The sequence below is a fragment of the Arachis stenosperma genome, chromosome 7, assembly GCF_014773155.1.
Source record: "Arachis stenosperma cultivar V10309 chromosome 7, arast.V10309.gnm1.PFL2, whole genome shotgun sequence".
In the NCBI taxonomy this organism is placed as follows: domain Eukaryota; kingdom Viridiplantae; phylum Streptophyta; class Magnoliopsida; order Fabales; family Fabaceae; genus Arachis; species Arachis stenosperma.
The window spans coordinates 9,721,950-9,794,038 of record NC_080383.1 but is presented as its reverse complement, the minus strand read 5'-3'; the positions used below and the strand labels follow the sequence as shown (position 1 = coordinate 9,794,038).

General features: G+C 31.2%; 4 protein-coding genes and 2 long non-coding RNA genes across 6 annotated transcripts; all 6 read left to right on the top strand.

Annotated features, from left to right (window-relative positions):
* The first annotated feature begins 18,929 nt into the window (after positions 1-18,929).
* On the top strand, positions 18,930-20,299 carry LOC130939365 (uncharacterized). The gene is made up of 6 exons (XM_057867476.1): positions 18,930-19,019; positions 19,126-19,359; positions 19,472-19,574; positions 19,677-19,748; positions 19,962-20,050; positions 20,153-20,299. The coding sequence occupies exons 1-6, from the start codon at positions 18,930-18,932 to the stop codon at positions 20,297-20,299; spliced, it is 735 nt and encodes a 244-aa protein (XP_057723459.1).
* Positions 20,300-34,134: 13,835 nt separating this feature from the next.
* On the top strand, positions 34,135-36,811 carry LOC130941800 (uncharacterized). The gene is made up of 9 exons (XM_057870391.1): positions 34,135-34,257; positions 34,790-34,863; positions 34,939-35,175; positions 35,394-35,519; positions 35,597-35,713; positions 36,020-36,059; positions 36,140-36,196; positions 36,309-36,402; positions 36,501-36,811. Exons 3-6 carry the CDS (start codon positions 35,062-35,064, stop codon positions 36,053-36,055), a joined length of 393 nt encoding a protein of 130 aa, XP_057726374.1. The 5' UTR covers positions 34,135-34,257; positions 34,790-34,863; positions 34,939-35,061; the 3' UTR covers positions 36,056-36,059; positions 36,140-36,196; positions 36,309-36,402; positions 36,501-36,811.
* Positions 36,812-39,054: 2,243 nt separating this feature from the next.
* Positions 39,055-40,296, top strand: LOC130941897 (MLP-like protein 31). The gene is made up of 2 exons (XM_057870534.1): positions 39,055-39,311; positions 39,803-40,296. The coding sequence occupies exons 1-2, from the start codon at positions 39,125-39,127 to the stop codon at positions 40,072-40,074; spliced, it is 459 nt and encodes a 152-aa protein (XP_057726517.1). The 5' UTR covers positions 39,055-39,124; the 3' UTR covers positions 40,075-40,296.
* Positions 40,297-58,286: 17,990 nt separating this feature from the next.
* LOC130941672 (MLP-like protein 28) lies at positions 58,287-59,443 on the top strand. Its single transcript, XM_057870236.1, has 2 exons — positions 58,287-58,540; positions 58,886-59,443. Exons 1-2 carry the CDS (start codon positions 58,354-58,356, stop codon positions 59,155-59,157), a joined length of 459 nt encoding a protein of 152 aa, XP_057726219.1. The 5' UTR covers positions 58,287-58,353; the 3' UTR covers positions 59,158-59,443.
* A 3,341-nt stretch (positions 59,444-62,784) lies between these two features.
* Positions 62,785-65,020, top strand: LOC130940292 (uncharacterized). The gene is made up of 3 exons (XR_009070271.1): positions 62,785-63,006; positions 64,384-64,669; positions 64,773-65,020. It is a non-coding gene; the product is annotated as an uncharacterized LOC130940292 (long non-coding RNA).
* A 210-nt stretch (positions 65,021-65,230) lies between these two features.
* On the top strand, positions 65,231-65,828 carry LOC130940293 (uncharacterized). Its single transcript, XR_009070272.1, has 3 exons — positions 65,231-65,419; positions 65,494-65,595; positions 65,721-65,828. It is a non-coding gene; the product is annotated as an uncharacterized LOC130940293 (long non-coding RNA).
* Positions 65,829-72,089: the final 6,261 nt, after the last annotated feature.

The window sequence follows — 72,089 nt, the reverse complement described above, 5'->3', positions numbered from 1 at the left end:
GAGGTTGGGAAGTGCTTACCAACCCCATTCAACAAGTCAGAATCTTGATGGTTCAAGAGTTCTATGCCAATGCATGGATCACCAAGAACCATGACCAAAGTGTGAACCTGAATCCAAAGAATTATCTCACTATGGTTCGAGGGAAATACTTGGATTTTAGTCAGGAGAGTGTGAGGGTGGCGTTCAACTTGCCTATGATGCAAGGAGATGAGCACCCTTACACTAGAAGGGTCAACTTTGATCAAAGGTTGGACCAAGTCCTCACAACCATATGTGAAGAGGGCGCACAATGGAAGCAAGATTCAAGAGGAAAGCCGGTTCAATTGAGAAGGCATGACCTCAAGCCCGTGGCTAGAGGATGGTTAGAGTTCATACAACGCTCAATCATTCCCACTAGCAACCGGTCCGAAGTTACCATAGACCGGGCCATCATGATTCATAGCATCATGATTGGAGAAGAAATAGAAGTTCATGAGGTTATAGCCCAAGAACTCTACAAGGTGGCGGACAATACCTCCACTTTGGCAAGGTTAGCCTTTCCTCATCTCATCTGTCACCTCTGTTATTCAGTTGGAGTTGACATAGAGGGAGATACCCCCATTGATGAGGACAAGCCCATCACCAAGAAAAGGATGGAGTACACAAGAGACCCCTCTCACCATGAGATCCCTGAGATTCCTCAAGGGATGCACTTTCCTCCACAAAATTATTGGGAGCAATTAAACACCTCCCTAGGAGAGTTGAGTTCCAACATGGGACAACTAAGGGTGGAGCATCAAGAACACTCCATTCTCCTCCATGAAATTAGAGAAGACCAAAGAATCATGAGGGAGGAGCAACAAAGACAAGGAAGAGACATTGAGGAGCTCAAGCACTCCATAGGATCTTCAAGAGCAAGAAAGAGCCGCCATCACTAAGGTGGACCCGTTCCTTGATTTCCTTGTTCTTTATTCTTCTGTTTTTCGATTTTTATGCTTTATGTTTGTCCATGTTTGTGTCTTGTGATCATTAGTATCTTAGTGTCTATGCCTTAAAGTTATGAATGTCCTATGAATCCATCACCTTTCTTGAATAAAAACGTGCTTAATTGATAAAGGAAAGAATTGCATGAATTCTGAATTTTATAATAGTTTAATTATTTTGATGTGGTGGCAACACTTTTGTTCTCTGAATGTATGCTTGAACAGTGCATATGTCTTTTGAACTTGTGGTTCATGAATGTTGGCTCTTGAAAGAATGATGAAAAAGGAGACATGTTACTGAGGATCTGAAAAATCATTAAAAATGATTCTTGAAGCAAGAAAAAGCAGAAAAAAAAAGAGAAAAAGCAAACGAAAAAAAAAGAAAGAAAAAAAAAAGAAATAAAGTTGTGATCTAAGGCAAATAAGAGTGTGCTTAAGAACCCTGGACACCTCTAATTGGGGACTTTAGCAAAGCTGAGTCACAATCTGAAAAGGTTCACCCAATTATGTGTCTGTGGCATGTATGTATCCGGTGGTAATACTGGAAGACAGAGTGCTTTGGGTCACGGCCAAGACTCAAGAAATAGCTATGTTCAAGAATCATCATACTTTACTAGGATAATCATTAACACTATCTGGATTCTGAGTTCCTAAAGAAGCCAATCATTCTGAATTACAAGGGATAGAGTGAGATGCCAAAACTATTCAGAGGCAAAAAGATAAAAGCCCCGCTCATCTAATTAATACTGATCTTCATAGATGTTTTTGGAGTTCATTGCATATTCTCTTCTTTTTATCTTATTTGATCTTCAGTTGCTTGGGGACAAGCAACAATTTAAGTTTGGTGTTGTGATGAGCGGATAATTTGTATGCTTTTTGGCATTGTTTTTAGTATATTTTTAGTATGATCTAGTTAGTTTTTAGTATATTTTTATTAGTTTTTAGTTAAAATTCACTTTTCTGGACTTTACTATGAGTTTGTGTGTTTTTCTGTGATTTCAGGTATTTTCTGGCTGAAATTGAGGGACCTGAGCAAAAATCTGATCCAGAGACTCAAAAGGACTGCAGATGCTGTTGGATTCTGACCTCCCTGCACTCGAAGTGGATTTTCTGGAGCTACAGAAGCCCAATTGGCGCGCTCTCAACGGCGTTGGAAAGTAGACATCCTGGGCTTTCCAGCAATATATAATAGTCCATACTTTGCCCAAGATTTGATGGCCCAAACCGGCGTTCAAAGTCACCTCAAGAAATTCCAGCGTTAAACGCCGGAACTGGCACCTAATTGGGAGTTAAACGCCCAAACTGGCACTAAAGCTGGCGTTTAACTCCAAGGAGAGTCTCTACACGAAAAAGCTTCATTGCTCAGCCCAAGCACATACCAAGTGGGCCCGGAAGTGGATTTTTATGTCATTTACTCATCTATGTACTAGTTTTCTATAAGTAGGACCTTTTACTATTGTATTTAGAGAGACTTTTGGTAGCTATCTTTGTTTTATGCTATCTTAGACCTTTAGAGGCTGGCCATTCGGCCATGCCTAGACCTTGTTCTTATGTATTTTCAACGGTGGAGTTTCTACACACCATAGATTAAGGTGTGGAGCTCTGCTGTACCTCGAGTATTAATGCAATTACTATTGTTCTTCCATTCAATTCCGTGAGATCAGAGTCTTCGTGGTATAGGCAGGACTTGATGGCAGCATTCAAGAGAATCCGGAAGGTCTAACCTTGTCTGTGGTATTCTGAGTAGGATTCAATGATTGAATGACTGTGACGTGCTTCAAACTCCTAGCAGGCTAGGGCGTTAGTGACAGACGCAAAAGTATCAATGGATATTATTCCGGCCTGACCGAGAACCGACAGCTGAATTCCGCTATGCCGTGACAGGACATATGCAATCGCTTTCACTGAGAGGATGGGAGGTAGCCACTGACAATGGTGAAACCCTACACGAGCTTGCCATGGAAAGGAGTAAGAAGGATTGGATGAAGGCAGTAGGAAAGCAGAGAGACGGAAGGGAACGCATCTTCATACACTTGTCTGAAGCTCTTACACCAATGATATACATAAGTATCACTATCTTTATCTTTTATGTTATTTTCGTTCATCACCATATACATTTGAGTTTGCCTGACTAAGATTTACAAAATGACCATAGCTTGCTTCAATGCTAACAATCTCCGTGGGATCGACCCTTACTCACGTAAGGTATTACTTGGACGACCCAGTGCACTTGCTGGTTAGTTGTGCGAAGTTGTGTAATGCCATGGAATTGAACCACCAAGTTTTTGGAGTTCATGACCAGGGATTATGAGAGTTGTGAAAAGTATTGTTCACAATTTCGCGCTACCATCGGGACACCACCCCACCCAGGCCCAAAGAAGCCGTGACGGACCTCTCCAGGTCGGATAGCTGCAACCGACCCAAGGTCCAGCACGTCAAGTACGCCACCGGTCGGGTCGGAGCTCCCAGGGTCGGCACCCGAAGTACCGACCCCAAGTACGAACGACCCGCACGCGTGGAACATGACAGCTCAACTCAGCCAATGGGCCAGGCCACTACAAGGCCCACCCAGTACAGCATATAAAAGGGGAAGCCAGCTCTTCCCCCAAGGTCGTCGGAGTGTCTTTGTAGGTGGCCACCCCCCTCGTTCCGTCCGCCCTCCGACGTTGGCAGCACCCGCTCCGCATTCGCTCGGGCCCTCTCTCTCTCAATCCTAGTCACCTCCCGTGGACAATCCGACAACCCAAGAACCCCAGGTAACGAACAACTTTTCAATCGATTGAATGCTTTAAAACAATTTGAGGTCACAATTTAATCGATTGATTGTGATACCCAATCAATTGAATTAATCAAAACAATATGGATACGCCAAATTCAAAACACGCTCTAATCGATTGAATTTCCAATCGAACTTCCAAAATCAGTGCTCGCTTTTCCCGGAGCCATTCTCAACGAACAAGGTGTAATAATTTCATGCGGCTCATCCTTGCATTGGGAAGATGGAAGATCTGCAACGTTCCATTGCTCCTTCTTATCTTACGTAACCTTTGACGTCACTGCTTTGGGAACCAAAGGATGTCTCCGTCTTCACGATTTCACTCTTCCGTTTGAGGAGAATTTCGGTTATGGAACCTTCTGTGAGGCTTCGGAGATAGATTATGGGAAGATTCAAGCGGGAAGGTGGTGCCCTAGCCCCTAAGCCTAATGAGCATGTTGTGGAGACTGAGGTTCCTCGAGAGGTTTTGATGGTTAAAAAATTTGCTGAGTTGGTTTATAATATTAAGTTTTGTGGAGAGAAGCCTCTCAAGGAATGGAGTGTTGTGAGTAGAAAGACTCAAATTGTGTTGGATGCAGTGAAAGAATCTATTCAGAGAAATTATCAGCCTGTCGAAATTAAATAATTGTGAATTATTATATTAGATCTTGGAGTAGTATATAATGTATTTAATTTGGTTAAGGACTTTGTTGCGTTGCTGTGAAAGGCTTCTTCATGGTTAATGTTGATTTGAGTTTATGTTTAATAGTTAATGAACTTATGAACATGGAAATTTGTTTACAACTGGTTTTCACAAGGTGAAATTATTACACGTTAATTTTTTTTAATTAAAATTAATGCTATATATACCCTTGTGTTTGTGAGCGTCCATCGATGGGTTAATATGACCAATCTATTGATTTATGTGAAAATCATGCTGCCTTATAATTTTCAATCGATTGTTTTGTTATAAACTGTAATCCAATCGATTGATTTTCAAGGAAACACGATTTTATGATTCATCAGGAACGTCACGGATCAAATATATTCTTTTAATCGATTAGAATAGCCAAAAAATTTATTAGGATCAATGGAAGATCTAATTCATTATTATTTTTGTTCTTGATTGTTAATAAACATGATAGATTTATGATAAAATAATTATTTATAAAATAAAAAATAATTTTTATGATTAAATAAAATATATGAGATTAATTTGTAATTAAAATTAAAAAAGGACTATTTAACAGTTATTAAAAAATTAAAAAATATGTTTTGTTTTGAGACCATTTAATGGTCCAAACGTTTTGAGACCATCGAATCCTTAGCCAGCTTTTTAAAGTTGGTTTGTACTTTTCAAAATTTAAAAATATAATATAACCTCATATGTTAACTAATTTTCAAATTTAATGTTTACACTTATGTCTATTATAGTATTTTTAAATTTTAAAAGTTATTTTTCCAAATATTGGTGTTGCTTATGTTTATTGAAAACTATTTTTAATTTAATTTACCAAACATAAATACCACAACTTTTTAAAAACCATTTTTTTAAAATTAGCTTTTATAAACTACTTTTAAAAAGTAAAAGCTTTACCAAACTAAATCTCACTTCATTTCTAACTTTAGACTCTTCACACAACCATTTACTCTCGCTTCAATTTTTTTAATCTATTATAAATTTATATTAAAAAATTTGTGTAAACCTTCGTCTGCATAATATTAATTAACAAAAATATTATTTATACATTAAAATTAATCACTAAAATCAGTTACTAATATATTTATATATAAATATATGTGTAAATTAATTTATTTTCAATGTGTATTTATATTTTAATATGTATTTCATATAAATAACTGTCTTTGATAGTTAATTTTAGTATACACATAATATAATCAATTAATTTACAAAAATTCTATTCGTACACCAAAATCATCCACTAAAATCAGCCACCAATATCTTTGTATATAAATACATGTGTGATTTAATTTATTTTCAAATGTATATTTATATTCCAACATATATTTTATAATAGTGACTAATTTTGATGGCTAATTTTAATATATATGTAGCATAATCCATTAATTTATATTTTATCATATATAGTTATTTACAAATCTAATATTAACTAATTTTCAAATTTAATATTTACACTTATATCTATTATAATATTTTAAAATTTTAAAAGTTATTTTTTCAAATGCAATTATTATTGCTTGTGTTTATTGAAAGCTATTTTTAATTTAATTTATCAAATATAAATGTTACAAATTTTAAAAAAACATTTTTTAAAAATTAACTTTTATAAATATTTTTAAAAAGTATAAGTTTTACCAAACTAAATCTCACTCTATTTCTGACTTTAGACTCTTCACACACAAAACCATTTACTCTCGTTTCATTTTTTTAATCTATTATAAATTTATATTAAAAAATTTGTGCCAACCTTCGTCTGCATAATATTAATCAACAAAAATGTTATTTATACATTAAAATTAATCATTAAAATCAGTTACTAATATATTTTATATATAAATACATATGTAGTTTAATTTATTTTCAATGTGTATTTATATTTTAACATATATTTCATATTGATAACTGACTTTGATAGTTAATTTTAATATACACATAACATAATTAATTAATTTACAAAAATTCTATTTGTACACCAAAATTATCCACTAAAATCAGCCACCAATGTATTTGTATATAAATACATATGTGATTTAATTTATTTTTAACGTATATTTATATTCTGATATATATTTTATAGTGGTGACTAACTTTGATAGCTGATTTTAGCATATATGTAGCATAGTCCATTAATTTATATTTTATTATATATAGTTAGAGAGTGAAAATACACTGAACTGTTATATGATATTTGAGGTGTATCTAATTCGTATAAGACTATAAGTATACTAAACTGGCCTATTTAATGGATATATATAATTTCAGAAAAAATTTCTAATATTCTTAATACTTTTTCCATTTAGTATTGAATGTAAAATTGTAGGTTTCTAAATAAAGTCAAAATATTAAAATAAAAAATAAAATTATAAATATTATCTGCATTAATATTTTGAGCCTTACGATTTTATTTTTGATAGACAGACAAAAACTACTTAATTTATCAATATATATATATATATATATATATATATATATATATATATATATATATATATATATATATATATATATATATCAAATCCTGATATTCCACATATTTAAATTATCAGATAAAAATATATGAACAATATATATATTGAAGGGGAATTTTGAAGTTTTAGAAGAATAAAAAATATTAAGAACAATAAATTTTGTGATTTATAATTATTAATTAATTAGTATTAATATTTTTAATTGTATAAAATTATTATTTTTTTATTAATTAAATACTGACTAAATTTTAATAAAAATAATAAATTTTAAATTTTTTCTTAGAAAAATACGAGATTTCATTATGGCACCGGTTCAGTTGTTACCAATTTGTGTGGCCAATAGCTGTAGCCACTAGCCCATATAACAAGTACCAACCCATTGAATTGGGCCATAGTCTCCAACTTATTAACCACATGGTAGGGATTATCTATTTAGATTTTTTTAGAGGGTAGTGTTAGGTAAATAATGACTATATTGAACAATGAAGGATAAATATCTTTTTCGGTCCCTGAGCATTTTAAATTGGGACATGTCACACCTTTATTATCCAAAAACCTCAACCAGGTCCTCAACCATCAATATTAGTGAACGTATCGACCTCTGCGACCGGTTGCCAACAAGTTGTCTGGATGACGTGTTAAGTGGAGGCTGAGTTGTCAAATGCAGGTGACACGTGTCACTAGAAGTTGTTGCAGGGACTAAAAATTCTCTCCCTGACCAAATTGTTCTCAGCCCCACTGGCAACACCCTCCACTCACCACCCCTCCCCAGCACTCCTCCACCACCGCCACCGCCGCCACCACTACAACCGCCTCACAACCTTCGCAACTCATGCGAGTCCTCCACCTCTTCTTCCTCCACAACCTCCCAAAGCTTCATCCAATGGAGGTTCTCTCTCCCGACACACCTTCCACCACCACCATCACTACTCCTCCACCACCAACTCCACCACCGTTTCTACTTCCCAACAATCTCGAAGAACTCTTTCACCTCTCCGAACTTCAACTCACTGCCACCGCCTCACAACCTTCGCAACTCATGCGAGTCCTCCACCTCTTCTTCCTCCACAACCTCCCAAAACTTCACCCAATCGAGGTTCTCTCTCCCGACAACACCCGGCCTCCACCACCACCACCACTACTCCTCCGCCACAACAACCACCACCAACTCCACCACCGCTTCTACTTCCCAACAATCTCGAAGAACTCTTTCACCTCTCCGAGCTTCAACCCACAACCGGCTCCGAATCTGACTGTGCCGCAACCATCCACCTTCTAGAACATTCTCTCATCCCAAACCCTCCTCAACAGCACATATGAACACCTTATCCCATTACATACGACCCCGTTTCAGTTGCAGGGAGGGGGTTTTTAGTCCCTGCAACAACTTTTAGTGACACATGACACCTACATTTGACAACTCAGCCTTCACCTGACACGTCATCCAGACAACCTGTTGGCAACCGGTCATAGGGGTCGATACGTTCACTAATGTTGATGGTTGAGGACCTGATTGAAGTTTCTGGATGATAAAGGTGTGACATGTCCCATTTAAAATGCTCAGGAGTCGGAAAGAATATTTACCTAACAATGAATAACCATTAATTAAATAAAAATATACTACACTTTTAAATTATTCACCTAAATCTTAATATTAAAATAACTATCCGTACCATAGTTGTAAGAACCGGACCGGACCGGCCGGTTCGACCGGAAAACCGGTGAACCGGTGGTCCAGCCGGTTCGGTTTTAGTTTTGGACCGAAGAAGGAAGAAAACCACCTAAAACCGGCCGGTTTGTCACAAACCGGACGAAACCGGCCGGTTGATGCAATTCATGAACCGGCCGGTCCTATGGTGCTCCCAACAAATGCAAGTCTTGGGTGCTCCAGCAGCATTTGAATATTGGATCCAATATACAAAAATGCATGCAATGGGTTTTGAACCCTTGCCCCCTTGCTATGCAAGGATAAGGAATGCCACCAAACTGGTGTGTTCATCTGCAAATCTATGTGTTAATTATTCTATATATTATATATATACACAACTGAATTATTTTATATTTATTTAATTTAATTTTAGTTTTATACTCAATTTTTTTTAATTCTTTAGAATTTATAGAATTATTAAAATAAGTATCAAATATTTTAATATTTACATTTACATATTAAAATGCTAGTAAAGATATTTATTTTAAATTTTTTTAGAGTATTGAGTTAGTAGGTCTTCGAAAATTTCGACTTAAGACTAATTAGTAGGGACATCTAAGTATCACCACTAAATTTCACATGAAAAATTAATGGAGTGACGTAATGTATTCATCGTTTACTTTCTTGAAGGACCAAATTGATATTTTATTTTTTTTCAAGGGCTAATTAATTTGAAGTAAAAAATTTTAAGGATGAACATAATTGTCACTTTATTCAATTTTTTACTATTTTATATTTTTTATTTACGTACGACCGGTTCTATCGGTTCAACCAGTGACCCACCGGTTGAACCAGTAAACCAGTGAACCAGTAACTTGACCAGTTCGATCACCGGTTCGGTTCTTACAACTATGATCCGTACACCTAGTGAAATAAACGTCTAATATATCTATTGTTCATATTATTTAATATTTTCATTATCTACTTATACTTTTCTTTTTGTTAATATTAGATTATTAGAAGTAAATTTCCCAAAAATATCCAAATTATGTAAAGTAATATTATTCTAATTAAAAGATGATGTCTGAAGTAATATATGCCTTAGAACAAGTCAATGCAATATTTATTAGTTCTAGTTTAGTTATTGTATGTTTTATGTCGTCAAGTCTAATTAGTTTTAAAAATTTCCCATTTCATGTTTACTTTTATTTTTTGATGTTTCTCACGTCATTCAGACTATTTTGATGCATCACTTTTTATTAATAATAGAAAAGTATAAAAGTATACCTTTTTTTAATATGAATTAAAATAATAATAAACTATTGTAAAATCATGTTGCATTAACTCCAAGTTGCATATATATAAACACCATCATAAATAAAACATATAGCTTAAGGCAATAGCTATAATTTAATATTTTGAGAAGTTTAATAAACCCCATAGATCATAATATTGTTATGCATAAAGAGACTAAGCTAATTATATGTTATTATAAATATTAAAAATTAAAATACATATGACTGTTGTGATTTTTAATTGTTGAGGTGTATTTTTTTTCTGAAGATAGAAAGACTTAAATCTACAATCTCTTAAATGAGTATGAAAAAACTTATACCATTTGAGCTATAACTTTTGGTTGTTAAGGTGTATTTGAATGAGATTATAATATTATAATTGATGTACTATTTTTAATTTAAATAATATTTTAAAATTTATATTAGACTATAATTATATTTAAGTGTGTTTATTTATATTTTATTTATTATTTTATTATAAAACAGTTATTTTGACTGAATTACAATTGAATCGATTAAACTAGTAAACTAATAAATATAAATTAGTAACTAGAGTAGTTCGAGTTAGAATTTTAGAATTCTACAACCCTGCTGCACCAACTCTAATTATTCATTCCCCAACGTTTTCCATTGAATCCATAAACTATTAAACTCAAATGAGTTTATGCTAATGCTGGTCTTCTTTCAAAACATACAGCGTGTTGATTATTGATGATTGATGTTTGCGTTGAATTGAATTAAATTAAATTAACTGCGATGGTAAGTAAATAACTAATTTTTAATATAGTTTTATTAGTGTCTGTAGACTGTGACTAGTTTGATTTTCCACCATTTTTTCCAACTCTATGAATGATTTTTGTAAATTTGTTGCAACCTTATTTATTAACCTAACTGTTATCATCTGTGAACATTTTTAAATTTAAAATAGCGTTAAAGCTAGTTGGAGATTTCTTTCAAAATTACAATTGAGTTTTAAATTTGAATAAGTTAGGAATTAGGATAGAATTTTAAATGATATTATTTAAAATATAATAAGATAAGATTTAAAAATTAAATTGACATAAAGAATAAAGAAAATTAGACTAAAAATTTGTTTCGGTGTCATTAAAATATTAATTTTTTTTTAATAATTTTTTTTATTTTTTGACGTATTTGACAAATTTTTAATAGTAAAAATAAAAATACTAAAAAAATTAAAAAAATCTTTTATTAAAGTTATAATTTATATATATTTTAAATATTTAAAAAAATATTTATTATATAATAAATAAATAAAAAATACTTTTATATCCAAATATAAGATAGATAAAAAAAAATTTTATAAGATATTCAAATATAAAATTATTTTTATTTTTTTTTAAAATCTGTTAAAAAAATCACTCAAAAAAAATTATTTTTTTTTAAATTTACCGAAACAAACCCTAGTTCTCTTCCCTATATAATTATGTAAATAGCATCTTTGCACAATCGAAAAAAGCCAAGCCAGAATTTCTACTTAAGTGTTAGTTTTTTTCTTTCCTTCTTTGTTTCGTATAGTTTTTATTTTCTTGTACCTTCAATCTTCCTTGTTTCATGCATGTTTTCCGATTCATATAAGAATAGGATATAGTTGCTTTTAATTTGGCTTAGTAAGTTGTTACAGGTTTGTTTCTATTATTTTCTTTTAATCATGTGGTAATTTTTAACATTTTTCAACAGGGTTAATAATGACAAAGGAACCTTATCAAAAGGAAAAAATAATGAAGAAGGATCATGTTCCTTCCTCGAGTGTGGTACTGCCAAGATTTAAACCCATTACACGTCCAAACAACGAGCTTGATAGGTTGGAACAATGCCGTAAACTTTGGACAAAGATCAAGGTATGTAACTATAAATATCAAACCTTTGGAAAAATACTATACAGTAAATGTTTGATTTGAATTCATTTATTATATGATTTCCATGACATACACATTACTTTATTTTATTTAGAGATTAAAATCTTGATATGTTCCATATATCAAGTTATGATTATTTTATGTATAATATTATTCATAACTATCTTGTTATGAATATATAACATAGGATAATATTTTAAATTTATTTGTTAATCTAATCAGATTTAAACCATTATAATTTTGATAAAATTGATTTATATTCTATCTAATTTTATAATTTAAAAGTTTTTTGTTATTAATTTTTTTAAATATTAAATTATATCCATCTAAATTTTAAAATTTTCATGCAGGCCCGGTTGCCATCTATTTGTGAGAAGGATGATATTTACCTCAAGCTTCAAAATAAAGTAAACAAGTACCAAAAGAAAAAAAAGTCTATCACTCAACTAGGTTTCGATGTTAGTGATATATCTATTATTCTTATTATTTTTTTTATGTCTTGTTATCATTTGACTAAAAAATTTAGATATGAAAATGAGATGTGTGATATATTTAGTATTGGAATTCTGGATATTTTTTAAAATTGTGAAAGGTATATAAATTAGACCCTCCAATTTATGTTTAAAGAATTTTAAAAATTTGGAGCACTCTGATTTGTGTGCTCCAATTTTCTTTAATTCACCTGAGTTTTCACTTCTAAGGTTTATTTGTTTGGAAAATGTTTTATATCGTTGTATGCAGGTTGCTATGCTTATGCGGGGTCATCCAGATCTTATTCACGAATTTGACCAATTGATTCCTGAGACTCTTCAAGATTCATGCACGTTACTCTCCCAACACTTCGCAGCAACATATTTGGAGAAACCAGATTTGCATGATGAGGGCTATGTTAAAGTATTTATTGATTCTTTTTCTGATACGGATACTGAATTTGAATCTGAATCTGATGAATCTGAATCTGATAGTGAAACTGATACTCACCTCCACAACGATTCGGAATCGACAAGGTTATTCTCTATTTATTTTTTTTAGTAACAGGATTACTCTAGATAATAAAAACAAAATTGTGTGATACATTATATAGTTTTTGGAATTGGAATATATGCAAATGTCTCTTAAATTTCAAAACACATTAAAAAATATATAATTAAATAGGTTTTTAAAAAAAATTATATTAAATATTTTCGTCTTCAAAAAAAATTATTTTAGTACAGTAAGATTTTTAAACTTTACAAAATTATGACATATAGATATATTTAGTAATAAGTTTATTTAACTTTTCTGGTTTTATTAAATTATGTTTATTTTATTTATATGTTTATTTGAAACTTGGTTTAATTAATCCGTCATAGTCATAGTCATATATCCAATATATATTGTTCGTAACACTTGATAATTAAATTTTTTGTTATTAATGAAGGTCGACTAAGTTTGGTGAATGTACAATTCCTGATAAGTTTTGGAGAAAGATTGAGGTAACTCCTAAATAAAATCATTGTTTAATGTGTGCCACATATTTAATTGTAATTAATTGTATAAATAACATTTGTGTGTTGTTGATGATGCATATAGAATCGGTTTTTGAAGAATTATGATTTGCTCCAAGATAAAGTGGACGAGTACAAAGATGGAAGAAAATCTATCACCCAATTAAGTTCCGACGTTAGTGACGTATCCATTATTCTTATTGTATTGTGATCACTTAGTTTTAATATAGAGTAAAAACTCAGCTGCAATCAATTTTTTGGAAAATTGATAAACCCGTCAAGTAAAAATTTAGTCAAATTATTTAAATTATTTGACTGTTCTTAACTATTAACTTTACGTAAAGTTAACTACTGCACCTATTGTTATGCATGCAGGTTAATACACTTTTGCGGGGCCATCCTGATCTTATTGATGAATTTCGCAAATGGATTCCCATCACTCCAAATAAGGGCTCCGATGAAGTGATAGAAGAATTTTTTCTACTGATACTAATAGTGATACTAATAGTGCCAGTAATTCTGATCTCGAAACTGTATAATGTATTTTATGGGTAATGCTCTTGTTATTTTTATATTTAAATTGATATTTAGATAAAACGATGATTAAATATTATGGATTTAACGGCCGACGGTGAACATTTTTTTTTATATATTTTAAGTGACTTGTTTATCTCAAGAAACAGAACTGTGTTTTATTTTGAGATTGGTTTTTCATTGAATCTATGAACTCAAATAAGCTTGTTCTAATGTTGGTCGTGTTTAAGAATAGTGATTCATGATTGATATTCCCGTTCAACCACTTTAATCACTATTTTTTATTATACATTATAGTTTTTTTTTAAATATATTAGATAACTGATGATATTAACTTATATTTTTATATATTAAAGGTTGGAAGATGCATCTACCATATATGGATATTGGATATATCAAATAGTAACAAAATAATAATCCAAAATTGTCACGGGTTACAGCCTGTTATATGAGAGACAAGGCCAGAAATAAAAACAGCAACAAAACTTGATAATTTTGTGCTGTGAACAATGCTTGTCAGCACTTGTATGGCTTCATCTTCAGGGAAAGGAAAAATAAAATAAAATAAATTAAAGAGGGCCCCCATTATTTTTCAGAAACATACATTGCTCTCTGGAGACATAAAACTATTGTTTAGCAATAAGTAATAAGGTATTGGTCAAACAATTCGAGGCAATTTTAATTTATAATAATTGGTAGGGCATGCATGCAATTTTATTCTTATTGGTGCAACTACCAAATGTTTCATGCATCCAAGCTTTCCGGAATGTAATTGCCCTTAATAAGAGAATATATGTGGCTTTTATTTATTGTTCTTTTTTTAAAAAAAAAGATAAATTTTCATCTCTCCAAAATTTTTATTTTAACTATAATCCTTTTGTTTTTAGTTCATTTTATTCTAAATTCTTGTCATTGAAAGTTCTTTAGGATGTGCAATTAATATTAATGATAGAAATTTTACATTTTTCTCCTTAAAAGTATTTTAATGTCTCCTTTTAATACTTATAAATATTGCTGATCAATACTAAATCTAAATGGTAGAGACACAATAAAATCTAATAATATTTAATATAAAAAAAAGAAAAACCAAAAGCAAAATGAAAATTTTACATGGAATAAAACGAAACCATCTTATACTTGAGCCATCAAGTTTTTTTTTTTTGTGGGGTGCAATTGAATTTTTATTTTGGTTGCACACAATATTTTTCAATCCGACAAATTAATGATTAATCCGTCGTAAATCTGAACTTTATTTAAAGGTCTACCGCTGACTAATAATGAATTGCTACATACACAGTATGACCAATGGGTGCAATTGAATTTATTAGCAAAATATGGCAATATAGTAATATCAAATACTAAAAACCAACTAACTTAGTAACATGTTTAAGGAGATGTAACAAAATTTCCTTATTTTCTTTCTTTGGGTTGATAAAATTTCCGTTTGCTTTAAAATGGCGTGAGACCATCATGGATTTATCAATTTTTATGAATTTGGTGAGGAACATATATATATATATATATATATATATATATAGTTTATAGGGAATATTAGGATATTTTTGTTTTTGGTGATGGAAATATTGGGTTCACATCTCTTATAGCTAACACTAGGCCCAACATGTAATAGTGCTAAAACGCCTCACCAGCCCACTCTAAAGTGAGAAGTGATGTTTGGATCTTAAACAATTAAAAAGAGTAAATTAAGCCAAGACCACCGGACAAAAAAAAAAGATAAAGAGAGCCAAGACCTAAAAAAACCAATAAAAAAAGGGTAAAATAACAAAATATTCTCCAGTAATTAGCACACTAATCTATTTAAACAAGTATCAAAAACTCGAATCTCACCTTATATATATAGTAATTTATTGGCCTGTGACAAACGCTTAAACAAAATTTTGATTCGCAACGAATTAATTCTTAGTTTGCTAGGTTAAGAGATACCGTAGAAAACAAAATAAAAAATCCTTTTGTTAGAAACCAGAGATTGAGAGAGTAATCTAAAAAGTGTATTATTGAGTGTGTTGAAAGGTACAATATACAAGGGGTATTTATAGGTGCTAAATGAATCAAAGTAATAAAGACATCGAATCCTATAATTAATGTACAGATATGCTATATAAATATAGACGATGCTAATTGATCTAAATTGATTCTGACGATTCTCTAACATCCCCCCTCAAACTCAAGTGGGACTATCTGTAATCCCAGCGCGAGCAAGAAGATCTGAAGCATACTTAGCCTGAGAGAGATAAATGCCATCATCTGTGGAGATGACCTCGAGACCAAGAAAATAGCTGAGAGAACCAAGATCCTTCATCTCAAAGGTACGGTGAAGTGAGGCCTTGAGATCAGAGATACCATCAACATCATCTCCAGTAATGATCATGTCATCAACATACAAAAGTAGAAGGACAACTCCACGTTCGCTTTTACAAATGAAAAGCGCATTTTCATGAGGACTAGAAATAAAGCCAAGACTGCATATGATAGTGCTGAACTTGTCAAACCATTCACGAGGAGCTTGCTTAAGTCCATAAAGTGCCTTGCGAAGGAGACAAACCTTACTGGAAGGACAAGGATATCCTGGAGGTGGTTTAGTATAGAATTTCTTTTTCAAATCCCCATTAAGAAATGCATTCTTCACATCCATCTGACTGAGAGACCATCGTTTGACCGCAGCAATGGCAAGGAGAGCTCTAACAAACGTAAGGCGAGCAACAGGAGCAAAAGTCTCTTCATAATCAATACCATACTCTTGCGTACAACCTTGAGCAACCAAGTGTGCCTTATAACGGTCAATAGAGCCATCAGAGCGAGTCTTGATCTTGTATACCCATCTACTTCCCACAACTTCCTTATCAGAAGGAGGATCAACCAAATTCCAAGTGTGTGCTTTTTCAAGTGCCTGTATTTCTTCCTACATTGCTTGTTGCCAATTTGGATTTGTGAAGGCTTCTCTGAATGACTTAGGTTCATGTTGATGAAGAATAGTAGAAAAGCAATTATAACCAAGAAGATGAGGAGGTGGATTCCTTACCCTAAAAGAACGACTGGGAGGAGGAGGCATGACGCTAGGAGCGGGATCGCCGTCCGGACTGGAATCATCGGGAGATGGAGAAGGTGGAGGATGAGGAGCCTCGAGGGGTGGACTTGGGGTAGACCCTGTAGTATCATCACTAGGAAAGAGATCAATATTTTGGTTAGTAAAAAATGGTGACGTAGTAGAAGGAATGGACTCAAAAGAGGAAAAACTAGAGAACATGTGATGCTCCCAGAAGACAACATGACGAGATATATGAATACGGCGAGAGATAGGATCCCAACAACGATAACCCTTATGTTCAGAAGCATAACCAAGAAAACAACACATGCGAGCCCGAGGTTCAAGCTTATTATGTTCATGAGGCTGAAGAAGGACAAAACAGACACAACCAAAAACACGGAGAAAACTGTAATCGGGAGAAGTATGATAAAGACGCTCAAAGGGAGTAGTGTTACCAAGCACAGAGGAAGGGAGTCTATTGATAGCATGAACAACAGTGAGGACAGCTTCACCCCAAGCACGCTCAGGACAGGAAGAGGAGATAAGCATCGCACGGACAGAGTCAAGAATATGACGGTGTTTACGCTCAGCTCTACCATTTTGTTGAGAGGTACCAGGACAAGAAAACTCGGACAAAGTACCCTGTTCAGCGAGAAAATTTAAAAGTTTGGAGTCACGATATTTCATAGCATTATCACGTCTGAATCTCTCTGCCCTGCATCGTTCCGCCGTTTGGGCCGCCGCGAGCTCAGCCGGCCACCACCAACTCTGGGCGGCACTACTTCTGCTCTTCTTCCCCTTTCCATTTCCCAGTTTGTCTCTGCTACATTCCAGGTCCCTGCTTCATCCCTGCTTCCTGCTCTGTTTCTTTACTTTCTTTTATTAATTCTGTTGTTATTTTTAGTTAGATTGCTGATTAATTATGTTTGTTAGGATAGATAGATATATATGCTGTTAGGTAGCTAGGTTGTGGTTAGAGGATTCTAGGCCTGATAATTGCTCCGTTCTTGATTATCCAACATGGCTTAATACTGCTTGTTTGCTGAATGATGTTGGTGTGATCATTGCTGTGCTGTTTCTGTTTCATTTGACCTGATTCTACCTGCTGCCCTGCTGAACTGTACTTGTGAAATTAAGTTTGATGCTGCCTCTGTACATGCAATCCATGCTTTTCTCATGTTAATTGCAATTTTTGGATTCATGTGCTTATATTTTATCTTATTTATTTATTAGCTCTGAGGGATATTTCTTTACATTTTGATCATTCCCTCTTGATGTGGGAGTTCTAGTGCAAGTGGGGTTTTCCCTTTTTTCTGGGATTTTGAAGTGGAAGTGGGAGTTCGAGTGATTTGGATTATACCCGAGAGAAGGGGCTGGTTGATGCAGCTTTTGTTTAAATAATTAAAAGTTCATTTATGCTCAGTTTTGAATATGCTGCCTGATCAGGGAAAAAAGGTAAAGTTACTCAGCTCATATGTGTGTCTTTCACTATTCTATTATGTTTCACTCAGTAAATCACTATTGATGTCTTTGTTATTTATGGTTATCTTTCAGCAGTTTGTTGAACTACAATTCCCAAATTCACATATTTTTTGTTTATTAGGCAGTCAATGACAAGCAAAATGAAGCCATCACAGCTGCATCTAATGAGTTGGCCAAAAGAAAAAGCGATCTTGAAGAAAATTTAAAACTTTCACATGATTTAAAAGTAAGTATAGTTTCATAATGATCTTAGGCTTTCTATTTCTTGTATTTGTAATTTTCTTGTTCTGATACTTACTGGAAACTATTTAACTGGGTTGATGGATTCTCACGCTCATACATAGCTGCTGCCTCTTCAGAAGTTGTTAATACAAAATACTGACTTCATGTGTTGTTGGGCTTATTGAATGCCTGAAATAATGATTGCTTAACTTAAACTTAGAAGTTCACATTTTGCTTGGGTTGGGAATGGTTCTTATATGTGGCACTTCATGTATTGAAACATAATATGTCTAGAATCAAAGTGGCATTTCATGCATTTTCTTAGAGTTAGTCTTGATCTAAAAGTAATATTAGAGTGCCCACTAAACTCTAGTTGCTGCCTTGCTTCGATGAATTCATAACTCTTAATTCCATTGATAAATTCTTGGTTTCTGATTGATTATGTCACTCATGGAAGGTCTAGGCGCAGCATGGAATGTTGCTAATGTGACAAAAGGATCAACTGGGGTGATATTTGGTCTCGGAACTGTTGGCCTTTCTGTAAGTGCAGCGAACAACTCTGTCTATCTTAACTTTTCAGTTCTCAATTGATTACTAATTATCATTTCCGAACTACAAGATAATTTATGAATTCTCCTTTAATTAGGTTGCACAAGGTGCAAAACTAAGGGGAGCATCTCGAATAATTGGCGTGGATAAGAATCCACATAAGTGTGAAAAAGGTGCCAAAATCAGTCCTGAAATCGATCTGAATATTGTTTTTTCACCTAGCACAATCCTTGGATCATTATTTGTTATTGTGTTTGTTGTTGCCGCAGCAAAAGCTTTTGGATTTACAGAAGTTGTTGACGCGAGTTCCTACCAAGAACCTATTGCTCAAGTTACTATTCTTTTTTCAGTTATACCATCTGACAAGGGCTACTTATTACAAGTATCCAAAGCAAAAGTTTTCATTCCAGTGGCTAAATGGTGATTTATTTGCAAAATTGTAGACAGGGGTATTGCCTCCGTTTGTACCTTTTGCGCAAGCATTTGTAGCTGTACTCACAGCTGTTCTTACTGGTTCTCTCTATTATGTGGCTGCCTCGCCCAAAGGTCCTCTTCTTATTGCCCTTCAACATGTTTTCCCTTTGTATTGACTTATTTTGTTTTTAAGCTTGCTTAACGATCTCTTGCTTATTTGTTTACTTCTTTCAGATCCCACTTATGTTGTGGCACCTGTTTTGCAATCTCGCTCGGGCTGTCAAGATTTGAAAAAGCTGTTTGAAGGTTCAATTACTTATCCCTGCAGCAAAGCATTAGAATCAGTTCATAGATTCATAGATTGAACAAAGTTTCATTTGGTTCAGAAAGTGGTGGAATAAAGTCATAAAGTTATAAAGTTTCTCTATGATATAATATCTACTAGTCATTGATTAAGCAGTTTCTACTTATTATATCTGTTTCATGAGTCTGATTGCACTATCTGCTTTCGGTTTGCAGCATGGTATGAGAAGCGCCAAATGAAAAAGATATATTCCCCTCTTCTTGAAGGACTTCTTGCCCTCTACTTGGGTTTTGAATGGATTCAAGTAATCTTCTTAGCTTTACATTTTATATAATCTTCTGAAAATATTTTTCGGTTTTGTGTAATAGTTTCAAGGATAAACTAATTGGCAATGGTTATGTGACAGACAAATAACATTCTAGCTCCCATTATCACACATGGCATATACTCAACGGTTATATTGGGACATGGCCTTTGGAAAATTCATGACCACCGGCGTAGACTACGGCAAAGAATCCAACAGCTTAAATTAGAAGAAAGATATTCCAAGTAGATTTTAAAATACCATCCATGGCTGACACAGCTTGATGAGAAATTGTATATGTATTAGAGTTGTTAATCTTGTAAAGGAAAGTTGTATAATTATGTTAGTTGAGATCTCTTACATACAGAATAAGCAAGTTCTGATTACAAAATTTTCCAGTTATGAATGTTTTCCAGTAAAATGGGGGAAAATGTTTGGTGAAACAAATAGCACATTTACTGTTCCATTTAAATTATCCATGGAACGTTTTATTTGAACTACTAGCTATCCTTTATCTAATAATTGTAGATAGCTAAAAAGATTGCTCAACATTACCCAAGTCATAAGTATATTATGTAATCGGAAATATATGGGGGTCACAGATCGGTCCTACACTCACAAATCGGTACACTGTCTTTGCAATCCGGCATCATATTTTTGTTCCTTTCTTGACAATCTACACAATTGATTTATAAGTCTAATGCTCAGGCTGCAATAGCATAACCTCCCCAAAAACATGATTTTCTAACATATAACTTCTCATCAACACATTTTAAAAAATTCCCTAACAAGAGAATGATCTAGGTTGTACAAGCAACAATCACCGCTTAACTACAAGATGGTTTGCAACATGCACATGTCCAAGGTCCAAATCTTCAATTCTTCAGAGCACCAACAATAACAACTCGAATTTAGCTGCACAGTAATTTAAACATCTCTGTTTAGTAGAGAAAAAATGAGGGATGCTAGTTAACCATAGGTCAGAGCAGATAAGACAAAAATGAACTACAAGATGCTAATACAAATCCAAGTTAAAGATTTAATAAATTAGTTGTAACTAGTGACCATACAAAAAAATGGATTTCTTCATAAAAAATTTAGTCCACAGATTCTACAATAACCAGTGAACTGGCTGAAAGTAATGTTAACATGTCAGCAAAAAATAAAGGTTGCTGAAAATGCAGATAGAAAAAATCAGAGGCACATAATTCAATGGATATGACCGTACAATTAAAGAACAGATTGGTCACGGAGAACACCAGGTGACAGCCCCACTTCTAACTAGTGGTTAATACTTTTGGTATATAGAATGAATAGAATGTACTACTCGTATAATAATATTAACACCAAATTATTCAGCTCATGTAAAAGTACCCAACCAAAATGAGATAAACAAAACATACGATACATACAATCTGTATCATGTTTTAATTTAACGAAAGTATAGAGAACCACCTTTTAGTTAGCCAACATTAGTGTTTAGGTTTATAATTTAGGATTTAAGGTTAAAGATTTACGAGTTAGCGTCTAGATTTTAAGATAAACAAAATAATTTTAAAAAAGTTGGCTGATGTTGGCCAAAAAAGTTGGTTACCTAGCATCACTCTTTAATTTATATTCCAAATATATAGTCTAAGGGGTCAATCAGTTAATTCAGCTTCAATAATTTCTATTATTTGATTAATGAAATGTATTTTTCTATAAAAAAGAATATGATTAAGAACGAGAGAAGATAATAAAAGGAAATGGATGGTAAGAGATCCTCTATGGAAGATCATGGGAAAAAAAAGGAGAGGGAGAGAGGGGGATTTAAAGTGCTTTCTATGACGTGTAGCTTACAAATCTCAACATATTTAAGTGGGAAAGTCCTCTAAAAAGAACATTAGCTTTATACCAAATAGATGTGACAAATTTAATCACATCCTACAAAACATGCTTGTTCCGAAAATCTGTTTTATGCAAGGCAATGAAATATATTCGACAGAAAACGGGAACATATGTGACAGAAGTATACTAAGTTATTCTAATTATCTTCCCCCCCACCCCCTCCCTCTCCTTCTCTTTTGATTTTGTTATTGAATTTGGATCCTCTGAATTTTCAATTTTCACTTTAGAGAGTAAAGTGTAATCTCTCATTATTGAATGGTTTCTCTCTCATATTTTTTCTTGGCCCCACTTATGAAATAAGTAGTGAGAGATCACACTTTACCCTCTAAAGTGAAATTTAAACTTTAGAGAATCCAAATTCCTGTTATTTGTCATCCACAGAGAGACAAAAATATTAACCAAGTAAATTTTATTCCGTTATTTATTAGCAAAATACCATTGACTAGCATTGAAATGCCCAAAATAAAGCTAAACAGTTGTGCTGACTACAATCCTGCATGAAAACCACGGAATGAATCCAGACTTGAGGATAAACGAGAATCTTCAGCAGGAGGTATCGAGTTTGACCTTGGAATTAATAACAACTTCAATGACTATGGATAAGTGAATAAGAGAATAAAATGAAAACTGAAATCTAAGATACATGGTCACGGGTTCAGCTCAACTATGAAAAGTGAGAGACAGTGTATTTCATTTTGGGGGAGAACAAAAGCATCTATAGATAGTTTATTCATAGTAAAGTCATCCATAGATAGTTCAAATTAGCTACATTATTATTTAAATAAACCAAAATTGTTTGACAATGAAGGCTGCCTAATTCAATTAGCAGGATTCACAGTCAAATCACAAACACAAAGAAAGAAAATCCATAGAAATTTCCTATAAATAAACTCACATATAAAAAGGTACAAGTGAAAGACAAAAGATTTATCACAAAACTCATGTAAGTTGCTGCTACCATTATACTAATAAACTTCATACCAACTAACTGATTTCCTTCTGTTACTCAATCATAAACTAACAAAATGATTTATTAGGATTATACCCTATATCCAAAAGTAAACTCATAAACTGTTTATGAGTATGACTATGATATGCCAAATACTGTCTTCTTTGTCTGCAGCTAATTGCTTCTAGTGATAGCATTCTAACATATCTACAAATCATAATACCAAAATACATGATGAACAATTTCATTTTTATTTCAAAACTGCAAATTCCCATCGTATCTTAATTTCATGAACTTCTATGACCACTCTTCGTCCATCAAGACATCACAATCTTAGACAAAAACAAAAAGAAAAATATAATCCTACACAAATTATGCTAGATAACCATAAGACACAAGCTATATTAGTTATCAGAAACAAATCAAAATAGAAGAAGAAAAAAAAAAGAAATTACCTAGTTCATTACCACTATTGCTGTTGCTGGTTTTGTGGGTTCGGTGGAGGAGGCATGCCTGGGCGAGGAGGTCCGAACACCGGAACGCCGCTGCCAGGTGGAGGAGGCATCCCAGGATGAGGCGGAGACGGGGCGGGAATCCCCGGCCTTGGCGGAGCAGGAGGCCCTCTCACCATCTGACCAGGTGGTGGAGGACCTATAGGCTGCTGCCCAAACTGTGGCGGAACAGGGAAAGGCTGTGGAGGCCCACCACTGGGCCTGGGTGGTGCAAATTGCCCAGGCAGCATCGGAGGTGGCGGGCCTCGTGCCATTGGCGGTGAACCCTGACCAGGAGAGACAGATGAGAGAGATCGATGAGCAGACAGAGACAGAGAGAGAGGATAGGAAGAGGAGAGAAGACGAGGAACACTGAAACCTTCATAGCTGAACGAGAAGGTTTCTAAAGGCAGATGAAGAACAATTTTGATTTTTTATTTTTTTAATATGTTAAACATAGATGAAAAGAATAATTTTAATTTTTTGTTTTTTTAATGTGTTTTTGTTTTGTTGTTTTAATTATTTAAAATTATAAAATTAGGATTAATTGAATTTTAAAATTTGATTAATTTAAAAGGGTATTTTTGTCTAATCAAATAAAGAAAAGATGTTTAAGTCTTTTTATAAAATTAAATAAATAAATATTTTTTATTTTTATTTAATTAAAAGGGTCTTTTAGTAAAAGTGGTGATATACTATATATTTAAAAAAGAAAAACTTAAATATTGATGTGGAAAATAAATTCCACATATTTTATTGTTATTTGTCCATATTTTAAACGTATCGATACGTATAAATTTATCATCGTACCGTAGCAATCACCTTTAAAAATTATTGTTATTCACTGATAAATACAATAAAAAAATATGGAGTAATTTTTTAAGGTTAATGCTAGGGAGACAAAAGAAACAGTCAGAATTTGTCTTATTTAGCATTTATTTATTGTTGCAACAATTAATGAATGTTAAATAAGGTAAGTTATATCTGTTTTTTGCTATAATTTTATTTGGTTACTAAACATTTTCGTTTTTTAAATATGTTTGACAGCTCCATTAAATGAAGCTCTTCTTGAGAGTTCCATAAAATATTTACCATCTTTCTATGATATCTATTCAATAATTGAGTGACAATATTTTTTTTTTGGAAAAAAGACAGATAGGTCCTTGACTTTTCAAACTTTTGACAAATATATCCCTAACAAAATTTAAATACAAAAAAGTCCCTGACTTTAACAAACGGAGGACAATTTAGTCCTTCCGTCTATTTGCCTCTCATGCACCGAACGGAACTGGCTGACGTGGCTGAAACGGTGTACAGGTGTCCGTTACGGTGCCACGTTGGAAGGGGAAAAAAGTTCGAAGGACAAATAAGTCCTTGACGTCATTTTACAAATAAAGTTCGAAGGACAAATAGGTCCTTGAGAATTTTTTTTTCATTATACTTCTATTATGCTTCTATTATGAGAATTTAGTTTATAAAATTAGGCTAATTTTTTTTTTTTGTATGGAAAAAATATTGGTGTTTTTGTTGAAAATGAGAGAATGTGGTGTAATTATAGATGGGTGGATTTTTTTTGTGGGAAGTCAACACGTGGGGGCGTGGTGAACACGTGGCATCATTCTGGCCAACACGTGGGGGCGTGTTGAACACGTGGCAGCATCTTAGCCAACACGTGGAGGCATGTTGAATAATTTTCACAATACTGTAATACACTTCAAATGTCAATATTCAACCAAAATACCAATTTTCTTTCCATATTAAAAATAATTTCTGATAAAATTATGCTTGTATTTTGAAATCTAGTTAACTTGTTTTATTCTACAATTTAAATTATTTGTATTAAAATTGTAGAAATTGGGCTTGTTATGTTTCTACTCTTTTTCTTAAATTGCATTAGTTTAGTTTTAGTATATTTGTGTATTATATTAGAATTTGTTAAATTGCATTAGTTCAGTTTTCATCATACCAGTGGCATTAGTTAGCATCAGTTCATTTATGCATCAAGTTAGCATTAGTTCATTTGTGCATCATTCATGTATTAAGTTAGCATTAGTGCATTTGTGTATTATATTAGAACTAGTATTTTTATGCATAATAACATTACGAGAATATTTTTTTTAAATTATAGTTCACTTTGTTCTAACAGTATAAATTATGCATGACACAAAAGATTTATAAAATCAAACTACTTTTACAAAAAAATCGTAAGTTGACAAAAGTTTCTTACTAAGAAGACCAAGATATCTGCAGATAAAAAATTAAATAATAAGATTTTTAGTTATTATTTTTATATGAAAAAGTTTAATTTTTTATTAGTAATTAATTTTAACATTCGTTATCTAAAATTTAAAATAATTTAATGTGTATAATTTTACATTTAAAATATTTTAATTGTAAAAAATTATTGAATGACATATTTTGATTTGTCAAATTACTAATATAAAATATAATTATATATAGAGTAAAAATAGTAGAGAGAAATATAAAAATAGAGAGAGGTAGATGAGAGAATTTAGGAAATGAGTTTATTAATTTTGAAAAAAAAAATTCTCAAGGACCTATTTAATTTGTCCTTCGAACTTTATTTGTAAAATGACGTCAAGGACTTATTTGTCCTTCGAACTTTTTTCCCCTTCCAACGTGGCACCGTAACGGACACCTGTACACCGTTTCAGCCACGTCAGCCAGTTCCGTTAGGTGTATGAGAGGCAAATAGACGGAAGGACTAAATTGTCCTCCGTTTGTTAAAGTCAGGGACCTTTTTGTATTTAAATTTTGTCAGAAATGTATTTGTCAAAAGTTTGAAAAGTCAGGGACCTATTTGTCTTTTTCCCTTTTTTTTTTGGGTGACTATTGAGATGACAATATAATAATACATAACAAGAGGCCAGCACGCGTGATTTTATTTGTTTTTTATTCTGCATCGTAAGAAAGTCTTCAATCATATTTTTGTAGATCAGATAGGGGTGGGGGAGCAGCATTCAATTGCTAAATCTCATCTTCTGTTCTGACTTCTGAATATTTCATTGAATTCATGTGTTTATATGGATAGAGTCTTATTAATGGGTGTGTTAAGAACACTTAGCTTGTTAAGATTAACATGATTTAAACAGAAAATCATTTTATGAAAAAGGATTATATTAGTGAGTATGTTTAACATGTGTTACTTTTTTTTCATGTTTTTTAATTACTACATAATTTAAGCAATTTTTTCACTTAATATCATACAAATAAAAAATATCATACATTCATATACTTTGATAATAAATTATCTAAAATCTAAAAAATAGTTGATAAATCTATAACAAAGTGCATAATATAAATTCCTTAAACTTAATGTAGCAAACAACAAAAAATAGATAGACGAGCTAACTATTTACTCGATTTGAACTTATTTAATTTATTAGTTATTTGAACAGAATTAAATTAATTCACTTTTAAATAAGACATGATTTTACTAGCTAGTTTGATTGATCACTATTTTTTATAGACGAACTGAGTCGATTTATGAATCACAACTCATTTTAATAAATCTAAAATAGATGCACATAAATGATAACGTATAGCTAAAAATCTTTCCTCAATCAATAATGATTGATATGGCAATATAATCTTTTTCTATATAAGACTCCATAAGACTTGTTTTACAACCTCTCATTCTAGATCTAGTGATCTCTATCTCTACATTATCTCTTGCTTCATATTAATTATTTGGTTTTCTTGAAACATGGCAATATCTGGTAAAATTAGTGTTGAAATTGTGATCCAAGTACCAGCTTCAAAGTTCTTCCACATTTTGGCAAAGGAATTCCACAATATCCAAAACATTTGTGAAAGAGTGCATGGAGCCAACTTGCACGAAGGTGATTACTGGCATTGCACTGATTCGGTCAAAAATTGGACTTGTCTAGTAGGTAATTAAGCTTTATTTCATTAATACAAATTATATTTGCATTATTTTAATTGTAAATGAGAGATTCATCTAGAAAAGCTAAAAGATTGATGAAATTCGTCTTTCTAATAATTTTTTATATAATTAATTATGTGAGATTATTTATATCTAATTTAATTTAGTTTAGTTAAAAAGTGATTCCTAAGATGAGTATTTTTTTTCAGATTACATAAAGACAATATTTTTATATGGTAAAATTACTAAAATTTGTATCAAAATATTGATTATGTTATTAATATTTTGTTATTTAGAGAGTCAATATAATTTTATAAAATCTTTTACAATTTAAAATAATCAAAATTTTGTTACAAATAATTAATAATAATTTTTTTCAACTTAAAATGATAAAGCTTTGGTTATAATTTTATTTTTTGAAGTAAGATATCTCTTATCTTTGGTTATTTATCTTAATTCACTAATTTATTGTGTAAAATAATAAATGGTAAGGTAATTACATTCAAAGAGAAAATTGAAGCCATCGATGAAGAAAAGAAGTTGATTAAATACAGCATCTTTGATGGAGATATCGGTCAAAACTACAAACTCTTTAAGGACAATGTTCAAGTGACTGAGACAAATAACGAAAGTGCTAGTGTTAAATGGACTATTGAATACGAGAAGATCAATGAGGATGTTAGCACAGATGGTTTAACTATCTGCTTCATACAGCGCTGCACCCGGATTCTAGTAGTGTGTGTGAGTGTGTTGTGTGTGTAACATGGGTGTAATGTTTAGGATTGGAGACTGTCCAATCCACTTGACAAAAAAAAAAAACTCCATACGGCTATTTATAGAAGTTGGTGACCATCTTCACAAGTATATATATAATAATTTATGTTGTGTTACGTTTTGGGCTTGAGATTATTAAATGTGTGTTTATTTAAATGAAAAGTATAGGTAAATAATGAAAATACTAAATAATGTGAATAATGGATATATCGGATATTTAATTCACTATGTGTGCAGATGGTTATCCTAATATGAATATTTAGGTGGATAATTTAAAAAGTGTTGTGTGTTTTTATTTTATTGAATCAATTTTAAAATTCATGATTCACATTATTCACAAAAGTTATTGTTTATCTAGCAAAGTCCTTATCTAAATAACTCAATAGTGCAATCATGGATATGCCTTAATATTTGCTTCATCACTATTAATTCATCCTTTATTGGAATGGAGTTAACTTATTTCATGCATGTTAATGGTTTCTTGTTGAGTGTATCGAGTTATGTATAATAAAAGGATATTTTTATCTATTATTATGTGTGCCTTATGTGTTAGGTTACACTTTGACGCTTCTGATAAATTTTTGTCACTTTATAAGTCTCCAACATCACAATGTTTTGTTAAAACAACACTTTGAAGGTGAAATCATCTCTGTTTTTGACTGACGCCAATGTTTATCAAAAGAATGACCAGACTCCCGTCATCGTCGCAGATTTTGGAGTTCAGGCTCTCATTAGCTTCGGTATTGACATTATCCAATTTCCATATCTATCTCCATCTCTATATGTAACATCGTTGTGGGGAGAAACACACTGAAAATTTTTGAAGATGCGATGCGATTCATCAATAGCTTCTTATATTAGTGAGAAAGGCGAATTAGTCACTCTAATCTTAACAATAGTTATAACAATACAGTTATATTTATATAACCAACCTGGTATTTTTTGTTGGGCCGCCATGAAGAGCTCTCGACCACCGAGAAGATTTTGGAGAGCAATCAAGTGAGAGAACATAAAATGAGAAGACACCGCACGGTGTCTTCTCATTTTATGTTATCTCACTTGATTCCTCTTCGAAGTCTCCCCGGTGGTTAAGAGCTCTCCACGGTAGCCCAACATTTCTGAAAAGCACTTGCATTTGAAATCATTTATCAGAAATTAATCAGAAATCCTTGGTGATATATCTTGTGTTATTACAAACATAGAGTTAAACAAGCTGTTCCCTTCAATACCTCTGGTGGCTAAGGAGGACTCTGTCTACTTGTGATCAAGAAACTTAGCAGGTTCCATGCTTGATGCAATCATTGTTATAGATAGTCCCAATTCCAAACCATTGACACAAGATGATGTGCTGGAAGCAATTGATAGAGGAGGCAAAGATGCTTTTTTATTTGGATCAGAACCAACCACGTATTGGGTGTGTATGTCTAACCAATTCAATCAAATACTATAACATGATCTGGTTGTTCACATTGCATATCTATACATCAGTAAATGATGATGAGTTTCCGGGTTTCTGTATGGATTCCTAGGATCTTTATGTACTAAGTTTTAATGTTGGAAATTCATAAAGTTACATCTTATTGTGATGTTCCTCACAGAACTTATTCTAAGTCCATTGAATAATTATAGGTGCTTGATCCAATTAATGGCACACGTGGATTTGTAAAAGCTGGCAAAGCCTTATATGTGGTAAGTGTCAATGAAGGTTAATTTGAGTCTCCATAGACACTGGAATTTTTTCATATGATAGCATATAATATAGACAATTCTTTGAAGCTTCCATTTGCAAGATCTCCAATATAAACCTTTGCTTGTGATAGTGCTTATAATGTATATTCTGCCTATGGTATAGTTCATAATACAACGGTATATCTATATCAGAAGATAAGGTATACTTGCATTGTATTTATTTTCTTTGTAGTATGTCATAGGTTTATTTAACTTTTCAAGTTGGTGTAGATTTCCAATGATGGGAAGATCGAGGAGAAGGTCCTGGTGGAAGTTTGTAGCTTGCTTTGCTTCTTCTTACATTTCAATAATGGAGAAAATAGAGTGGTGCAAGCCAAAAGAAGAAGCAGCAACATCATCGACATAACTCCTTAGAGAGCTTGAGATAGAGACAACAATTGGATCCGGGATAATGCTGAGAAGTGTGAAGTTGTATAACAAGTTTTTGAGAAATGCAAATGGAAATAAATGAAATTATGTCTAATCTCAATTAAGAATGGAGAAATAATTCTGTTTATATACTATAGCCTATATAGAACTATCATATTTATGATGTCTTAAATTTTTATGTTAGAGGATTATTTATTATTTTAATAAGTTTGTTTAGTACAAATTTTATTTTTATATTTAAAAGTTTAGTTGCCTCGTTATCTAATGTTTAGTATAAATTTTATTTCTATATTTAAAAGTTTATTTACATTAATTGTTTACTATTTTTCAAATAAAAAAATATATAGCTATTAAAATCGACGACAATTTTGTCGCTTTTTAATTTAAAATAGACAAAAGAAAATAAAAAATCGACGACATACTTGTTGATATTTTAATAATTATATGGGTTAAGTATTGTTTTCGTCCCTAAGCTTTGAAGTGAAAATCAAAATCGTTCCCGACCTTTTTTTCGTATTAAAATTATTCTCAACGTTATAAAATCGTCCTTTTGTGCATAAACAAATTTTTTGGACGATTTTGCCCGTAAACAAAAATGAAAAAACCCTTCTTACCCTCACCAATCACCACTAACTTTCCTGCATCATCATTATCTGCGCATCTCTCTTCCTTTCCGTCTCCTTTTCCTCATGGCCATTATCACTGCCACCATAACCATCACACCATTTTCTCTAAATTACTATCACTCAGCCACAAACTAAATTCAGCAACATCAACAGCCAAATTCAGCAACAAATTCAGTAATTTTAGCAAATTTAGCAACAACACCAACAAAATAAATCAACAGCAACATCAACATCCACAAAATAAATTAACATAAATTTTAGATTTAACAACCAGTGGCGGAGCTTAGTTCAGACAAGGGGGGTCATGGCCCCCCCAAATTTTTTATAAAAAAAATAGTAGTACCTTTTCAAAAGATAAAAAATAATTTAATTGGTTTGAATACTTTATTATGACTTAAAGTACCCAATAAATTTAATAAGCAACATTCTCTCTACCTTTAAGTTTAAATCTAAAAAATTAGATATTTTTATTTATTTAATTTAATATTATTTTATATTTTACTATTTATTTAATTTAATTTTTTATATGATAAAAAATAATAGAATATTCAATAAGTATTAATATTATTGTATTTGTATAAATTGATAAAAAATTTAATAAATATTATAAATTTTAATATTTGTCCTTCTAACTTTTTCTTTACATATTCTACAGGATATATATTCAAATTTTTATATAAAATAATAATGAAAAATCAAAGAATTGATGCATTTTTTAAGAGGAAGGCTAATATTTAAGAAGGAGAACATATAATTTTTACAATATTAACACATGTAGATAGTTTTCATACTTTAATGAACGGCGAAAAAAGTGAGATACAACTTTCAAAAGTTCAAAAAGTTACATCTGATGAGTTTGACCTTAATTTTTTGGAACAAAACCCTAAAAAATGGCTTTAAATTTGGCAATATCACCAAAACCAGAAAGATGAGATTAGACGAGCTTATCTTAAATGGGGTCCATATCAAAAACATTTTGACAATTATCTTCTATGTGGCCCCCAAAATTTTATTTCAAATTCCGCCACTGTTAACAATAATTCACCAATCATCAACAGCAAACTTCAGATTCAAAATTAGCAACATCAGAAATTTTGAAAAAAAATGATGGCTATGTTCTTCAAAAATTAAAAAAATAAAATAAAAAAAGAAAGAAAGAACAGAGAAGGAAGAAAATCATGGTGCGAAAAACTACTGTCATCAACCTCTGGTCGCTACCGCCGCCCTCAGTGCCGATTCTACCCTCCTTCATCCTCTCTTTTTTTTCTTCTTCCTCTTTCTTCCAGCTGCCACCCACCATCACCGTCCGTGAAAAATCAGCAGCCACTGCAAGCACCGCCTCTCCCTTTTCCAGATCTCTTTTATGCATTTTTGAACTATGGAGAGTGAAGGAAAGGAAAAGTTTGGTTTCGATGATTTGGTGAGAGAGAGCAGGAATATGGAGAAAGAAAGAGAGAAATAGGCTCCGTAATGATAAAAGGGGGTTGGGGGTTAGTGGGGAGGCAGAGGGGTTTTAATACTACAAGAAAAATACCCATTCAGCCACACTTTTTTTAAGCTACATTTGAAAAGCGTAGGCTACGCTTTTGTCGGTGTTGTCTTTTTTTTAGAGAATAAGAAACACAATTTTGGCATCATTTAAAAAGTGTAGCCTTAGATACTATAGAAATCACTTATAAAGCGTAGCCGTATGTTAATATTTATGGGTACACTTTTTGTACCAAAGAGAACGTTTTTTAAGGGTAGCCTATTTACTAAGTTTTGGGTGCGCTTCAAAAGTGATGCCTAAGATATTCACCTATACTTAAATGAATTTGGTTTTTTTTTTTTGGAAACCCTCGTTCTTCTCCTCCAAAAACATGCTCCTTCTCTGCTTCACGCCGTTTTCACGCCATCACCACTCGCCGTCGCCCTTCTCCTTCGTCTTCACATTTGCTCACCCCCATTCACCGTCGCCCTTCTCCTTTGTCTTCTCACCATCGCTCACCACTCACCGCGCCGCTCCTCATCTTCTTCACCTTCGCTCACCACTCACCATCGCCGCTCCTCATCTTCGTCGCTCACCACTCACCGAGACATTGAATTTCTTCTCTCTCTCAAAGAAAAACCCTAGCCACTGTTCTCTTTTTCAAGCTGTGTCACCGCCGTCGAATCTGGGCCAGCCGCCGTCCCCGCTCCTACTGCTCCAGCGCCGTCGCAACTTGTCTTTATCATTGCGTTGCGTCGCCTCTGTTCCACTGCCGTTGTTTGTTCCAGTTCTGTCGCCTGTGCTCCACTGCTCCCTCTCCCTCATCTTGGTTTGAGTTCTGTCCTGCATCTGAGTACGAATTCCATCTGTTATTATTTTTTTCTTGTTTTTATTATGTTATTGTGATTTAATTATTGGTGTTGTTGCTGTGTAATTTTTAATTGTTCTTGTTGGTGTTGTGAATCTGAATAACAGAGAATGATGACATATTGATTCTAAATCTGAATAGTATTGATTAAGAGAAAAACAATAATTAGAGGACATGTACTGAAAATTATATGTTAGAGGACATAGTTTCTTTGGTTTTGACAAATCTAAGCCGAGCACCTGATTTACAACGCGGGGTTACAAGAATAGTGCAATGCTAAGCCAGTTGAGGTGATAAATGACTTCTTGTTGGACCATTGATTTATTTATCATGTTCGTCATTTAATCATTTGTCTATATCCCCTATATAATTTCTTTGACATTCTCAGTTTACAACAGAGAGGGAAAAGTAAAAAGAGCTGAGCATATTCTGTAGATCATGTAATTTAATGTTATTTGCTTGGGCACACAACTAGGCTTCTATCTTTTGATCTGATTATTTGGTCCATGTTCAATTTAAGAACAATAAGCACTCTAAAAGCTATAGGCATTTGGATTATTTGTATATCCTATTTTATGGGTATAAATGACCCCAAAAGGTTTCTTAATCTGCTAGATAGTTGGTATTGATTGCTTGAATCATTTTGTCTTTCCAAAGTCTGTTGCAGTTATTCAAGCTATTTTGTCAGCTGAAAAACAGCTTCAGCAACTTAACATACGCGAGGAAAAAAACAATAATTTGCGTTCTAATCTGTTGAGTAGACTGATTCTAACTGCCTCCTCTGACAGTGTTATTGCCAATGCTACAAAAATGTTGTCTTCTTTAAACAAAGAATCTGCTGATCAAGGCGATCTAAAAAATTTGATCATTGCATCTGAGGCACAATTTCCAGAGGTTTGCCGTTGTCCTTTTAATTTACTTCCTTTTGGGCTTCGTTTTATACTTTGCACTTCAATATGAAATTGTTGATATTATTAGTATGAATAGGTTACTAGATCTCGGAAAGCTTTTCAAATGGAAGAGGAACAATTAAATTCATTGATCGGCTTGTATCGCAAGCGCCTTGGAATGCGGAATTTGGAATTCATGAGTGTTTCTGGAATTACTCATTTGATAGAGGTTACAGTTTGAAACATTTGAATTATTTTTTTGTTTGTTGCCTTGTAAGCATCCATGGTTTGCAAATTTGTAATTGTTTCACCTATTGTTTTATCACCAAAAGAAAAAAGGGAAGAAAATGATATATGTAGTGTTTCGAATCTGTGTCTCAAATTAATGAATTTGGAGTGATTCAAAGAAAGTTTATTTTGAAAGAATAAATGGTTGGTTAAGAATAAATTTTAATTACCCCTAAATTTGTTTTGGCTACAGTTGGAGACTGATGTTAAGGTTCCTTCAAACTGGGTTAAGGTTAATAGCACAAAGAAAACAATTCGGTATCACCCCAATGAATTAACGATGATTTCTTGATGTTATAGGCATAGTACTACACTGAGTTATTAACATTAATCCTATCACACTCTTCAATGTTGTTGCCGTAACTGTGCCTTTCTTTCTTTGATTTTCACATATGAATAGTATGTTAATATTGTTTACCTTTGAAGATTGAAACTCTGAGCGATTTCTAATTTTGTTTGTATCACTGCTGTAGGCCATGCAATTGCTGCAGAATCCAGAACCTTCAATGAAAATTCAACAAATCCAGCAAAGGAGCTTGGCCTTTTGGTAAGTGAACTGAAACTTATGAAATTGAATTTATTAATGATTATAGTAGTTTTCTGACGAGCAATTTGATGGTAGGAGGAAAACCCGGAGACAAGTGTGTTCTTGATCCAGTTACCAGCAGCTTTGCCAGCGATTATAGGATCAGCTTCTTCTGGAAGCCAAGATGGCAGTGAGAGCTCTTCTAAACCTCAAGGATCCATGAAAAAAGTGAAGCCCTGTAAGTTGAATGAACTACCACCTGGCCTCATGGGCAAAATGCTTGTATACAAGAGTGGTGCTATCAAACTGAAGCTTGGCAGTACACTTTATGATGTAAGTATTGCATTCCCTATATAAATTGCATGATATAATCTTGGTGTTAGTTTTTCAATTCCTTTTCTTAATTTTCAAGTATTGAATGTACTTTGATAAGGCGTCGAAAAAACTAATTTGTAAAGAAAACAAGGTCGAAGCATGGTCAAATTCCAAAGTCATGTGATATAGATGCTCAGTGACACAATGTTACTGAATTGATTCCAAAATGGTTGCAGGTTTCCCCCGGTTCAGATTGTACATTTGCTCAAGATGTTGCTGTTATGAATACTGGTGAGAAACATCGTTGCGCAATTGGGGAGATCAGCAAGCATGTCATTGTAACTCCAGATATAGATGACATGGTAGAAAATCTCACATTCATTCGAGTATCTGAAAGTGATCTTCAATCTCTGATGTCTCCCCTTTTGTATTTGCGCAGATTAGTGTGACTCGTTGGGTGAAGCCTCCTATTGGTAAGGTGAAGCTGAATTGTAATACAAGTCTATCCTTGGCGATGGGAGTAGCTGTCGGGGCTTACATTCTTACCTTATTTGCTGTAAGTTATTATGTTGGTGCTATGCAGCCTCTTCCCTTTTTAAATTACATTAGAGTTTCAATGATGGATCGTTCAATTTTTCTAATGTTTTTATGTTTATAATAGATGAAGTATAGATAACGTGTATTGGTTTGATACTTGTTTCACCTCTATGCAAAGAACCATCTTGGACTGAGTGGTTGTGCAACAAGATTCTTTTTCTATACCTAAAACACTATGTTGTCTTGTAAAAATAAATGTTACTTCTTTCTTATGATTTTGGTAACAGGTCATGTCAAATTTACTCTATTTTTGTGGCATGTGCAGGGTGGCAAAGGAAATGTTGCTGAAGCGGTACTATAGCAAGGTATACTTTGTGCATCCAAATTCCCTCTTTCTACTTCCATTTAGTGAGGCTGAGTTATTTGCTTTTATTTATGGTGATAGGACATTCGAGGTGGTGCTCAATTCCCAGAGTCAGATATAGTTAAAGCTTGCCGAAGGGTTAGTGAATATTTTTTGTTGTTGTACAACAACTCTATTTTAAGTATTGCTATATTCCTTTACATAATATCTAAAATTTTGCTTTCTTTATATGATCTTTGAAATCAAATAGTGCTAAAAAACGTGATCACGATTACTCACTTGCGGAAGATTTTCTCGAGATTACACCTCGGAAGACAATTGGAGAATTGAAGGAATGTAAAGAGGTTAGTCATTTTTTATTATTTTTCACTTTCTTTTTATGTTCATCGTTCAAGTCCAAATTAAAATACTAATGCCCTTTTTATTGTTACTTTTCTTTTAGGATGGTGATTATGCTGTGTATGGTACAATTATGAGAGTGATTGGTGGATCTGATTGGTTTGTTGCTCAATGTAGATGTGGCACTGAAGTTGTTCTGAAGCTTGGGTCATACTATTGTGAAAAGTCTTCAAAGCATGTTGATTTGTTTTCCTTGAAGTTATAGTGTTGGTATGAGGTTTATTTATGTTGATTATCATTTGTATATATTATAAAAACAGGTATAGAATTAAGGTGAAAGTTATTGATTCCTCAAGGAGTGCAACCTTTGTCATATTTGAAAAGCTTGGATGCCTTTTGCTACATAAGTCCTGTACTGAGATTTTTATTATTTAAAGAAATTATTTAGTATAATTATGTATTTATTTTTATTTTATAATATTCAGTTTATTTAAATAAAAAAATTTATTATACATGTAATCATATTATTAATTATTATGTTGTATTAATAATTATTAGAAAATTATATATATATATATATATATATATATATGTATATACAAACAGAAAAAAAAAACGAGATCTAAGGCTACACTATACAGTAGCTATAGTATAGAGGAAAAAAAAAGAGATCTAAGGCTACACTAATATACAGTAGCTATAGTATACCAAAAAAAAAAAAAAAGAGGGACCTAAAGCTATACTTATAAAAAGTAGCTATGGTATACAATGGGGCTACGCTTTACAAGTGATGCAGTAGCGTTGAAAAGCGTAGCCTATTCTGGAAGAATGAAAGTTGAAAAGCGTAGCCTTTGGTCCTGAACAGCATCACTTGAAAAGCGTAGCCTATTCCCAAACGCCAAAAGCGTAGCCCTTGGTGGAGAAAAGCGTAGCCTTTGAGAATAGGCAACGGCCGAATAGGAATCACCCCAAAAAGCGTAGCCGTAGCCTAAGGCGTCATTTTTTTTCACTTTTAGCTACACTTTTCAAGTGTACCTGAATGGGTGTTTTTCTTGTAGTTTTTTATGGGCAAAATCGTTCAAAAAAATTTGTTTATGGACAAAAGGATGATTTTAATACGAAAAAAAAGGTCGGGGACGATTTTGATTTTCACCCCAGACTTTAGGGACGAAAACAGTACTTAACCCTAATTATATCAATAGCTGTTTTACTCATTTTAATAAATAATCAAATATCGACAAAAAAAATTGTCGATTTTATATAATAATATTGATAACAAACCTGTCGATTTTATTAAGTAGGTAAAACTCTCAAACTCATTATAGACGGAAAGGTTATCAATTTTATTAAATTATTATCGATGGCCTGGTAAGCCGCCAATTTATTAGAATTTTAAAAAATTGACAAGTTTAATAGCGACCACCTTTGTCGTCGATTTTGTCTTCGATTTTTAATATTATCGACAACATAACCCTCGATTTGGCTAACTTTCGATTTTAACGGTATTTTTTGTAGTGATAGATTATCTTTTAGTTCCCAAAATATCTTTTGCCATTTGATTAAAGAATGTTGAATATGTTATAGTAGTTTAACCTTTAGAGAAATTAATATATATCATGCATATTTTTCATTAAAAACCACTATTCCATGGGTGGCAGATGGTGGAGGCCATTTAGCGGCTTTTCCTGAAACTGTTGTTGTATGAGGAATAGTTATGTTTTTCATCTCTTATTTTTTGTTTATGTTTTTTTTTTTCTATTTTTTTTCTTTTTAAAAAGCTGCATCAGAGAAAGAGGAGTTAAAATTATATATATATAATTTTTCTATGTTTTTCTCCTCAAATTTCCCTGCTTACCTTTAATTTATGTTTTTTTTTTTTAACTATGGTTGGACTAGAGATTTCAAGTCCATATTCTAATAAATATGCATAACATGTGTTCAAAAGAATATAAAACCTAAAACTCAAAAACAAGAACATATCATGAGTCATATTTGTAAAACAAGAATATTATTTCTCTTGTAGTGACATTAAATTTATTATCCTTAAATCAACTTATGAACTCCATCATCTCCAAGATCGCTTATCGATTTCCTTTACTTTTAAATTTAAAAAGTATCTATAATGCATGTTAAATAATAGGGTGTGTGCAAATAACTAATAACATCACTTTTCTAAAAGTATTATAATTATAAACCAGTTTTAAAAATAATATTCTTATTAATAAATAAGGATGAATATATCACTAGTCATATAGTTATCAAAAATATTATTTATACACTAAAATTAGTTATTCAAATCGATTATATATTTTGTATTTATAAATAAATAAATGTGTTATTTAATTTATTTTTAATGTTTATTTTATATTTTAACATATATTTTATATTAATGACTGATTTTAGTCACTAATTTTAATGTATATATAAGATAGTTGTATTGTTATTATTATGATTATACTGAAAATAGACCAGTGCGTGCTAAATATATTATGGAGAGTAATGCTTACTGAGAAACTCCATTTGAATACAAAGAAATAATATTGAGCAAGCCAAGTAATATAATAATTTTCTATTCTATCGATTCAATAATTGAGATGGCAACTTAGCCATATAGTGCATACCTCTTTTCCTATATAAGGCTGAATATGTTTCCAAATCTCTCATTATTATTCTAGTAAAATATCTTGCTTCATATTAACTATAATTATTATTTGCTTTTCTTGAAACATGGATCTTTCTGGAAAAATTAGTATTGAAGTTGGGATCCAAGTTCCAGCTGCAAAGTTCTTCGATGTTTTGGCAAAGCAATTCCACAAAGTTCAAAACATTTGTGGAAGAATCCAAGGAGCCAAATTGCATGAAGGTGATGACTGGCACTGCACTCATTCGGTTAAACAATGGACTTCTGTCGTAGGTAATTTAATTTAGCTTTTAATTAAGTTCTGAATATAAATAACTAAAAATATCAACAATTAATTATTTTTCTTTCATAATATGCTTATTTGTAAAAAAAAAAAAAAAACACAGATAGTAACAATCAATCTGGTCTCTAACAAATCCATACACAATCTTTTAATCTACGAGAAATAGTTTATTAATATAAAATTTTTATTAGTTAGTTCATATTAATAAAATTTTTATTGTAAAATTCTTTTATTCATTTTTTAGATGATTTAGAATTTAGGATTAAAATTTAGTGTTTTGAATCTATAATTTAAAATTTAAATTTAAAATAAAAAAATAATTTTAAAAAATTAGCTTATATTAGTTAAAAAATGATAATGATAAATTTATAAATTTGTCATTTTTAAATCTTAAAAAACTATATCTAATCTAATCTCGTAGTTTTTTTATTTGGGATAAAAAAAAAATTATGCTTATTTTAATTGATTGTGTGAAACGCAGATGGTAAGGTCATTACATATAAAGAGAGAATTGAAGTTCTTGATGAGGAGAACAAGTTAGTCACATACAAAATCTTTGATGATGATGTCAATGAACACTATAAGGACCTTAAGATAACCCTTCAAGTGACTGAGAAGGATGATGACCATGGTTGTATTAAATGGACTTTTGAATATGAGAAGATTGACGATGATGTTGAAGTTCCATATGGCTTTGTGGAACTTTGTTACAAAAGTTCTAAGGATATTGTTGCTCATCTTCTCAAGGCATAGCTCCAACTATACAAAATAATAATGTGATTGGTTAAATGTTAAGTGTGTTTATGTCAATAATGTTGGTTTCGATTGCTTGAATTAAGTGAAATGTAACTTGTTTTCTAAGTTTGTTAACGATCTTGTTGAATGCATTGAATGATGCATCACAATAAATGGGGACTGGGGAGTTCTTGTAATTTAAAATACGTATTTATTGTTATCCATTCATGTTTGCTTTTACTACAAAGGCACCGATGAAGAATTAATTTATGTGTTTCAGAAAAATTAATATCCGTTGTCAATGAACATAATCGAATGGATAAAATCAGTGGAAGAAAAGAATAAGATTAAAGTGATAATTCGATTCACGAAAATTTTAGTCTCGCATTAATTAGTTTCTAAAAAAATTAGGTGAAAACTCGGTACAGTCAACTTCACGTGAAGCTGATACCTGAGAGCCGTTAGATGATTTGACTGATTTAACTAAATTTTCATCTAACGATCCTGAGGTATCAACTTCACGTGAAGTCGATTTCACCTGAGTTTTCATAAAAAAATTATTACTTAAGTCTTTTACCATAGTAAATGATAGATAAGTTATGTCTTGGTTTACAAATAATACATAACGTAATGAAATTATTCATGTGTTTTATTATCTACAGTGATTATTTCATTAGAAAAGGTATTAATATTTAAGAGAATATCTATCAATTTTTGACAACAATAATTAATTATTTTTTTTAAATTTAAATTTAAATATTCAACCGCATTAAACACATTCCAATTCAAATAATAAGGATTAGGTAAATAAGGCAAGAGTAACCTCCCCTAAACATCTTCATCTCTTTCATCGATCACGAGATCTCCACATTCCAAAGTGCCCCGACTCTCATCGAATAGACCGTCGCATCGCCACAGTGTGCCGCACACATCGCCACTCTCACGTCGCACCGTCGTCTGATCCGCGCCGCACTCGCACCTACACCACTCGCCTGTGGTATTCTCGCCGCTCGCATTCAATTCCCAGGCCAACCCTGCGTCTGCACTGCTGCGGCCTCCACCTTAGTGATTCTCTGGGCACTGCCGGTGTCCTCTGCAACCGATTTCTGTCACCACAATGCGTGCTTTGCATGTGCAGTTTTCTCTTCCGCAGGACCACCGCGGTATTGCGTCCTCCTCGCGATCTGCATCAATCGTCCACCACAGTGCGCTCTCTCTATCTCGTTTCCATCTTTTCAATCCGATCAAAGACACTTACACTAGAAGACACATGTATAAGGAGACACATGTAGGAGATGCATCTACAAAAACACTTCCATTAGACACAATTCAATAAAAAAAACACTTCCATTAAAAATCCGGTGCAGCGTGTGTGGAGGCCGAGTAGCGGCGACGGTGACTTTCGTGTGGAGCGACAATGGTGGCGCTGAGCACGGCCGTGGTAAAAAAAGGGTAGGAAAAAGTGGTAAAATATAATTTTAAATTATGGTGAATTTTAGTAATTGAGGTATATTTTTTTGTTTTGGTGGGCTTTAAAATTTAGTCCAACAAAAATTGGTAGAAGTTAGCAAAATCCTTTTTGGTTACCTAACGCAATTGATTTTATTATTGTCATATGAGTACGGCGAAAACAATGTCAATTTAGACAATATAATATTTATTATCTTTTAAGTTTTCATATACTTTTTATTAATTATTTACTATTTACCACAAATGACAAATTCTAATAAAGTAGGTGAAATTTTTCTCTAAAAATAATTATTTCTTTAATGACCATTTTCTATAAACAAATATTTCACTGTATGTGGTTAATAGTATATAAAAACATTGCTATTAAATTTTACCAAAAAAATTGGCTGAAAGACATAATGTATCCACTAATAAAAAACTTATTTGATATCTTTTTTTATTTATGAGCTAATTTGTTCGATATTAAAATAATTAAAAACTTAATTGTTACTTTATTCAAAATATAATCTTTGTACTAGTGTTTATGGAGAGTAGTAGGACAATAAATTAAAATTACAGAATTATATGAAAAATTAAGAATATTATTAGAGAATTAAATATGTTATTTTAGCTTTTTTATTTTTTTGAATTTTTCATACATAATATCTTTTAACTTAGCAGACCGAAAATTATTTGTTGCAAATTTAAACTCCAAAATAAATAAATTAAATAAAGAGTTTTTATTTGAGCTCAAAAATAAAATAAATTAATTAAATAAAGAATTTTTGTTTGAGCTCAAAAATAAAACAAATAAAAAAACCTATATACTTATATATTCCAAGAATCATAAAGAATTTCCTTTTAAAAAAAATATTAATTGATTGTTAATTGAAAAAAGAGTTAGTTTTTATTTTTTTTATTTTTTTATTAAGAGAGAACTTATGCAATAAACAAATAACGGAATTTTTATTTCATTATTGACGAAGAAAGTGAGTTTTACGAAAATATTAGAAAAAAATGGTGTTTAATGGGAGCCTGGGGCGTGTTTCTCGGGAAGCACAATACGCAAAGTGTGTATTCCCCTGCAATACGCAAAACCTGTATTGCGTGCATGGTTGACACGCGTCGAACTCCTGCAAACTCGTAAATCACATGAATAATTATTGTCTCTCTCTCCAATTTGCACACACCTTCTCCAATTCACATACACTTTCAGAGACACACAACCATAGTTTCACACACTCGGTTTCCTTTCCTTCTACTCTTCAATGCTTTCTTAATTTCATCCTTCCATAGTTCTTCCTGCACAGACTGCCGTCTTAATTTGCCAAGCCATTTGTTTTTTCAAAAGTTAACAAGTAAGTTATTTTAATATTACTAATATAATTAATAGATTAATTGTGTATTTGTTTTTAATCTGAAATAGAAATAATGTGATAGTAATATGTATAGTTGTTATTTAAATTAAATGGTATTTATTTATTAGTAGTTGAAAAAAATACATAAATAAAAATTATACCTTTATTATATATTTAGATGAATGATGATGATGTTAATTAGTGATTAATATTAAATATATTTTAAATTTAAATATAATTTTTTATTTAGGCTATTTAAATCTAAAAATAAAATATAATTGTGATTTTGATTTATATTTTAAAAATTTTAAATTTAAATAGATATTTAAATATATTTTAATTTTAATTTTATATTAATATTTGAATTTAAATATGTTTGGAATTTACATATATAAGTAAATTTGACGTTACTATATTTCAGCTTTGTTTATAAAATTAAATCTAAATTTAAATATATATTCATAATTTGAATTTAAATATAGTTTAAATTTAAATATGTATTTAAATCTGACTTTAAATTTACTTTGGTTTTAGATACCATTTTAAGCAGACAAATGTACGTAAAGATTTATATATTATTGTTGTTCGACACAAATTTATTTTGTGACAAGTCTGAAATGACAGCCCAATGGAAGTTCTTGCCTCTACTCCATAATTTTGCTGAGATTAGAGACTTTAGTTTGAGTTCCGCTTATTTGGCACATTTGTATATGACATTATGTCGGACATCACGTTATAATTGTAAAGATGTGGATGGTCCATTGGCGCTGCTTTGTGTATGGGCTTGGGAACGATTACCGTTCCTAGCACCTGTGCGATCGCAACCAAGTTTTCCGCTTGCGTGCAGATAAAGTTACTAATCTTAATATAACATGTTACTATGAATTATTTAGTATGTATTGTTTAAATATATGATTTAAATATATCGGTTTAGTATAATATAGTTTCATTTTATTTCAGCTGGATGCTTGGTGCTCGCAATTTCATAGCTACAAAAAGTGGACTATCTCGCATATTAGACAGTTAATAGATGATATTCCTGCGGATGGGGTAAGTTTTTTTATTACGTTTATTAGTTTTATTATTATTGTGCATTATTTTGTAGTTATGTTTATATGTTTGTTTTGTTATACGTTTGCAGTTTGTGTGGAACCCGTACAGCCATAAACGTATGGGAAATACTGTAGTTCCTAATGAAATCTTGCAACATCGCTTAACATGGAATGCAACTGTGCCACTAATATCATTTGAGTGCATTGAATGACATACATCAGATAGGTCAAAAGACAATTTGGTTTACAGCAGGAAGTTCCTAGTGAACCTTTGATGCTTGCAGAAGCTCACAACGTGGTCCTGACTGGACCAAAGAACAAAGATTGGAGAGATGAGCATTATGTATACATTATGAGGTGGACAAATCGTTTGACCTCTGTTCTGGTTGGTGATCCCGTAGTGCACTATCAACCTAATACCTCTCTCCATTGTAATAAATTTTTAAACTAATACCTCTCTCCATTTTTATACTCTTACATTATCAAAAAAATAAAACACTCTCACACTCAATCAACCTAAGACCGTTCCTCTTTTTATAGTACTTTAATTATAATTTTTTATTTAGGAAACGACAATATACAATCTGTGAATTTGTAATACGTAGTCTGTGTCCTTGCAATTCATAATCTGTGAATTGACAATACGCAGTCTGTATATTGACAATACGCAGACTGTGTATTGTCACTTTAATATTAAATAACACAATACGCCTTCTGCGTATTGTTGTATAAATATTAAAAAAATACAATTCGCCCTTTGCGTATTGTCTTCATGAATGTGTCAGCTAGAATCTATCCCCTAACAATTCGTCCCTACGAATTGTACTGTCGCCACAATTTTACAAAACATCCTCACTTCTAATATTAAGGCATTACACCAAATCTTTTGCAATAACTAAAAAAATGAGCCACAAATAACACGTTATCATTAAAAAAAAATAAAAAATAAAACATAACATAACACGTTATTGAAGTTTTATAACGCGAAAATTTCTCTCTAATTTTTTCGAAAGAAAGGTTCTATAAAAATGGTCTTTCTTCGGCAGCACAAATAGTGTTCAAAAACAAATGGAAGCACTCTGGCTAGACATAACAAAGTCCCCAAAATTAAAGTAAACCAAACATGGCATAATAATCATCACGCATGATAAAATAATTCTACAAATAATTACAAAGATTCAATTTTCTTATGGAAAAGTCTTGGGGGCCAGCAATTTTTTGAAAACTTGGCCAGCATTTAACCATCAAGAGAAAATTGAATGATCCTACACCATTGGATTTAATCTCACACCATTAAAAACATTCTTGATGGCTACTTGATGGTTAAAAAACACAAAAAATGCTGGCCCCCTAGCATTCCTCTTTTCTTATAGTGATTATTATTAATATAAATAAATGTTTTAATCAATGATCACTCAAAGTACGGATTTTATAATTTATTAACAATTGTTTTTTTGTTGGACAATTGAGATTTGTTAAATCATCATTGTTAAGAATGACAACACCACTCGAATTTACAGGTACCTACTCTGTCTCTATCCATTCAGGGCATATAATTATCCGTTCCGCACTGAGGCGAATTTTGAGCGGAACGGATTTTTAGAGGGACGGAACGGAGTCGGGTTTAAGTAATACCCGTCCCTACCGTCTCGGCATATATATAATATATATAATTTTAATATATAATATATATAATATATGTAAAATAATTAATAAATGATTAATAATATTATATTATATTAAATTTTTACTTTAATTTATATTATATATGTGATGATGGTTATATAAATTTTAAAATTTAATTTTATTTATTGAATTTTAATAATTATAGGAACGAGTAAGAGAGAATCGGAACGAGTTAGAGTTCAATATTTTACTATTCACAAATAAAAACATAGCAAATTTTATGCGAATTATTATACAATAAGACAAAATCAGATAAAATAAAAATTCACTCCTACCCGTCCCATTGCTATCCCTAATCACTGCCTGAACAATAACAATGATCACAATGTAGTAAATTACGTACTAATATTAAATATTAAATTTGCATTGACAAGACAGATATGAAAATATTTCATCCGACAAGATTAAATGAGAATCAACTACTTTACCTAATACAAATACTATATATAATCATTGATTAATCATACATTGGACAAATTACACACACGTTTTTAGCAAAAATTATCATAAATGTGTTTGAATATTTTAAAAGTATAAGTTACCATTTTATATTTGATAAAATAAATTTTTTTTCTCGTATCATTATTCTTTATGTTGCCCACATGTGTATGGCTACTCTTTTGTCCCAATTAATATCTTTATTTCGGCCACGCTAAATTTACATTTAAAAAATTTAAAGAATTAGTATTTTTATTAAAATTTAGTCCAGATTTAATTAATAAAAAAAATAATTTTATGTACTATTAAATAAAATTTTACACCATTAAAAATATTAATAATAACTAATTGATAATTATAGATTATAAAATTTATTGACCTCTTAATACTCCTTTTTACATTTATACGCATATTGTGTTATCTAATATTTTATTTCTTATGACATAATTAACCTTATGATATTGTGATAAAATTTATCTTTATATTTTAAAGACTTTTTTTATCGCATATAAATCTCGACACGATTTATCACTTTGACCAACGGCCACCTAAATCTTATGATATATATTATTCTTAATTTTTCCACTTTCTTGAATAGTAAACTTACAATACTTAAATCACTTTGTGATAATGCATTTTCTCCTATTTTTATTTATTAATATCTGGAGACTACTTCAATAAAGACACTAAAATGTCTTTTTTTAAAGACATTTACATGTGTCATGATATTATTTGATATTTTTATTAAATCGGTTAATAATTTATTTTTTGATAAACTATAATAAAATCGGTTTATTATAGCAACAATAAAAAACTTAATTATTCGCATTATAATTATTAGACCCGATTTGATCCGACCGATTTACACAATCTAAATCGAATCATGTTTAAATTTTTTGATAAAAAGACAAATATATTTCTGATTTTTGTTTAAAAAAAAAACATGATCCAATAAGTTATGTAAATTAATCGGTTCGACCAAATCTAATAACAATTGGATTTATTATTATTATTATAAAAAAATAAATTTTATTTTAATTTATTAAAAAATTTAAAAATAACCAATTCATTATTAAACAACATGAACTTATAAGCAATCTTAATTAGTTTCTTTTATTGATCCAATCTTTTATGTCATAAATCATATAAAGAACATGTAATAGACAGCACATTAGGATTAAATTAAACAGATGGTGATTGTAAAATTACATTGAAGAACTTGTAGATTCCACCTTTACCAAATCCTTAAAGAAGCACCTTCTTGATGAACTCACATTATGAAGCAAATAAATGCATGACTTAAAAAAGACATGAAATTAAAAAAAAAGGCATGATATGTTTGATTATTTTATTATTTTCTAAAAAAATTATTATACAACTGTAAATAAATTTGATTATTTTATTTTATAGATTTTATTATTCTTTTATTATGATATGTTTAATTATCTGAATGGTTGTTTATTTAGTTAAAAAAAATATATAGTATGTATAAAAATATACCTAAATATATGATATCTGGCTTCTTCTTTTTTTAGCACATAACATTACATATTGTTGTATTCATGTTTTATATATATTTTTATAAAATTTTCTCTGATGAGTAATAAGACTAAAATCAGTTAGTATGGTTGTAACTGATTTGATCGAATCAGTTATTTAGGAAACAATGCAAATTAGAGTTGCAATTTGTTAAACTGTGATCTCTAGATGTGGTTATAAATATGGGTAATTATGTTTTAAGTGAACAACATATATATTAGAATTTAGAAGTACTCAATATATATTCTAGTATATGTGACTTCCAGCATTCAATAAAATAAATTAAAATAATCAATTTTCTATGCCTGCTTTATGGTATCCCAATAGTTTTTGTTCAAAAAAGGGCTAAATCCTAAATCCTAGCAAATATACGGAGAAGAATTTTGTGACAATAATAATTTGTTATATTCACATTGATGATTAAAAAAAATTGTAACCCATTCTAATTATTGCTTATTTAATCATCACAATAAAAGTAAGGGTGATATTAAAAAAATTAAATACATTATATTGACTAGTATATTAATAAGTATTAAACTGTCTATTAATTTATATTTTTATTTATTAAATAAGTATAAGGTCCATCTACTGTAAAGATGTACTTTGTACAGATTTACAGATTTTTGTTTTTATTGATTTAAAAGCGTATCACTAAAAGTGTTGCTTAAGGAGAAAGTGTTATCCTTAATCGTTAACTTGGCTGTGATACCAATTTTTTACTTTGACTTTTCTTTTAATTTCTTTTTCGAAATTTCTATTAACTCTTCATATTTTACTTTGAATAAGTTTATAATTTGTATAGATTCAATTGGTGGTGCTTTATTTAAAGGATTTTGATAAAAATAATTTGCAAATTCATAATCTAAAGTATTGACCATTTCTACTATTTCTCTTGCATTTATTACTAGTCTTTGATGTATATTTTTGATTTATAACTTTTTAATCTTGTTTTAGTTTATAATATTCTTTTTTGCATGGATTACTGTATATAAAATCTTTTATCTGTTTGTCTTTTTCTTTAATATAATTTCTCAAATCCTCAATAACTTCTTTTATTTCTACACTTTCTCTTGTTTCTAAATATCTGTTTAATTTTTCAATTTCATTCTCCATTTTTTCTTTCAACAGCTTTAATTCTTTTAAGTCATAATATGGTTTTCCAGGCATTTATAAAATTTTTAAGTTTAATTCCAACTTGTTTATATTTATTCTTATTTCTATCCTTTTTATTATAAGATCATCAATTTCAATCTGAAGATTATTTAATTCCCTTTTATACTCATTTATTTTATTTTTTAATTTTCTCGTCCTATTTCTTTTTATTTTATTTTCTGGTTTTTCAATCTTTTTATGCTTCATTATTTATTTTAAAATTTCTGCAAACTCTATCATCGATTCATCACTATTTTCTAGAGATTCTATTAATTTTTCTAACTCTTCAACTTCTCTTTTCAACTTGTCATAGATTATTTTTAGGGTTTCAAATGCTCTTTGATTTATTTCAGAAAACTGTAAATAATTCAAACGATTTTCTCTTTCAAAGAGCTCTTGTTTCTTGTCTTGATAAGTTACATATATTTCTTATTTATTTATTGTCATAGTTTAGTGTTTATGGTTTCATTTAATTTTTCGACCTTTTTTGTTAGTTCTTTTATTTCAGAATTTTCTTCTTTAATTTTTAACTTAGATAAACTTAAAGGGCTATTAATTTTAGATTCTCTAATTTGAAAATTCGATGAAACTAATTTTTCTGATGGTTCTTTTAATAATAGAACTGGGTTTTCAATAGCTTTATATTTTGATATTTCTGTTTTTACAATTTTCTGAAATAATTCATCAACATAAATTCTTTCTCTGTTTTTAAATATTATACTATGATGGCTATTTGTTAAAGCATAATTTATTGCATATGTAATTGAAAATGGTTCATCATCTTGTTCCATTAGATTCTTTTTATGAAATTTATAAGCTAAACTTATAGATCTTCCAAGATTTTCAGTTGATAAAGGTATAGCGTATCCAAGATGGGCATTGAATTTAACATTTACGTTTGCCAAGTTTCCATGAACAATTCCAATTATTTGATCTATTGGGTCATCAGTAATTCTTTTGTCACAGATTGCTAAGCTTATTGGTGAATTAATTCCTTTCATATATGTAGATTTGATTAAGTCTTGTATAGTACTAATATGAATCCATCCAATTTTAAATCTTTTTTGTTGATCCTTAATTTTCTCAATCTGTTACTCAATTCTTCATCATTTATCAAAGCTATTTCAAGTTCCCCATTGGCGGATTTTATCTTTATAGGGGCTTCAAGTTGAATTTTTTCATAATATATTATATTTTTCTATTAAAAACTTCTTTTAAAAGATTTTATTTATTAAAATTTTCATTTGATTTGAGATTTAATTCTGTTTTTAAAACAGCCTGTTTTTCATTATCTAATAAAGCAGTTAATCTATAATAATCAGATTCTTCTGTTAATTCTAAACTTTCTAAATAATTCATAATTAAAAGACTAGGATGAAGATGTACCTTTCTGGAGAAAAACTTCCTTTATTTAATATATTTTACATAAGGTGTTTTTATCTCCAGAGGGGAGATTGTAGATACTAACTCCAAAGGGGAGTTTAGAATTATTTTTTCCTAAGGGAATTCTTCTTCAGACTATAGAATCGCCTCGACAGCTTCCTCCTTGCTCTCCTAGCATATGAGTACTCTTAGCCTCCTGCTTTCCATTGTCTGATGCTTCTACAATTGCCTAAGCAATCTATTTATAATGGTTGGATCTGATGGACAATTCTCATCCTTACCCTTCTTATGACATCATTGCTTACGTCATTGTTTATTATCTGGCACCAGCTACATTGTTGGTGCTCTATGACCTAAGCGCTTACGTCATTATGCAATAATGTCGAGAGATGCTTCAGATGCGCTGTCCTCTTCTTTTATGTGGGTGGATGAGCTGTCTTCTTCTTTTATCATGTGGGTGGATCCCATTTCATTATTGCTTTCTTCAGATATTTCTGAGACACACAGCTGGCACTTGTGGTCTTCTCTGTTTTTTATCAAATAGCAGAGATTCCTTTTTATCCCTTCAGGGAGTTTTTCTAAGAGTCCGGATAGATTGTAGAATGCAGATTCAAACTCTACCAAGAGTCTCATGTCTCTTTCTTCAATTTCATTTCTTTTACTGGACACAAGCAGAGTATTTCTGCTTTTATAATTGATTCTTGTGTGAGATTCCCTTGTTATCTTTTGAGTTCTTTCAAAGACCCTTGCTAGTGTGCTGGCTAGTCTACCTTCATGACTGTAGATTGTTAAATCTTGAACTTGATCAATTGGTTAAAAATTTCTTGGGAAGACGGACATGAATATTACTTGATGTGCTGGAACCAAGCATTCTTCTTCTTCATTAAAAATAGGTTGACTATTCGTAAATTTTAGGGATATATCCCTTGGATTTACATTGTCAATCATATTTTTAAATCTCTTTACTGCATCAATGAATCCTGTAGGAAACTCACTAATAATTTTTAGATCATTAAAAATTAAAATTGTATCAATTAATCCATACTGAAAAAACTGATATGTATCCGATGGGGAAGCATCTGGAAATATAACCAGCTTTGTTAGCTGTTCTTTGGCAATAGGATAACATCCCAAAATTGCCCTTTTTTCTTCAGTCCAATTTAGGACTATGTTAAGGGTTTCTCTGAGATTTGATCTACAGACCCTTTTCTTTTCCTTGATTTCAGCTCTTGTAGGAATATTTCTCATTATTCCTGTTCTCTGGGCTTGAATCGGAGCTTTATCTGCTCTTTTTAGAGTTTGTTCTGAATGAAGAGCTTCATATTCTCTGAAGGATTTCTTTGCCTCTTCTAGTATTGAAAATCCTCCTTTATAAATTATCCTTGACTGGTGTGTGAATGGTGCTGCTTTTTCCCAGGCATCATATACTCCTTTCATGGGGCCATTATAAATTACATAATATTTTTTATCTTGGGTGGATTTTTTAATGATTTCAACAATTATTTTATTTTCCGAAATTTTTTTCACCTGATTTGTCCACCATGCTTAGCTGGCTGAACTCTGATGGTTTTGCTTGTTGTGTTGATTTCATTGCTTCAATGGCCTTCTTGAGAGATTGGATCTGTGTCCTTATTTGCTGGCAATGCTTGCATTTTTCGAGTTCTTGCTCATATTTTTGAATTTCTTGATCTAATGCGTTGTAGACGAACTCCATTCTCTTGTTAATGTATCTGCAATAACATTTTTGTCACCCTTAATATATTCAATTTTTATTGGATATTGTAACAAAAATAATTGCCATCTTACCAATCGTCCATGATTATAATCAACTTTTAAATTATATCGAATGAAACCTGTTAGGTAACTTGAATCTGTCCTTAATGTAAATTCTCTGGGTAGTAAATCAATTTTCCATTTCTTAAGAGATTTAATTGCTGCTAGAGTTTCCTTTTCATGAGTGGTATATCTCTGTTCTGTTGGAGTAAAAGTCCCTGAAATATACCTGCAAAGTAATTTCTTTGGGGAATATTTAGAATCTAGTGATTCTTTTTCTTGTTCCAAACTTTTTATAGCTTTCTTAGCTTTTAGACATCCTGATCAGGTTATGTCTGAAGCATCTGTTTCTACTATTAAGTAGTCATTTTCTTCTGGAATATAAAGTTCTGGAAGTTTTTCACATAATTCTTTAATCCTTTGAATTTGCATACTGTCTTTTTCATCCCATTTCCATTCTTTTTTAGTACTTATTTTTGGAAATAAGCTTTTAGTGTATTCTGTTATTCTTTAAAAATCTTTGATCAGAAATATAATTTATACACCCTAAAAATCTTTGTAATTGTTTTCTATTTTCTATTTTATTAGGAAATAAATTTACCTTTTCTAGGACATTTGGCTGAAGTTTTAGCTTTCCTTGAGTGGATAGAATTAATCCAAGAAACTCTATTTCTTGTTTTGCTATTCTTGCTTTCTTTTTGCTAAGAACTAATCCTTTTTCTTTACATCTTTCTAAAACTATTAATAATTTTTGAAGATGATCTTCTTTATCCTGTTTTGTAAAAATTAGTATATCATCAATGTACACTAAAACAAATTCATTTAACTCTTTTAGATTTTCTTTCATAAATCTTTGATAAATACCTGGGGTTTGTTTTAATCCGAATGGTAATACATTCCATTCATAGAGCAACACACTTGTTGATTCTTTTGTTGGGCAAGTAAAAGCAGTTAATTTCTTTGTTTCTTCGTCTAAACGAAGTTGCCAATATCCTGATTTTGCATCAAGAGATGAAAACCAAGTTGCTCCTTTGATTTTTTCTAAAATAGAATCTTTTCTTGGAAGTTTATGAGCATCACCAATAGTTGCTTCATTCATCTTCTTATAGTTAATAACCATTTTTCATTTTTCCCTTTTAATTTCATTATTGTTTTCGACATAAAAGGCTGGAGCCGCATGAGGACTTTTACTTAATCTTATAATTCCTTTTTCCAAAAGATCTCTACATTCTAATGAAAACTCTTCTCTATCTCTTGCGGAATAAGAAATTTTATTTGGAACATTTATCTCTTTTGTAGGATCTTTTAATTTAATACTTACTAATTCGTTATTTGTATTTTTAATATCTAAAGGATTTTCAGCACAAATTTCATCCAAAAGTTCTTCTATTTTTATTTCAATATTATTTTTTGGGATATTTATCTGAAAGTATAAATTTAAATAACATGTCTTTAATATAGAAAATATTTTAAATTTTAAGATCTTATCTATAGTAGTAGTTGGTATTTTTATACGTTTTGATTTTTGATTTATTGAAGAATCATGTGGAGCTTTTAAAACTATATATGTTAATTCTTGAATGAATGGATGATATAGCTTTAAAAAGTTATTTCCTATAATAAAATCCATTCCAAAATCTAACATATATATAGATGGAACAATGAACCTATAATTTTGAATAAAAATTTTAGCCATCTTTGCTTTTTGGTCAATTTTATGTATTGATTTGTCAGCTATTCTAACTCTTAATGGTTTCTTTAATTTTTTCCAATCAAGTTTTATATTTGAACTAGCAAAGCATTGTGTTGCTCCAGAATCTATGAAAGCATTTATAAATTTTTCTGTTATTTTTATAGTAATAAATGTGGCATTATTACTCAATCTCTGAGTCTGTTTCTGAGACATATTCAAAAATATAGTCTAAGTTATCATCAGACTCCTCTAATGGTTCCATGAAACAAGACTTAGCAATTTCTATTTGCTTAGTAAGATCTTTTTTTTTTCTTCTTTTTGGGACATTCATTTGCATAGTGTCATTCTTCTTGGCAATACCAACACTTGCAATTTTCTTTTTTATTCGGGCAATAGTCATTTTTTTGTCTTTTGTTTTTATTGTTATTTCTTATTCTAAAGTATCTCTTTTTTCTCCAGTTTGGATAGTATTTTCTTTTTCTAAATTGATATTTTTTTTTCTTTAAAATTTTTTATTAAAACCATATTTTTGGGGTATTTCTTCGTTATCCTGACAGCAAATTCTAATTATATTTGTAAATCTTTTTTTGAGTTGCTTCTTGCATACAACGTTCTTTTATTTCCTCTCTTATTGCAGAGGTTGCTCCACCAAAATTATTTTCAATTGTCCCTCTATTTATTTCTCTTATAAATCTTCCCATTATAAATTCATTAGCAGGATATGGAAGTTTTGTTATATACATACTAAGATAATGATTTTTATCTTCTTCTTTTAATTTGTAATAATGTATTCTATATTCGCATATATAAGATTCCACATTACATAGATCATATATCTGAATATTAGCTAAATGGTTTTTTGCTTCTTGATATTCTTTATTATAGATTTCTTGTCTATGATCTATAATTTTTTCCCAAAAAATTCTTTATATAGAATCATCATTATATATAATATCTTATCATAAGCTGTTGTTTTTGTTGCTAAATCTTCTATTATTTGGTTTTCTATTGATGTCATATAATCTCTTATAGTTCCTTTAGTATGAAACCCTATATAATTCCAAATATCTCTTCCAGACAAATCACTAAGCTTTGGATTAGTAAAAGCTTCTAATAAAAAAGAATTCAACCAATTTTCGAAAAAAAAAATTTCATTCTTTTTACAGTTTAAGTCAAGCATTCTTTCTCCTTCCATTTCTTGGATTTTAGGAATGTATTTTGATGGTATTTTTGTATATTTTGAATCTTTATTTATAAACCCTTTTTTAAAAGCATAATTATCAAAACCTGTTTTCCATTTAAATTGAGATTGATTATCCTTAGATGTTCCAGCTTCATTTTTTACTTGTATTAGAATTGCTGGTTCTTCGTCACTTGAATAATCTAGAATGTGTTCTTCATTTTCTATATTTTCATAATTTACTAATTCTTCTTCTATTTGAAAACTATGTTCCATAATATTATTTTCTTGAGCCATTTTTAATTGTTTAAAAAGCATTGTAACTTCTTCTAATTTTTTTTCAATATTCATAATTTCAATGGTGGTTTTACTTTCAAGTCTGTTATGTTGATTATATTTTGAAATTTTTCTTCTTTGGGATTCTCTTTTTCCTTATTTCTTTGAAATTTTATGGATACTAATATTTCTTCAAGCATATCTACTATAGAATTTAATTGTGGGTTAAAAGTATGATAAAGATGTGGAAAATCATTTCCATGGTAGCATTTTTTAGAAATTCCGTGTGAAAAATAAGTTTTTTCAGGTTTTTGAAGTACTTCAATAAAACTTATAGTAAAATAAAGATTTTGAGAAAAATCATTTTGTATTGATTTTAAGAATTCGGTGTCATTACAATTAACATTGGTTAAAATCATTAATTTTTGATCTATTAATTTTCATAATTTAATTATTTTTTCTCTTAAATCTTTTAATTTTTTCCATTAGGTGACGCTTTTCTTTGTGAAGAGTTATGATTTTAAGTGAAAAGTGTGGCTTTAAAATGTATGGTTTATATTTTGCCACGTAAGCATATCTTTAAACTTTGATCTGTACCTTATATTTTACCTAAGTATAAAAGTGACAAATACGGGATTAGTATAGTGCAAATAGTAAACGCTTCCCACTCTAAAAAAAATCTTGATTTCAAATTTTAATAATATAACTGCAAATATATAAATGAAATTTATCATAAAATCGCTCATCTCATAAATTTAAGTAGATAAAAAAATAATATTAATGATTATATTTTTAATATTCTCACTCAAATAAAAGTTTTTTTTAGTTTGTTTAATTTTTGTATAAAAATTTTATTTTTTATTTATTTCATAAACAAAAATTTGTGCACCAAAATTTTTTAAATCTCTATTTTATATAATAGAAGTAGATATAAAAAAATATTAGCTGATTGCTATTTTTTTAATATATGTGTGTATGTGCGTGTGGGTGATTCCACAAAATTAAAGAAAATCAAATCATCAAGCACGATAAAAAAAATTATAAATGATTGTCTATTATTCAGTATCCACAATAATATTCAAATTTTTTTTATAGTAGTGATTAATAGTATTATTAATATAAAAAAATGGTTTAATCGATTATCACAGTAGTCCAGATACGGATTTCATAATTTATTACAATTGGTTTTTGTTGAACAATTTATTGATTTGTTTAATCATCACTACCTGGATAATAACAAAGGTCATAATGTAAATTACTAATATTAAATAGTAAATGATAATCCACTACTTTACCTAATACATCAAGACAAATTATAAACACGTTTTTAATAAAAAATGATTGGAGATGTGTTTAAACTTTTTAAAAATATAAGTTAACATTTTATATTTGATAAAATAATTTTTTTTGTACAATTATTTTTCATTTTGTCCATATATATGTGTATGGCCATGGTTATGAGAATCAGAATAAATTGCCAATTTAACTTAGTTAATTGAAAATTGATCACTAAACTGATCCGTTTTAAAGTAAAAATTGCTTCGAATCAAATTGGTTAAAAATAAAAAAAAATAGGTTAAAAAATTGATTAATTAATCGAATTGGTGTAGTTTTTAGTAATTAACCAATTTAAAATAATAAATTATAAAAAATAATTTTTTTAGAAATAATATATGTTATGTACAAATATATTACTTTATTATATTTGATTCAATCCCGATTAAATTTTAATTAAATCTTTGAATTTCTAATTCCATTGTTTCTATGTCTAGTTCGATTTTTCAGTACTTTGTGCATGGCTATTGATCATTCATCTTAGTATTCACAATCATACTAAATTTTAAATTTTATAAAACATGAATAATAAAAAAATAATTTTATAATAAAATAAAAATTAATTAAATACTTATTTAAATTTTAAAAACAATTATTTTTTTGTATTTTTCACGATATCCATTAAATCTAGCATACTAAGGAATAATCCGTCGTGAATTTGAATTCCATTTAAATGATTGTCATTGGCCAATAAGTTGTTATATATATAAGACAGGATTTAAACCCTCAATATTTGTTTAAGCAGACTAATGAGATAACCACTAATTTAAGTTGGTTTAAAAAAAATCAATTTCTAACCTAATCGCATCACTTTATGCCTCATTATCTATGATGCACGGACACTAACATAAATACGGGACACGATACGACACGGGACATACAAACACACGAATTTTAAAATCTCATAAAATACGAGAACACGATTTATATATAAAATATAGAGTAAAGTATCGTTTTTGTCCCCAACGTTTGGAGTAAGTCCTATTTGTGTCCCTAACATTTAAATCGTTCTATTTGTATCCCTAACGTTTATAAAAGTGATTCAATGTTATCCTACTATCAATTATACTAACAAATCATATTATATTTTTCAATTATTCTCACTTGAATGTATTTATTTTCAATTAGGTCTCACTTGGATGTACTTGATTTTAATATTATAACCACTATTTATATTTAGATTCAATTATATTCCTAAAAAAGTAAATTATGTAAATGTTGTAGGAATTAGTTTCAACTTTTGATGAGCTATTTTTCGGAGTGGATCATCGATTCTATCCTAGACATTTGTATTCTAACTTCAAGAAGAGAGTTTTAAAACTCAAACTAAAGCGTTCATGATATGTAATTGACGGCAGGATAACATTGACTCACTTTTACAAACGTTAGGGACACAAATAGGACGATTTAAACGTTAGGGATACAAATAGGATTTACCCCAAACGTTGGGGACAAAAACGATACTTTACTCTAAAATATAAAGTATTTTTTAGATAAATTATAATAATATTTTGATATTTTATTGATATTAAAATATAAATTAATTTTTTAACTTTTTTAATGTCTTTTTTAATTATATAAAATATTTAAATTTTTTTAATAAATAATAATATATATTATTTCTAAACTCATTTCAAGAATACATATTAATAATAAAGTTAGACACATACTGATATGTGAGGGTATTTAGATGTATCCAAAAGTGTGTCTGGTGAAATTTTTTATTTTTTTTTAAACACGGTTGAACGCAGCAGAAATACGTGTCGAATGAGTGTCGATTACTGTCGTGTTCAAAATGTATCCGATACACAAACACGATAACTCGACAAACTATCCGTGCTTTATATCACATTATTAATTAGGTTATATCAGAATCTATATTCTTTCTATATAAGGCCCTATAAGGCAGAATATGTTTATCCATCTCTCATTTACATACTTTCCTTGCTTCACAAATACTTTAGGCTTCTTTCTTGAGTAGACATGGCGCTAACTGGTAAACTTAGTGTTGAAGTTACGCTCCAAACACCAGCTCCAAAGTACTTCAACATCTTTATAACTCAATTCCACAAGTTTCAAAACATTTGTGAAAGAATCCATGAAGCCAAGATGCATGAAGGTGATAACTGGCATGTCCCTCATTCGGTTAAGAATTGGACTCTTATCGTAGGTAATAATTTAATGGTTATATTAGTATGTTAGTTCATATAAATTTTTTAAATTTGTAATTATATTTTTATATTTTAAAAAATTTTAATTAGATCTCTATATATATTTTAAATTTATAATTAATTTTATTTTTTAGAGTAAATATTATAAAAATATTTTCAGCATATTCCGACATTCAATATTTTTTAAACGGCAAGAATGTGATTAGAAATTTAAAACGGTGTAAAGATCTAATTGATGAAATTATAAAGACTAATACAATAATTTAACCTAATTTAATCGATGTCCAAATAAATATTTTTTTGAGTAATTGTTTATTTTAATTGATTATTGTGACAAAAAATAGATGGCAAGCCAATTAAGTTGAAGGAGAAAATTGAAGCTATTGACAAGGAGAACAAGTCAGTGACATATAACTTTTTCGATGGAGACATAAGTAAGAACTATAAAGTCTTTAAGGTCTTTCTTCAAGTGTTTGAAAGGAGTGATGGTGGTGCCTCAGTTAAAATCACTATTGAATACGAGAAAATCAATGAGAATGTTGAAGCTCCATATGGATTCGTGGAGTTCTTTGACAAGAGTGCTAAAGATATTGATTCTCATCTTCTCAAGGCATAGATAGATAGCTGCATCCAACAGCTATTTATGAAGAAGAATCTCAACAACCTATAAAATAATGTGTTTGGCTATATATATAGCTTGTGGTTAATATTATTAAGAGGTTTTGTAATATATATATAATAATTGCAATAATCAATCTTGGACACGAACAATATAATAAGGATGGTTGCTGCTGCTTGCTTCGGCTTTTCATCCTTGCTTTGTATATGTGTGCCAATGATTTCTCGTTTGAGTGTGTTGTGTACTTGTGTAATAATATATATAATAAGTGGGATGTTTTTCATATCCGTGTGTTTTATTTATTTATTTATTTTTGTTTATTTTTGCCAAATCGTCTCAACATTCAACTGTACATTTGATCATATATGTTTTAATTTTCCAAAATAAAATTTGGTATTTACATCTCGTGACAATAATAACACAAGATTGCTCATAAGTTGGTCTGGACGTATATAACAAGCTGGTTAGGGAGCCAACAAAAACCAGCTAATTTCTTTTTACTTCTTTCATCACCCACACCATCACCGTCGATTACCACCCTGTTGTTGTCGACCACCACCCCCCACCCCCCTCCCCCCTCTGCCAACCCATTCCTCCTAAATCCTAAATTTTGAATTCAAAATCTTAAATTATATATTAGTAGAGAAAAAAATAATAAAATTTTTAAAATTATAAAATATACCCTAAAAAAATACCAAAAATGTTAAAAAATTAACAAAAAATCGTAGCACTTAAAGACGTATGCTGCAAAATACAATATTTTTGCGTCATTTTTAAATGGAGAATTGCCGCAAAAATTTTAGAAATTTTATGTTTCCACATGGTGGTTGCAAAATAAAAGTTTAAAAAAATTCATAATGCCAGATAGCAGTAGTTAAAAACATGTAGAAAATAACAATAAATTTCAGATTTTGCGAAAAATAAATTGACACAATATTTTGATATAGTGGCAATTATGTCAACTATTGCTGAAAATTACTGCAAATTTATTTTCTTACACCTTAAAAAACGAAGATTATTAAATGCTGATAATTTGTTTTACGATAATTTTAAACTGCCGCAAATTTTTAAAAAATTGTTGATATGTCATGTGCTCTTTGTAGTGTTTCGAGCCTTGAATAATGCTTTTATAAATATATATTTACAATTATTAACTACCATCTCAAACCAACTCAATTACATTCTGAAATTTTTACGTTAAACAGATAGGAAGTAGCCTATAATGTTTATTATAAAATTCCATTTTATTCTACTACATAAATCAAATATGTTTTATTTAATATGACTGAAAGTTAACTAATGAGAATACATACAGATGCTATTTAAACTGTTATTATAAAATTATTTAATATGCTAATGAGCTATAACTCAAATGGTATAGTTTTTTCATATTTATTTAGAGGTTGCGAATTCGAGTCTCACTTCTAAGTTTTAAAAAAAAAAATTATTTAATATGTTTTATCTCTCGATTAGGCTTAGATGGCTTGGGTATTCCTAAATGGACTATATAGTTCGTTCTTTCATTACAATCACACACTAAGGAGAAAAATATGAATCTCCGGCCATCTCCCAACACAAACGTTTATGTGAATGGTAGTTGCTTTGTCATTATTATGTTTTCATACTTAACAACGTATTCGGCATCATTCAATAGTCACTCTCATAATAACCATATTTTACCGGACAGTGTCAAATAAGAATCAGTCCCTTGCATATGCCCTAACCATATCGACCCCTCAGATCACAAGACTCCCTGTCCAATTCATTTCATTTCATTCACGTTTTCCAAGTGTTGCTTACCTTGTTCTTTATAACTTAAAGTAGGTAAGGGTAATTGTACATTCGTTGCATGCTCTAGTGACTATTATTATGATGGTCGGTTATGCAACTTCGATAACACTTTTTAGGGTAAAATTTATTTTTTGTCTTTGAAGTTTGATAAAAATTTTAAAAATATTCTTAAATTTTATTTTGTTTCAATTTTGTCTCAAAAGTTTTCGATTTCTATCAAATATACCCCTGACAACTAATTTTTCAAAAAATTTAAGACTAATTCAATAACAATTTCATAAGAACAACCTTCAATACAAGCAAATCAAGCATAATTTTTATACATTATTGTTAGATTGATCTTAAATTTTTTGAAAATTTAACCATCGAGGATATATTTGGTGCAAATAGAAAACTTTTAGGACAAAATTAAAACAAAATAAAATTTTGAGATATTTTTAAAACTTTTGTCAAACTTTAGGAACAAAAAGTATACTTTTAAATATAGTTAAAATTAAAATAATAATAGTTAAATATTTAAAAATAATTTTTAATTTAAAAAAAAATAAAAGTAAAAAATACTACAAAAATGTATAAAAAGTGTGCCTTTAATTTTACTAAAATTGTTTAAATATTGACAAAATTATATAATCATATTATAACCATTATAATACTACAAAAATATATAATTTCCTAACATAATTAATACCGAAATTTTTATAACAGAAAATAGAGTTTGATTTGTATAATCTATTTTTTTTTAAAAAATAAAATTTTAGCATAAAATAGAGTAGAACACTTAAAATATTAAGAGAAATAATTTCATAACTCTGTAAATAATAACTTAAAATGTTTTGCCTGTTAACTTTATTTTAATTTGTATTGGAGCTAGAAAATTGCAAAGAATAATATTTAGATTAAATCTCATAGTGGTTCTTGAATTTCATAACTTTCACCATTTTACTCATTCAGATTCAAAATTTACTACATTGTTCCTCAAATCTAGCTCCAAGCATCATATTAATTGGTCCTTGGACCCTTTTTGATATTGAGTCAACGAATGAAATGTTGAGTTAGCTCTGACCTACCACGCTAGACACAGGCTAAATGACGTTATTTATTTTAATTTGGTGCTTGAACAAGATAAAAACGATATCATTTTGGAGAATGAGGAGACATAAAATAGTTTGTGTATCATATAAACTCTTTTTTATCTTTTTTTTTTTTTTGCTTGTTTAAGCACCAAAACGAAATGATACAATTTAGTCTTATATCCAGCATGGCAAGTCAAAGTCAGCTCAGCATTTCATTCACTTACTCAGTGTTAAAAAGGGTTCAAAGACCAATGTGATGCTCAGAACTGGATCTCGAAAATCAATATAATAAATTTTGAATTTGAGAGACTAAAATGGTGAACGCAGTGAGTCTGAGAAACCATTTTAAGATTTAGTCTGCTATCTATTATTGGGTAGAATATTAATTAAGTTAGCAAGTCTTATCAAGCCATTGAAAAGTGTTTGATATATGTTTTAAATGTTCCTGATATAAAGAGTTGAAGTATTATATATTTAGAAGTTATTAGTTTAATTTAATTAGATATATTTTGATTTTGTTGATTAATTGGGTTTTATGTTTGTGGATTTAGAATTTTTTGTTTTAATCTAATAAGAAGTTATAAATACTTGATAAATTATTGTAGTCATCATATAGAGATTAGAAGAGTGCCAAAACACTTGTTGGTTTCGTGATGAAACTATGATTTAAACAAATGAGGTTGAGTGAGTTCCTCTCTTGTTGCATCTAAAAATTAGGTAAAAAGTTGAGAAATCCTTTTAATTCAATTCCCAAACTATAGTGTGAACAAGTTACACTTTCTGTCGGACCCAATCTCCTCCTCCAAGGAGTCTTCAGAGCTGGTCAAATTGCAGTTGCCGTTGACGCGAGGCGAATCCAAAATCCATCTGCGTCGTCGAGCTGTGTCCACCCGTGAAGCAGCTGTGTCATCGAGGTGCTCCTCTCTCTGTTCTAGGCACATTCCTTGGTCTCTTGCCGTCAATAGCCTTCCTCCCGCTGTCGGTAAGCCCCACTAGTTGAATTTGTGTGGTTGCTGATTTGCCCATTAAAAGTACACCCGTTACTGGTTGATAGCATAACATGCATGATTCTTATGACTTTTTGATTAGATAATTTGTTGATGGATTTGTGAGTTGGGGTTAAATGGTTTTTTGAATGGGTTTTGAGTGTGGTAATGATGTATCCTCAAGTTGGGTTTTTTAGGTGACCGAATTTTTATTGTTGATCGATTACATATAAAATATTTTTTATCCATGAATTTTGTTACTGACGTTGATTATGATTGCTGATAAATGAGATTAGTGAGCAAAACAAGCCACGGCTGAAACCTGGATTTTATATAAGTAATGTACATTATAACACATTACTTATGGGCTTTTGATAATTGTTGCTCGTAGAAATTTGGATATACACATTTAAATTCACTATCTGTTTTTCAAGAATAGTCTTCTGTAGGCTGATTTTCCTTTTACTTCTTTTAAGCAAATTTTCTAGAATTCAACAATATAATTTGTATGACAAAAGGTTCTCTTTGCCCTGTGTCCCCCTACTTTTTCAGTAAGTGCATAATTCAATAAAAAGAAAGAAGAATAAGACATTCAAACTATTGAGGATACCCCTGACCGAAAAGAAAACAAACCTATTGAGGATTCATTCCAAAAAAGAAAAAAAGAAAAAAAGGTATTGACAATTAAATGCATAATCTATTGAACTAAATATATAATCATTGCTAAACCAAGTAAAAGGTCCTAACCCAAATTAAAAACCAAGTGTCAGGTTGGATATAAATGTTTTAGATTATGATTATTAAAGAGGATATGGTCTTACTCTTACCTAAAGAATGATAAATATTTGTACTAGATAGTTCTTTCTTTTTTTTTAGAGTATACATGTAAATTGAAATAGATATTTTTTTTGGGAATTAAAATTGAAATAGATAGTTAACGCAACGGCTTAACGCAATAAGGAACCACCGAACCAGGACTCAGTTTTTTATCTTTGTTTTCTTATTTGGATCATGTTCTTTTTCTTAGAAGTCTCAATCTTCTGTTCATGAATGTATCCAAAAAATAAAGCGCAAGTCCAAAATAAGCTGTACCCAAAAAGAAAATGAAAAGAATCAAAACAAAAATGAAAATAATGTTCGTGTGTGAAAAAAAAAATATTATGCCCATCTTCTCTTTCTTTTGGTTTGGATTTACTTATTTTCTTATATTTAATGCTGCTGGATTTCTGTTTCTTTTTTTTTACAGTTTGATCATAGTATAAGTAATACTTTTGGTGGTACCCAGTTTATTAAGATATCTAGAATAGGTCGTTACACAAAGAAATTAAAATTAGACACAATATGTCAGCAACCTCACACAGGATTTGCTACAGCGTCATCCGTGCATCAAGTGGATTGCCTAATTCTCCCTTCGGTGGTGCTGGTTCTCCCGCAACCTCATCTTTACACCCATTTCGACCGTCCTGTACCGAATCACTACCTGTTCCACAAACTTACACGAATCGTGCTCAAAACTTGGAGGCTGCGATGAAAACTTAGACCCAGAGGCAGATAAGGTAGATTATTTTGAGCAACATGTTGACAACCTGTTTGCTGCATCAGAGGCTCCGAAGTACAAGGGACGCATGACCACCGAATTTTGGGATGTTAAAACAATTGGTATATAGAAATTTATCTCATAATTTTTTATGCTTAGTTTTTATATGATTTCATCGCATCTTGGCTACAATGGTTACTCACAGAGACTAACTATAATTTACAGAGTTTGATGGGACATTCAAGCAACTTCATTTGAGTGTGAAGAAGGCTATGAAGTCACCTAGCGGTAGAAAGATTGTACTTAGGTTCAATGAGAGACTGCAACCAGTTGGAAATGAAGCTGGTATACTGAGCGACGTTTTCGGATTGCTAGGTTCTTACTACACCAAATTCTCAATATGCAAGAAAGACTGGAGAAAGGTTCGTTCCAAGGATAAGATCTATAACGAATGTGTAAAGGTAAAACGTTATATTCTTGTAGAGTTCAAGAATATTAATTTGACACATAATAACAATATTAAAAATGCTAAGGAGGGCTTGGAAGGACATGAGGAATAGGTTGTATCATGAATATTACAAATCAGAATTGACTATTGAATAAAATATTGAAGGCCGCCCATCGGGATTTATTGCGGAGCATTGGAGATGGTATCTTGATTATTGCTATAGTGAAGACACAAAGGTAGTATATTTTTTTCATAACAAAAAAAAGTCTATTGATGTTACATTTAGTCAAAAAATGGAGTCTAGTAACTTTTACTTTTCATGGCATGATAAGAGAAGTGTAGGAAAAATGCTGTGAATTGGTCGAAGTAGTTATATACTCACACTAGCGGATCGAAAAGCTTAGCAAGGTCCGGAGAAAAAGAGGTAATTTACGTTCGACTCTCTTTTTGAACCTTCTATTCGTCTACCTATTCACTATTTATGCTATATTGTTACAGTTGGAACGACAAGGACGTCCAGTTGGTAGAGAGGAGTTGTGGACCTTAACGCACAAATGATCCAATGGCTCCTGTCTCCATGATGCAGCTCGGGCTATTGGTGTAAGTAATGTGTTGTGAATCGCTAACTTGTTTTTCATAGGTTTTGTTTGTTAAAACTGTGTTGAAAGTCTATTCGGTTAGCAATTAGCTAATAAATGCTTATGTTTGCTTATCTAACTGTGTAGGAAAGAATTGCGAAGATTGAGCAACATGATGAATCATCTAGACTGTTGTCTTAGAATGATTTGCTTGCTCAAGCTCTTAGAAAGGAACACCCGAGTAGAGTACGTGGCGTGGGTATCGGACCGACTTCTAGTCAAGTGTTCGGTACAAATTCACATCAGTCGGGCAATGAAACTCAAAGAGAGGAGACCCAAAGGGTGCTGCTTGAACTACAAGCAGAACTGGCGGCTGAGAAGACAAAAAGACAGGCAATGGAGAGTCCCCTAAGATGTTTAATTCAAGGACAAGGTGGGTGATGGTATCAGTGGCTAAGAGAAGGGGGGGTTGAATCTTAGCCCCCTTTTTCTTGATTACACTTTCTGGTCTTTGAGGAGACTTTTCTGTTTTTATCTCGTCCCTAGCCACGAGACTTTTTACTTTTGTCTCGTCACTTGGCACGAGACATTTTTTATTTTAGCTCCTGTGCGGCAGAAACAGAAATGAAGGAGTAGATAGAGAAGATTACACCCAGATATATCATGGTTCAGCTGCTAAGTGCAATGCAGCCTACATCCAATCTCCATCACAACAATGATGGAATTTCACTATAATCATCAATATTACAAATTGTAAAGTGCTAACCCAACTTACAAGGGGATTCCCACAGAATCATGAAACACAACATAGATGAACAAAGGACCTCTAAGGACATCTATGGCTTTTTCTTTTAATTTTGCACTCTCTGCCTTTTTCCACTCTATGGTTTTTTCATACAAACCTCACTGTTTGCCTTTTTTCTATGAGACTCAAGACATGACAAAATTAAACAGAAAAATTACCAAACAGAATACATTGAAGGAGAAGAAAATCTGTAAGCTTAGGTAGCTTTGAGAATTCTGTGCCTTGCACTCTCACTGCTTACTCCTAACTCCTTGCTTCAAACCATGGCTGTTCACCCTTTTTATAGAAGAGTGAAGCCTCCACAGTTGAAACCAAACAAACCAAGCTTAACTTCTTCTCCATGCAGAACAAACCGGTTCGGCCGGAAAGAGAGAAGAGGTAACTCACGCATAACCAACATGCAAATACCTCTAGTCCTTCCTTGGTCATCACCCTTCATCAATCCGAGCGCTCCATCCTTGGCTTGCTCCCCAAGATGGATTTCTGGCCCTTGATGCTTCATGATGATGATGGCTTCATCTGCTCTAATCTCTGCCTCCTCCATCACTTCGTCACTCTAGCTACTTCCTGTGGTGGTTGAGCAGAATCAGAGACAAGCCATGCCTCCAAAATTTCCTTCTTACTAGCCGAATCTCCTTCTTCCTTTTTTGGTATGAAGAAGCCAAGATCTTGTCACCATATCTTACCATTCATGGTTGGAGATCTCAGCCACAGCATACTTTTTGTTTTCTTTTTCTTGCCATCATGGTGATGGTCTTTAGCTTGCTCCTAGCTTCATCTTGATAGCTTGCAAAAGCTTCCATGGTTGCTGTGATGGAAGTGACCAAAAATGAGAGAAGAGATGAGAGAGAAGATAAAGTAGAAATAAAAGCATGTAATGGATTTGAATAAAGTAAAACAAGCTGAATTAATTCCCACTCCCCTTTCTTTATTGGTGGCGTGTAGCATTAATGAGCCATCAAATCAATTGTATAATCTCTCTCATGTTTCCAATACAAGTATTAACTCTTCTTGATAAATTTTGAATTCCATCACTTGATTAAAAGAATCCGTTGGAAGCATAAAGCAAAACTTTTGCTTTCTTCTCAAGATTAGTTTCGGACCAACTTTAATGGTCTTGGAGCATGAGTTTTAATTGGGCTTGTATCACAAATTTTGGCCCAATAATAAGAATAATAATTCAGCCACAACAAACAAAACATTTTTGCATCAATGCTGAATGTATTTATAAAATACTTGGGCTTGCAATTTTTTTCTTTTTTTTTCGGTCCATATTAAAAACCTGCATCACAAAATTATTAATTAACATATGTTCAATGAAAATCAAATTAATAATTTTGTAATTAACTATTTCAATAATGTTTGTTCATCATTAAAATAAATTTGAGTTTTCCAAACTCATCAATCTCCCCCTTGATGACAAACATTATTAAAATTGAAATGGAAAGAAATTAAAGATTAGAGCATTGAGTACTCCCTTTGAAGATTAGTATTTCTCCCCCTTTCTAATTGTCACATGGCTCCCCCTTAATATATACTTTCTTTACCAAGGGAAGTTCCAACCTGTAACAATTTTATCAAGCCTAAAGCAATAATGTTATTCAACATATTCAATGTAAGATGTTGAATGGCTTGATTTTATGAGCAGAATTGAATGATAATCAAAACTCATATCAATAATTTGATTTTCTGCTCAAACACACAAAATAATCAACCAAAATATCTTTGAAAAATAAGTTGTTGTTCAATCTATTTTAAAAACATTTTCCAATCAACAAATCAGAGCAACACAGTTATGGTAGGAAAATATTTTAATCATGGCATGATCATTTCAATCACAGCAACTTTCAAAGATTTGATTTTCATATTAATGCTTAAAGGAACTGCCAAAAAATAATGTATTCAGCAAGCATGTTTACCAAGATAAATCAAAAGTATATTCCTAATCCAAAGCATATTCATCAAGGTAAATCAATTGCCTCCACAAATGCATATTTCTAATCAAACATCAGCAGGCACAGTACTAAAACAAATGCATTACAATGTATAACAGGGGTGATCATAAATCCATACACAAGGATTTCATCCCCTATTATTATAATTTCAATTTTCAGCACTTTCTCCCCCTTTTGTCATCAAGGGGTACTGCAAAATAAATGAAAACAACATACAAAAGGCAGAATATTTGTTTTTCACCAAACCACAATGGTCCAGTCAGCACACATGCATTTGAGCAAATGGCAATCAAAGCTCAACTCGAAATTAATCCACTAACACAAAGTGCTCAAAATAGAGCCAGATCAAAGCACAAAACAGAGCAAAACAGGTCTGCAAAATAGTGCAACAAATCAATGAAACATAACAGTTTCAATTCAGCCTTTTTTTGTCATCAAGAAGGGACCCTGCAAAAAAATGAGGAAAAAACAATGCAGTCCATACTAATTCAAGATAAGTGAAAAATAGTTCCTAGAATCAAGGTGTGAGGGAAGGATAAAAATTTAATTTGACAACTTCCCAAAAATATAATTTAAAAAAAAATGAGGAACGGGTCAGAGTGAGGTCAAAGAGATTTGGTGGGGTCCAAAATAATTAACTTCAGTTCAGTCTCCCCCTGTATCATGGCCCATTCAACACATCCTGAAATTTGTCTCCTGCTTTCCTAGAGACAAAACCGAACATAATCAGAATTTCACAAATTCTCAACAGAACTTAAATCAAACATTCCCAAGCTTTTTCTTAGTGAACAGAATCTGTCTTCACAGAGGAGTTTTGTAAAAATGTCAGCAAGTTGATCTTCAGATTTTACAAATTGAATATCAATAGTACCTTTTTGCACATGTTCTCTAATAAAATGATATTTAATCTCAATGTGCTTTGTTCTTGAGTGCAAAACAGGATTTTTTGAAATATTTATGGCACTCATGTTATCACAAAATAATGGTATACTATTGATCTTTAATTTGTAATCTTCCAACTGCGTTTTTAACCAAATTAATTGTGAGCAACACGCAGAAGCGGATATGTATTCAGCTTCAACTGTGGATAGAGCTACTGTGGCTTGTTTCTTGCTTGACCACATGTTGAGTGAGCTTCCAAGAAAGCAACACATGCCGGAGGTGCTCCTTCTATCCACTCTATCTCCCGCATAATCTGCATCACAAAACCCTACTGCACAAAAATCATCAGATTTTGGATACCATAAACCATAATCACATGTTCCCTTAATGTATCTAATGATGCGCTTAACAGCCGAAAGATGAGATTCTTTTGGGTGAGATTGAAATTTTGAACATACACCCACACTTTGAACAATATCCGGTCTAGAGGATGTAAGATACATTAGTGAACCAATCATTCCCCTATACCATGTTTCATCCACATCTTTGCCATCATCATCTTTTTCAAGTTTATTGTTTGGATGCATTGGTGTTCCCATTGGTTTAGAATTTTCTAGGCCAAACTTTTTGATAAGTTCTTTTGCATACTTTCCTTGGTGAATAAAAGTACCACTAGGAGTTTGTTTAATTTGGAGGCCAAGAAAGAAAGTAAGCTCTCCCATTAAACTCATCTCAAACTCACTAGTCATGAGTTTTTCAAACTCTTCACACAAGGACTCATTGGCCGAACCAAACACAATGTCATCCACATAAACTTGAACTAGAAGAATATCATCATTAGATGCTTTAATAAATAAAGTCGTGTCCGTGGTACCCCTTTGAAATTGATTTTCTAATAGGAAGGCACTAAGCCTTGCATACCAACCTCTTGGAGCTTGCCTAAGGCCATAAAGAGCCTTTGAAAGTTTGAAAACATGATTTGGAAAATCTTTATGTTCAAAACCGGGGGGTTGGGCCACATACACTTCTCTATCAATAAAGCCATTAAGGAAAGCACATTTGACTTCCATTTGAAACATTTTGAAACCCTTGTGGGCAGCATAGGCAAGAAGCAACCTAATTGCTTCCATTCTAGCTACCGGAGCAAAAGACTCATCAAAATCTATTCCCTCTTCTTGATCGTAACCTTGGGCCACTAATCTAGCCTTGTTACGAACAACTTGTCCATCCTCACCAAGTTTATTTTTAAACACCCACTTAGTACCCATAACTTTCTTACCATCCGGATGAGGTACTAAAGTCCAAACCTCATTCTTGTCGAATTGAGCAAGCTCCTCTTCCATGGCCTTGACCCATGATGGGTCTTTAAGAGCTTCTTTCACATTATTGGGCTCCATTTGTGATAAAAATGCAAAGTTACTTGGTTCAGATTGTCTTTTGGTTGAGGATCTTGTTGTTATTCCTTGGGAGGGATCACCGATTATGAAGTCATGAGGATAACCCCTCATAGACTTCCAATCTCTAGGCTTCCTTTGTGGTGTTGAGCTTTGATGAGTTTCTGTTGGTCTCACTGTTTCAGTTTCTCGTGCTAGCTTAGGAGACAAAATGGAAATGTCTCCTCCAATCTGACGAGACAATTCTGGACTGGCAGATTCTTCAATTTGGGCAGACTTGGGATTTTCTTTCCTTGTTCCAGCTCCTTCACAATCTGAATCACTCTCTATCACAGTACTGGGAATTAAGTTAGAATCACAAAAAGTAACATGTATGGATTCCTCTATGGTTCTATGTTCTTTAAGGTAAATTCTATAGGCTTTGCTAGTGGTGGAATATCCAACAAACATTCCTGCATAAGATTTTGGATTAAACTTACCAAGATTTTCTTTGTTGTTAAGCACAAAACATTTGCATCCAAAAACATGAAAGTACTTAAGATTTGGAGGGGTTCCTTTCCATACTCATAAGGAGTTCTTTTCAACCCTTTTCTAATTTTGTTATAGCTCATAAGGAGTTCTTTTCAACCCTTTTCTAATTATTGTTCTATTCAAAATATAACATGCTGTATTTACAGCTTCAGCCCATAGAAATTTAGGAACTTCATTCTCACATAACATAGCCCTAGTCATTTCTTGAAGGCTTCTATTCCTTCTTTCAACAACCCATTTTGTTGAGGTGTTCTAGGCATGAAAAATTATGAGAATTCCAAAGTCATCACAGAATTTTCAAAGTTTTTGTTTTCAAATTCTTTTCCGTGATCACTTCTCAAATGAGCTACTTTTAAATTTTTTCATTTGAATTTTCTTGCAAAGGGTTGAGAAAGCATGAAAGCATAATTTTTATGAGCAAGAAAAAGTATCCAACCAAATCTAGAGTAATCATCTACCAACTACCAAACCATAGTGTTTACCTCCTAGACTTTGTGTTCTAGTTGGACCAAAAGATCAATGTAACATCTAATGGCCTTTTGGTTGAAATTCCATCTTTTGGTTTAAAAGAGGATTTGACTTGTTTGCCTAATTGACAAGCATCACAAGTAAGATCCTTATCAAATTTAATTTTAGGAATTTCTCTAACCAGATTTTTCTTCACTAGCTTAGAATTTGGTACATGCTAGCATGACCTAACTTTCTATGCCATAGCCATTTTTCAGATTCAAGAGATGTAAATATGTTATTTTGTTCTTTCAAGTCCTCAAGTTAATCCATACACATTGTTGCATCTCTTAGCTTCAAAAAGAATATCCCCAATTTTTTCACAAAACCAGCACACAAATTTTCTAAAATTACTTCAAATCCTAAATCACACAATTGACTTACACTAAGTAAATTATGCTTCAAACCATTGACAAGAAGAACATTTATACAAGATGAAAAG

Bases quoted from the DNA above. Each gene is read 5' to 3' on its own strand.
- LOC130939365 (XM_057867476.1), top strand. From the start codon at position 18,930: ATGGAAGGTCTAGGCGCAGCATGGAATGTTGCTAATGTGACAAAAGGA. The intron at 19,020-19,125 runs GTAAGTGCAGCG...TCCTTTAATTAG, and splicing joins TCGGAACTGTTGGCCTTTCT to GTTGCACAAGGTGCAAAACT. The intron at 19,360-19,471 runs GTTACTATTCTT...GCAAAATTGTAG, and splicing joins ACCAAGAACCTATTGCTCAA to ACAGGGGTATTGCCTCCGTT.
- LOC130941800 (XM_057870391.1), top strand. From the start codon at position 35,062: ATGAAAAAAGTGAAGCCCTGTAAGTTGAATGAACTACCACCTGGCCTC. The intron at 35,176-35,393 runs GTAAGTATTGCA...AAATGGTTGCAG, and splicing joins TTGGCAGTACACTTTATGAT to GTTTCCCCCGGTTCAGATTG. The intron at 35,714-36,019 runs GTAAGTTATTAT...TGGCATGTGCAG, and splicing joins ACATTCTTACCTTATTTGCT to GGTGGCAAAGGAAATGTTGC.
- LOC130941897 (XM_057870534.1), top strand. From the start codon at position 39,125: ATGGATCTTTCTGGAAAAATTAGTATTGAAGTTGGGATCCAAGTTCCA. The intron at 39,312-39,802 runs GTAATTTAATTT...TGTGAAACGCAG, and splicing joins ACAATGGACTTCTGTCGTAG to ATGGTAAGGTCATTACATAT.
- LOC130941672 (XM_057870236.1), top strand. From the start codon at position 58,354: ATGGCGCTAACTGGTAAACTTAGTGTTGAAGTTACGCTCCAAACACCA. The intron at 58,541-58,885 runs GTAATAATTTAA...GACAAAAAATAG, and splicing joins GAATTGGACTCTTATCGTAG to ATGGCAAGCCAATTAAGTTG.